Below are 72,089 nucleotides of genomic sequence, written 5' to 3' on the forward strand. Positions count from 1 at the left end.
GCCGGACATTGTAACCAATGGGTCAATGTATATAAGTCATTTATGGAAATATGAACAGGAGGTATTCCCATTCCACAATTGGTGTTGAGTGAGAGAGTGAGAGAGAGCTTGAGCTTGTGCTTGCATGCTTGCCTTCTTGCTTGTTGCCTCCTATGCTTGTGAGTGATGGCTTGCTTTTCCATCTCCCCCTTCTTCCTTCCACCCCTCTCCTTGCTTGAGCCAACTCTCATGAGCAAGGCTTTGTGTTGAGAGAAGCTTCCTAGCTTCATCTCCATCAAAGCTCCACACCTCCATAGCTTCCTAAATCCCTTCTTGAGTGACACAAGAGGTGGATAGGAGTGGTGTTATCGCTCGTGACGTCCTTAAGATGAGCTATCCTTCATGGATGCCAAGCTCCAACAACCGGTAACAATCCTTGCAAGCTTCTTCTCTCTATTTCTTCTCATTAATTAGTTCCATTGCAAGGAAGGAGTTCATTTTCTTGAACAATTCTAATTCAGCCTGTGTTGCCCTCACGAGGTCTTGTGCATCCAGCAGTCATTGTTTCTCTAACTGAGGTTTAGGGAATGCAACATGTGGCATTTGCTATACTTTTGGTGCACTTGAGACCTTATCCTCCCCTTCGGACGTTGTGGATTGATATGAGCATTGAGGAAGTATCCTTGTCAGTCCCGTCTTGGATAATCACGGTATGTGCCCCTTTTTCAATATGGCTGGAACGTTTCCTTCTCGGTTTCCTCTCATCCGTATCCCCTTGTGGAGGTTTTGGCTGAGATGATGTGGCCAGTTTTGGTTTAGTTCCATCAGATTGAGATTTTTTTGTTTTTCTAATAACTGCGCCAGCAGCTTGGTTTTTGCATTGCAAACGAGTTAGCATGTTGAGAGGGACTGTGTGAACTTTCCCATCTCTTACGCTTAACAAGTTTAGGCCTGTTTTGAATTCTTTTCCTCCATTCAGCGGTTCAGCTCTTAGCGGGCAGTCCTTGTACATGTGTTCTATTCCACATCCTGCACACAATGGTGTGAGGATGGCTGCTTGAGGCGCTATCCGCAATCCCTTCCTTACTGGGCACTCTGCTATATGCGATGGGGACCTTGGCAATGATAGCATTGCATTGGTGGCCTTTTGGCTAACGTGTTTAGATCCCTTCCTCTTGCTTGAGGCGCCATTTGGTAGACTGTGTACATGTTGTCCCCATCCATGACATAGTGACTAATGGTTTGTCCAACACTTGAGTCTTGTGATTCCCCAAAGGTGGTTTCGAAGATGTTAGCATCTTCGTCTATAGGGATCTCTTCTAGTGCAACTTGATGTAAAGGGGTAACCCTTGGTGCAGGGGGTTGTGGTGGTAAGACAGGAGGGGGAATCGGTCTTGCGGGCAACCTTGTGAGGTCCCCCCTGCCCCCTTCCGCGCTCGGGATTCCCGTTGGTCGGCAGCGGAAGCGGCCCCCTCAGCGCGCGGGGCGGGGTTGCTCACTCGGGGCCTCGCCCTCGAATGTCCGGACACGAGACTAGGCCGGCGGTCACTCCGAAAACCAAAACCGGGAAAATTTCAGAAGGAGGAAATGAAAAGAATGTATGGATGAATAGAGACAAGAAAGGATTAGCCATAATTGCATTAGGGCTAAGTGATGCATTCATTCATCACATTGTTGACAAATGTACCTCTAAGGAAGCATGGGATGAATTGGAAAAAAAAATTGGAGCCAAAGGGAAAAATTCAAAAATATCTCTTAAGATACAATTCTTTGGTCTTGAGCTTAAAAGGAATGGAACACTTTCAGCTCACATCAATACAATGAAGAGCATCATGACACAACTAGCATGTATTGGAGCACCAGTGGAGGAAGAGGATGCTATAGCCATTCTCTTGAAGAGTATGAAACTGGATGAGTATGGTCCACTATTGGCCACACTAAAGAACCTTCTGGATCCTAACTTTCAAGGGATAGAAGCGGCACTCATGGAGGAGGAGCAAAGACTCAAGAAGACAACCAATGGAGGATCATCACGTGAAGAGGCCTTTTTTCATAAAGGACCAAGAAGAAGCCAAGAGCTATCAGGAACCAAAGGCAAGATGACTTGTTTCTACTGTGGAAAGGCAGGAGACATGGCCAAAGATTGTTGGCATAAGAAGCGGGCCAAGGCGGCAAACCTAATGGTCAAAGAAGAAGACGGCAATGTGGGCAAAGAGTCTTCCCAAGAGGAAGGCAATCCAGAACACATGTTCTAAATGAAGGCAAAGACATGACCCCAACCCTAGAGAGCACCAATTTCCCTAACCAATGAAATATCTCAAGTTGTATCTACATGGTGTGTGCCTAATTTACAAAGGCAACTAGAATGTGTGTATGTGATTCACATAAGAGCATACACATATGTGTGTATGTGATCATCAATAGAGAAGCACATAGAGATAGAAAAGGCACATAGAGATAAACTCATTCACATAAGAGTGTACACTCATCATTGGTATAAAGGATCACTTAGAAATAAATATATGCTTGAGTGTGCGAATAAAATTAATGATTGAAATCTCATTGTGGAAGAATTGAGTATTGTTATAGAAGTGTTCAGACATTCATCATCAAAGAGATATAATCAAGTGTGTGAGTGTAGACTCGAGGTGCACATAGAGGGATACCCATGAGTATGTAAGTATCCAAGTAGGAGTGTGACTATCCATATGAGGTCCACATGAAAGCATACATATATGCGTAATAGCATAAGGTTCACATAAGAGAAAAATGGGTACATTAGCTTACAATTTGCCTAAGGATATACCTTGTGTTCATAGTTGTCACTAATCGTTCCCAACAATGAGGTCTAACTGTCAATCTAAAATAGGTTATAACCCTAATAATCTCAAAAAATGATTTTTTTGGGACATAAAAAACTTGAGATAACCCACATTGCTTGATGCCATGCCATGAAGCTCCACTATATGTAATAGCCACCATCAATTTGTTCCCTTCACTCTAAAGCTATTCACCAATGGAGTTGGACTCACTCACAACTAATCACACACCTCTCTCCTCTCACTCAACAATGCAAGAAGCACACAAGTAAGGGAAGCACTTGTAGCAAAGAATCAAAAGCTTCAATCTACTAACTCAACACACATAAATTTATGCAAGTAAGGTAGAGAGCAAGTGACTCAATTTGGCACAAAGGGGGATTGTGTTTTTTCATTTATGAAGTTGTTATTTATACATATAGCCCCCCTTATTCAAACTTGGGTGCCCGCATATACCAACGATCCAATCTGCCCCAATAATCCAATGCATTGTGTTTATATGTAAAGCCAGGAGCCTAAGGCATTAGATACCTCCATATGTCATTGGCATTCATGAAGGCCATTGCATTTTCCCAATCATGTCTTTCAATAGCAGTCATATGTGTATGATGAGATGTGCTATCGTCAAAAGCCGGAGAGTTATTGAAATCCCCACACAAAAAGACATTTGCAATCCACGGATAAGTGGCCAAAGTCCTTCACATCATAGCACGATTCATAGAGTTTTGTGAGGCATATAAGGATGCAAATTCATATGACTTGCCATTTAACATACATTGTATGACCAACCATCCACCAACGGGATCATTGAAAGCCATTATTGGCTGAAGCTCATGTCTCACTAGCATAAGAACACCTGAAAAAGAACCTCGACCAGCATAGAAGATATGGTAACCTGCAAAGAAACCTTGTCTACCAGCAAAAGCATGCTGATTATGCTCTTGAAGATAGACAATATGCAGTTTGGTTTTCTTCACATAATCCCAAAAAAGCCTCCATTTATTGGCATCACAGAGGCCACACACATTATAGGTGACACACTTGATTGGTATATACATATTTACAGGTGAGAATCGGGTGTCGATCTGGACATCCGCCAAACCCTCTTGAGGAAGGTGAGACGGTTCAGCAGTAGCATCATTTTCCACCTCATTGTAAGTTGCATTGGCATCAAAACCATCAAACATATCAAGTGATTCCCCATGTAGTACTGCGGTCCACATTTTGCCTACACCAACAACTCCTCTAACATAGAAAAATGATTTGGAGTACTTCCCTCAGGGTTGAGAGTGAGCCGCATGTGAAGCCTTCCAACTACCCCAGTGCCATAGGTTACTCCAAGATGATTGGGTCTTACCTTTCATGTAGTCTCATAGGCTTGGGAGACTACACATAGCTACCACCACCCTAGGGACTGGATATTCCCCGCCCCGGTGCATCCAATTCATCAGCTCCTACAATTCATGAGCCATGGTGGGAAAGGTACAAGGAGAAGGGGATGAAGAAGTGTTTAAGCCAGTAGAGATGAAGACAGAGCATATCTTTCTTGAATTCCCCCATTAAGCCTATCCCAGTCTCCTCTCTGACTTGTTGTCTCTTTGGAGAGGGTTCTCCCATATCTTCATTGTGTGTTCCTTCTTCCCTTTGCATCTTGGCTAGTTCAGTCACCAACTCCTAAGGAGGGGATGGGGGTGTATCTGAAACAATGGGCTCCTTCTCCCTTTTTATCTTGGCTGGTTTGATCGCCTATTATTGAGGAGGGGATGGGGGTGTATCTAAAACAATGGGCTCTAGTTGTAGGGTTTCCTGTGGGGTTGGTGGTACTTTTTGCTCCTCTGGTTGCAGGGCCCTTGTATCCTTTTTCAGGGCTCTTGTATCTGGTTGGGCCTCCTCTTGCACATGTGGCTCTAGAAGTGGTACGTATGGTATATCATATTCCAAAAGCTGTGTTTTTGTTGGGCTGGTGGATCCTCTATTTTTTGGCTGGCCTTGACTAGTAAGGCCCTCCTTGCCTTAATCTTTTCATTCCACTCCCGACCGTGGATCCTCTGCAGATATGGTGGAAGATTATTGAATATCATCTCATTGTTAATTGATTTGATTAACATGGAGTGCTGGACAACAACTGAAGCCCACAATTTCTGATCATCCAGTCACAAAATGTTGTGGCCTAAATTCATACAAGATGTCTTCATTATGTCATCATTATATTATGAAACATGTTGTGGCCTAAATTCATATAAGATGTCATCATTATATTATGAAACATGTTGTAAGGATCTTGAGGATGTTCATACATCTTGGCCATGGAAGATTACTTGTTGACATATTGTTGCACGGACTCATTCTCCTTTTGCTCTATCTTGTTCTACTTCTGCATGATCTTCTGCATGGTATTAGGTGGGAGGAACTGAGCATATAAACTTGTCCTTTGCAGGTTACTAAAAAGCAATTCAATCCACCTAAAAATTATTCAAATTTCTAGTTCCTATATGCTTGCATTAAAGGTGGATTATATAATTTCTTTTTTTTTTAAATGAACACAAGATTCCGAGGCTAGACTTAAGTTTTAAGTCCATTTTGGATGCACAAGTATTTTAGGCTTCATTGGATGCTTAACAATATAGGTAAGGTTCCAAAGGTGACACCTTTAAAAAACACTTTAAAAAAATGCTTAACAATATAAGTAAGGTTCTGTAAGTAAATACAACGTGCGGTGTAAACAAGGATCACTCACAAGAAGAAGGACCTTAGATAGCAAACAACTTAAAATTTCAAATTGCACAATAACAAAGATAGAGGGAGATATTGTATTCCAGAGATGAATACAATGAATGGCAAATTCCCCACACCCGTGTACTCCTGTGACGAGAGCTTCGATGGCTAACCTGGAACTGATAAGACGGAGTTTGTATGCTAGTAGAAGGTAGGTAATGAACTCATAGTGCAGCTGGTTGATGAACTGTGTAGAGAAGGGGTTGGCTGTGTATCTATATAGGCTTGTATATGTACGACAGCCATGACATTACCGTGTAGATCCATGCTCATAGTCGGTGCCACTGTCCACGGTGTAGACTCGTCCCCCCCCCCCATGGCCATCCGAGCTCATCTTGAGCCCCGTTCGAGCCCCACAATGTCAAGGCAGGGTGTCCAAGAGTAAAGTCCACCTACTCGTGTAGTGGCCCATTATGTAGCCTATTGGGCGCTGTGCTAAATCTAATCTAAGCTGTGTCTAGCCATCTGGTGTAGACTCGTCCCCTCCCCCCACGGCCATTCGAGCTCATCTTGAGCCCCGTTTGAGCCCCACAATGTCAGGGCAGGGTGTCCAAGAGTAAAGTCCACCTACTCTTGTAGTGGCCCATTATGTAGCCTATTGGGCAGTGTGCCAAATCTAATCCAAGCCGTGTCTAGCCATCTGGCCTCCAAGGCCACCATCCCGTGTGAATACAAGGAAGTCGACGGGCCTTCGGGCTGCTCAACCATGGCTACTCCTCATAATGGGAGCCATACAAACATGAGCTAGCCAAACCATACAATGTGAGGGTGGAGCATTGATATCCAACAGGTTCCAAAGGTGACACCTCTAAAAAATTCATAATAATATAGGTAAGGTTCCAAAGGTGACACCTTTAAAAAATGCTTAACAATATAGGTAAGGTTCCAAAGGTGACCCCATTTAAAAATGCTTAACAATATAGGTAAGTTTCCAAAGGTGATAGCTTTAAAAAAGCTAAAGTATCAAAATGAAGCCCAATATTATGATGTATGGTTTCACATGATATACAACCCTAGAGGTACATATGTGTGTGTATATTCATACATGTGTGCATGGTTTCACATGTTATATGGCCCTAGAGGTATATATGTGTGTGTATATTCATGCTTGCTCTAGATAGGTATCTTGTGTGTTAGTGTAGTAACTAACAATGTAATTTAGATGTTGACGAATGCAACCTACAAGTTAAAAGTCACAAAAGTTACTTGTTAAAATGATGTAAGGTACTAGGTAGTGTGTAGAATGTAGATGTAGACTTATTCTAGATAGAATAAAGTAAGGTCACATCCTTACCAATGTGAATGTCTATGAGAACAAACATTACTTGTTAAAACGATGTAAGGTGCTAGGTAGTGTGTAGAATGTAGATGTAGACTTATTTTAGATAGAATAAACTAAGGTCACATACTTTCCAATGTGCATAAGTTTGGCATGAATTTTTGATAGAGTAAAATAAGGTCACATCTTACCAATGCAAATGTCTATGAGGACATAAGTCCAGCCTGAATTTTGTATAGGATTGGGATGTTTTGAGATTAAAGTAGCAAGATTGGAAAAATTTTGCAAAAGATTGATACATTTTAGAATCTAGGCAATGTTGAATGAAGCTTTGGGGAAAAAAAAACAAACTTGCAAATTGACTTCTAAGGTGCATTTTGGATACGATTGAGATGTTTGGAAATCTAGGCAGTGAGCTTGAGTAAGTTTTGGATAGGATTGAATAATTTTGAAATGTGCAAAATAGGATTGAATAGGTTTGAGATATTTTGAAATTTGGGAAACAAAGATTGAAGAAAAATGGGATATGTTTGAGACGTTAATTTGAAATTTGGGCGAGGAATCTTGAAAAAAGTTGCATTCCAAAACTTAAGTAAAGTTCTCACAATCAAAAGCACACAAAATCTTTGGTTAGGCTGCAAACACAAGGCCTATCCAAGGGGATATGGAGTAACACTTTCTCATATACTATACTGGAACAATAATGTATAATTACATTTTGTGTACGTGAGTAATATAATAGTTAAAGGACATCATCCCAAACGTCTTTATGTTAAAATGAAGGTGGAAGGAAGAACAATCATCATGAGGAGTGGATTGATTTCAAGCAGAGGTCGTTTATAGCTTTAGTGTCTCTAAATTAAATTAAAAGGCTAGGAAGGAGATAACATATCACAAATTTACTTAACATATGAAATATATGGAGCAGCTTATAGGCCAGTGTTTCAAACACCAGAGTCACACTTCATGCCACTGCTCGTTTGTAAGCGTCCGTCAACTTCATGCCACTTCATGCCACTGCTCGTTTGTAAGCGTCCGTCAACTTTAGTAGAGTTGTGCATACGGTTTGCATGCTAGGCCGCCGAGCCTCTGCCTCCTGAGCGCATGACAGAGCAACCTTGATCACGCTCTCCATGATTTCATCCGCCATTACATTTGATTGTTGGTGGGGCGCCATCAACACCTCCACCAGCCTTCCCTTGTCCATTGCTCTCTGAACCCACCCCACCAATGCCCATCCTTCCTCCTCTTCTTTGAGCTCCATATCGGTCGGCCTTCTCCCTGTCAACACTTCAAGTACAACAATGCCAAAACTGTACACATCACCTGCAGGGCTCACCTCCCCCCTGTAAGCATACTCTGCATGTTATCCACCATGTTCTCTATAGTTAGAGAAAGTAGCTTGAATCTAGCCCTTTGTTGTCGAATATACAACTACATGACTCCATGGAACATTTCCGCGCCCCTTAAAACAAGCGGGGCTTGCATTACACAAATATGCACAAGGGGTTTACACGGCACATCTATACCCCATAAACTACTTACGAACAGAACACTTTTGTCACACCGGCTAACGGGCTTTCCTTTTCTTTATGGATATCGATTAATAACTTGAAATGGGAATCACTAGGTTTCGCCTCCTCACCTGGTGGTATGTAGCCCACAGATCCACAGAGCATGTCGACAGACATCGAAGCTGATGCACCATGGTCGACATTTGTTGTTGTTGGTGATTTAAGGATCCTGCAAATACCAAAATCACAAATGTGTGCTCGTTGCTCCTCATCCAGAAGAATATTGCTTGGCTTCAGATCACAGTGCACGATCACTCCTTCAGGGCATTCAAAATGCAGATACACCAGAGCTTGCGCAACATCATTGATGATGCAAAGCCTTCCATGCATATCTAGCTGTGGCCGCGTGGAGTTAGTTGCAGTATGCTTGTTGTTGTGAAGACATGCATCTAAGCTCCCACCTTTAATAAGCTCCAAAATAATTGCCTTTATGTCCAGATTAAAGCAGCAACCCAACACTCTCACGATGTTTCGGTGACGCACCTGCGCTAGAGTGTGCATTTCTCTCATGAAGCGCACCTCCTCTACCACTGTCGCAGAGCTACTTAATACCTTCACTGCCACAGCTCTTATACCGTCTCTCAAAACGGCCTTGTATACGTTGCCAGAGCTTCCCCTCCCTAGGAGGTGGTCTACATTAAAACCTTCAGTAGCATCCCAAAGATCTGCAGCTGTCAGCTTTAGTAGCTTGAAGCGTCTTGTAACTAATTCTGATGCGAAATCGGGCATGACTGAAGAAAGAGTTGTTTTTCTAGAATGTTTCAGGTAGATGACCACTATGGTGACAACAAGTATTGCCGATGCTACGATCACTGTAGGCAGAATCCAGCCAAGGAGCTGGCCATGGGATGCATGATGCCTAGCCGTTTTGCCTGTTGCCGACGTAGCACAAGCTGAGGATTGGTTTGCCGTGGATCCACAAAGCCTTGGATTCCCTTGCAAAAATGTTATGTTGGAGCTACTGTAAGGGAAGGTGTCCGGGACTAGGCCTTCCAATTGATTGTAAGAGAGATTGAGCAGCTGCAGAGAAGTGAGATCTTCGAAGCTGCGTGGTAGCCCACCTGTTAGTTTATTGCTGGAGAGATCCATGGCAGAAAGCGACTGGCATTCTCCCAAGGCTTCGGGAATACTGCCGTCTAAGTGATTGCTCGACAAATTCAAGTAGAGAAGGCGGCTTAGTGAGCCTAGCTCTGCGGGTATTGCTCCGGTAAGTAAATTGTTAGAAAGATCCAATCCCAATGCAAGCCCCGTCAATTTACCAAAAGTGATGGGAATTCCACCTGTAAAGTTCATAAATCAAGCTCTCAAAATTTCATTCTTAATCATGGTTTGGTCAACAAAAATGTTATAAGGTTGTAACCCTCTTTGCGTTTCTCACAACACTGGCAACAACTCCTGCGGGGCTGGCCCACAACACTATAGTGAAAGCATGTAGGGACACTGTGTAGGACCCCAAACCAAAGGAAACCTTCCTTGAGGAGGCACCTAAAGCAAATGGACTCGGAAGACCTTACAATGACTAACAAAGTCCATAATTATGTAGATAAAATTCTTGTGGAAGTGGTCAAAGAACTACTCATATTAAGGGTTTTTCCCATGCCCAAGCTGATGGATCATGGGGCTCTTGCAACTTGCGAGAAAGACTTGCATTCATATGCACTTACTTTTATTGATGTCGTCATGCTGATCAAAATGGCCAAACTTTTAAAGACCTTGACCTTGACTTTTAGAGACTAGAGAAGCTTGACGAAGTTTCATTTAGTGCAAAAGACCAGTTAATTATGCCCGTGGTGGGAAGACGCTCTTAGAAGAAATCTCCATACTACATAGAATACACACATGCAGAATAACGCTGCCCCTATAGTAGCTAGAATGGGGATATTTGAAGGCAACGACCTGCATGGTTTTAGATTAATCACTCTAACTTCAGGTTTTTGACAAGCCTGGCAAGCCCGAGTAATCTGATTTAGAGAGCAAATGCATGCATGCATACAAATATAGTCCTCTCTTTTTATATTCTTGTTATACCTGTGAGCTGATTGTAGGAGAGGTCCAATTCAAGTAGCTGCAGATAATTGCCAAGGCTGTCGGGGACGGACCCATTCAGCATGTTATCTGCTAATTCTAATTTTTGGAGGCCTGTGATGGAGCCCAGAGATGCAGGAATGTTGCCACTGAGTGAGCAGCCAGACAACTCAAGCCACACCAGGTCCTTGCAGGAGTCTAATGTTGCCGGTATGCTCCCCTTGATGCCTCTGTTGCCCCCAAGAACTAGAGCTGTAAGCTGGGTCAGATTGGTGATGTGAGACGGAAAATATCCCTGTAGTAAGTTGTTGCCCAAGAAGAGGCCCTGCAAGCGTGGAGGTCCGACGGTTCCGAATTCTACAGGCAATTCACCAGAGAACAAGTTATCGGCGAGGGACAGAAGCTGAAGGTTGCTGAGAGCACTAGCCAGCCAGCCAGGCAGAGGGCCCGAGAGATTGTTGGACGCTACTCTGATTTGTGTGATGTTAGTACAATTTGCAAGGCTCGAGGGTAGGGAACCTGAGAGACGATTGTCGTGGAATGTAAGGATTTGAAGCTGCTTAAGAAGCCCCCATTGGGGTGGGATGTGGCCAGTGAGGTTGTTAGTGGAGAGTTCCAACATTGTTAATTGAGAGCAGTTGGACAAACTAGCCGGCAGAGTGCCGTTCAATTGGTTTTGAAACAACATGAGCAAAAACAGGCCACTCATCCGCCCAAGTTCCTCGGGAACAGTGCCCGAGAAGAGATTGCGATCCAGCGCCAAATACTGCATGTTACTTGTGGTGAGATTCTGGACTAGGGGCGAAATAGAACCAGCTATGCTATTCATTGACACATAGAAGGAATGAAGCTGAGTAAGGCGGTAAAATCCCTCCGGCAACGAGTTGGTTAGATTATTATGGTAGACCTCTATAACCTGAATGCTAGTACAATTGGTCAAACTAGAAGGCAAACCTCCTGTCAGATGATTTTCCGACAAGATGAGCAGCTCCAAATGCTTGAGCTTGCCCAGCTGTGGTGGTATGCTCCCTGTCAATGCATTGCCTCCCAGATCAAGGTAGTAGAGAGAGGTGGAGTTCTCTAGTAGAAATTCCGGAATCCTTCCTGTCAGCATGTTTCCATGCAAGGACACATACCCCAATCGACTACTATTTAGTGCTAAATTTGGAATGGCTCCCCTGATTTGATTGTTGTCAAGAGCGAGGTAGGACAACGCTGTGCAATTGGCAATGGAGACGGGAACCTCTCCCTCCATGCTATTGTTCTGTAGATCTAGAGTTTGCAGCAGTGACATCCTCCCTAGCTGCGCAGGAAGAGAGCCAGACAAGAAGTTGGTGTGAGCATCTAGCGTGACTAGGAGGCTACAATTAATGAGCAAAGGAGGTAGGGGGCCCGTAAGGTTGTTCTCCGCTAGAGATAGCTGAGACAACAGTGAACACGATCCCAGCAGGTCTTGCGGGATGGAGCCAGACAGGTTGTTTCCGCTCAAGAGCAAGGAGGACATACGGTTGAGTTGGCCAAGTTGAGAGGGGATTGCTCCGGAGAGGTGGTTATGGCTAAGATCTAGAGCGCGCAGGCGGATGCAGCGTCCTAGTTGCGCTGGGATGGCGCCGGAGATGTTGTTGGAGGACAGGTTGAGAGTACGAAGGAAGGAGAGGTTTCCAAGAGCGGGGTCGATGGATCCTTCTAGACGCAAGCCCTGCAGAGCCACACCCACCACTCGCCCGCGCCTGCTGCAAGAAACACCGAACCATGAGCTGCAATGGCCATCGCCCGCACTGCTCCTATTGGACGTACTGTTGTTGAGGATCCATGATTTCGTCAGTGCCTGCGTTGGGTCCGCACGGATGGCTTTTTTAAACTCCAAAAGAGCCTTCTCTTCAGGCTGGACTTCTATGGACTCGGCCGCACAAACTACAAGAAGCAGCAGGGTATAAGTAGTGCACACCACTAACTTCATAGCTCTTAGGCCTGGTATCTCACTGTGAAATCTCCTCCCTCTCTCCCTCTCCGCCATGTATCTATTCTAGTTTTGTGTTCTTTTGACTGGTTGGGCCTCCTACATTTCTTTTGAGGCTCATTCAAACCCCGGGCCCTTAATGCGTTGTTGGGACAAAGTCGTCATACGGCGATAAAACAAATCTCTGTCTCTCTCTTTCTCTAGGTGCCATGTATCTATCTATTCTAACCACACCTCCTCTTATGCTCTATTCTAACCACACCTCCTCTTATGCTCTACGTGTTGCCCCCCTTGGACATAGCCTTCATGCCTAACCTTGGGGAGGGTTAAGGCTTACCAACTCCAAGCACCACCGTCTTGCTGCCCTAACTCAAAGCATATCACCACCCAACTCAAAGCACCATCATGTCCTTGCAGCTCAAAGAAGGTGGCTCAAAGTCTCCTCCTATCCATTCGAAGTCATCCCAACCAGCTCAAAGTCTCCTCCTATCCATTCGAAGCATGCCATAATGCCCAAGGAGTCATCCCAACCAACTCAAGAGTAAGCCAAGTCATAGTCTCTAAGTCACTAAAAAAACCTTTATCCTCCAAGGCTTTTCTAGGAGTCTTTTCATATGCCTCTTTCCGAGGAGTTTATTCATATGCAATAAGGAAACATGCCCAAAAAACTAGTTTTTGGCTACTTCGGCGGCACCAAGACCCCTCGCAACTCGATAAGATCAATTGAAAACCTATTTGCTATAGAAAATCATAGGATTGAAAGGATGGGTTTGCAAACTCTAAGATCAAGTTATGAACTTGGAGGACAAATTCAAAAACCTAGGAAATCATCACCAAGGTGAGACATGAGATGAAGGAAGATTTTAAAGTGGCGGTCATGACCATCAAAATACACTACCAGCTACCTACAAAAATTGTTTGGTACTCGGAGCTCGTGTGTTATGAGGTGTGAACACCCCTTATGGGTGTGTGTGTACGTGTGCGTGTGTATGTGTAAATGTGTACCCATCCTATGTGTGTGAACACCTATTTGTGTACCCATATGTGTAAGTGTGTGTAAGTGTGTGTGAACAGCCTCTTAGAGGCTAGATATTATGTGTGAGTTTGACGTAAGTTGTGATGTCATGTGATGTGACATGTGTCACGGGGATCACTTTTGGTAGTTGGGAACCTTAAATAGCTTGAAAAATATATATTTTTACACCTTGAAGGACCAATCTCTCCTAGTTAGGATAGGGATTGTGATTTGAAATCTTCCAATGGAACATCAGACATAAAGGGGGGCACCTAATGGTATAGAGTGGATCAATGGAACATCATACATAAAGTTGGCCACCTAATGGTATAGACTAACAATAATCTAATAATATTTTGTACATTTTTTGTTGCATGGATTGTCTAGTGTTCAACATGTTTCGGACTTAGAATATGCAATATATTAAGTACTTAAAATGCTTATAACTTTTGCATCTTAGCTCAAATAAAATTCTCACTTTGAACATCATAACATAGAGCTTAACTTGATTTATTGGGTTTTTTAAGGATTAAATTTAGTAATTATTTTATGGACTTATAAGCATTACAACAGACATATCTTTTTCCATACAAGATCCTAACAATTATAAAGCTCAATGTGAAAGATCCAATGGTGAGAAGATAGAGAAAGGTTAGTAGAATGTGGTGCTAAGTTCAAATTACAATTGTAATGGTTTAATATTCATAGATCTAATCTAAAAAATTCCTTCTTTGTATTAGAACGCCTACAAAAGTTTCATAATTTAAATATACATTTTTATTATTGGTTAAAATTACTCCATGCTCTTATGGATAAAAGGTTTTGTTATGATGTATCTTAAGAAACAAAATTGAATCATTTTGCGTAAGGAAAAGTACATTTTCACCCATCTCAATAAAAGAACCTCTTATTGTGTCCATTATGTCTATCCAAAGTCTAAAACATAGACTTTTAGATGGTAGGTGCCATGTGCGTGGTTGTCTATGGTTTGGTGACCTCGATCAAGATAGTTTAGGACCTTGATTAAGGTCCTTATGCCCAAGTATTAGATTGTCCCACTTTTTTCAAAATTGCACAAATCTGGCCCCCCTGATCTTGCACAACAGCCCTTTATGTGGTTTGAAAGAGTCAAAAGATAAGCCTACTAAGACTATAAATGCAATATACTTTGTGAAGCTTTAATATCACTAACAAAGCTATCATTTTGTGGTTTTTCCCTGGGGGCTCCACCTCAAAAAATGTAAAGTCTATCATGTGAGTTCATCAGGAGGAATATTTTATTTCACAAAATTTGGGTAAATTAACAAGTTCACATTTATAGGAGGGGTTTTATAATTACACTTTGAAAAAAAATCCCTAAGTTTCTTAAGAAAAAGGGATCATTTTATTAGCTCAAAATCTACAGGTAATGGGGTTTTTTTAATACCCCTTGAATGCACGTGATATGTAGGGTTTCTTACAAGTGGAGGCCCCGAGGGTTTTTCGAGGAGTCTATTCATATGCAATAACGAAACATGCCCAAAAAACTTAGTTTTTAGCTACTCTAGCGGTACAAAGACCCCTTGCAACTCGATAAGATCAATTGAAACCGTATTGGCTATAGAAAATCATAGGATTGAAAGGATGGGTTCACAAACTCTAAGATCGAGTTATGAACTTGGAGAATAAATTTAAATCATCATCTAAAACCTAGGAAATCATCACCAAGGTGAGACATGAGATGAAGGAATATTTTAAAGTGGCGGTCATGACCGTCAATACACTACCAATAGCTACCTACAAAAATTGTTGGGTGTTGTTAGGCATGAACACCCCTTATGGGATGTGTGTGTGTGTATGTAAATGTATACCCATCATGTGTGTGTGAACACCTGTTTGTGTACCCATGTGTGTAAGTGTGTGTGAACAGCCTCTTAGAGGCTAGATATTATGTGTGAGTTTGACATAAGCTGTGATGTCATGTGATGTGACATGTGTCACTTTTATGTGGTTTGAAAGAGTCAAAAGATAAGCCTACTAAGGCTATAAATACAATGTACTTTGTGAAGCTTTCATATCACTAACAAAGCTATCATTTTGTGGTTTTTCAAGGAGTCTATTCATATGCAATAAGGAAACATGCCCAAAAAACTTAGTTTTTAGCTACTCTGGCAGCACGAAGACAAAAACTTAGTTTTTAGCTACTCTGGCAGCATGAAGACCTCGCAACTCGATAAGATCAATTGAAAACCTATTTGGTATAGAAAATCATAGGATTGAAAGGAGGGGTTCACAAACTCTAAGATCGAGTTATGAACTTGGAGAACAAATTTAACTCAGCATTTAAAACCTAGGAAATCATCACCAAGGTTATACGTGGGATGAAGGAAGATTTTAAAGTGGCAGTCTGACCGTCAAAATACACTACCAGCTACCTGCAAAAATTAGCAACGAAAATATTGTAGTAAGCAAGGAGAAATGAACACAAAGCTTGTGAAATTTTAGAGGTCATGCGAAAATAGTAGCTAAATATAACACGAATCCAAAATTTTGGTAGAGCAAAAATCCAAGATTTCTAGAGAGTCAAAATCTATAATGATAGAGTGTTTGGTAGAATTCTTTTTAAAAGAAAAAAAAGAACTAAAGTATGTAGAATATGAATCACACAAAATATATTTGTAAATCAAATACAAGAGCATGGGATCAAAACAATTTGAAGTAATCTACATAGATTCCTTATTATTTACACCTTGTAACAAATCTAGATAGCTTCCTCATTAATTAGACCTTGGAACAAATCCATACATGCCAATTCCATCTATTTCAATACCCCGTTGATTGACATCTATATCAATAAAAACTATATTTCACTACTAGATGATGCATTGGATGCTTCATCAGATGGGTAAAAGCAGGTATTGGTGGTACAAAAAAAGGACCAATTTTTTTTCCACCTTATTGGTACCACTGAAAAAGTGGGGACTGGTAAATTTTTTGTAGTTTTTATCAAAACTTGTCGGACATTGTATTTTGATGTTCTTCTTTTAAAGATGTATCTAGTGATATACAATATGATAACTAATCTCTTTTGTGACTTGGATAAATTGCATTGCAAAGATTTGTCAAAGTACTGTCTTTGGTACTGTCAAGGACAACCAATTTTGTACCACCATCCCTTGCTTTCAGCCAGATCAGTATTGGTGTAGTTTGCACATGCTTCACTATGGTTTTTTCAATTTCTTACCTTGTCAAACTGCTAAAAGTCGCACTATAGCAGCACAGCTATTTTTGACCTTATCATTGCCCATCGTGCTTATGCATGCTTTTTTGAATCCATTCGACACCAAAATTGCCTCATGTCCTTGCCTGTTTCAGATGCCTTGGAATGTCTATCAGTACAAGAGCTTCCCCCCAAACCTAATGCTTTTTACCCGACACCACCTATAGGGAGATAGTTGTTTTTAGGAATGAGAGTTATGGGCGTCGATAAAAATGTTGATATTTTTGTTGTAAAAGAAAAAACAAAAGTGCCCTTGCAAAAAAGTATTTTATTGTATTGTACAATTTTGTAAAAAAAACATGAGGATATATTCTAGAATAAAAGTACTTAAAAAAATATAACGAAGGTCCATGGCTCCAAAGATATCAATTTCTAATGCTATCTCCATATGTCCTAGATCTTCCAACATGAGATAAACATTCATGGAAGGATTTGCTGAGTTGGATTCACCAGATGATAATGATCTGCTTCTTTGTATTCTATCCATTGACTTTCATTGGATCTGTGCAACATGTACAATTACATCATCAGCGTCTCTTTGACGTGCCTTCAAATCATTGTAGATATTGTCTTGTTCTTCCATTTGTGAGGTAGAAATGGAATCTTCCACAACATCTTTATCTTCAAATATTTGTTTACTTTAAGGTGCATCTTGTATTATGTACCACCATTTTAAGTTTGAAGAATTTGGTTGAAAAATTACATCTAGCCCACAATATAGATATTCTATTATTTCCATAATATAGCTATAAGGAAAAATAATTAATAATGAACACTATAGTAGGCGGGGCTATTTGCAGCAGACAACAAATAGCGGACAGCTCTTTGAAAATGTTAAAACAAGCTTGCTACTACTTTTGCTTAAATACGCTATTATTTTTGTTGCTCTATAATAGCAGAGAATATAGCAGCAAGTATAGCAATATCGAAACTGTTATTATTTTAAAAAAATGGAGTAGATTGGGGGAGTTCATAAACTTTCCCAATCTGCTCCAAAAAAATAATTTACAAGCACATATGCAAATAATAAGATAAATAAGATCATGTATTATATCAAAAATACAAATAAATTTTTAAACAATGAAAAAAAAGATCATATATTATATCAAAAAAACTTGTTTGTTACAAAATGTGATCTAAACAAAACTATTTGTTACAAAACATGGCGGTTATACAACTATGAAAAGTGATCCAAACAAAAATGTTTGCTACAAAACATGGCGGCTATACAACTATGTAAAGCTTCTAATAATCTTCCTCGTCCTCCTCATCAAATGTCACTTTCCTCTTCATCTTCATTATCATCTCCCTTGGTCTCTTCATTCTACAAACAAAAGAAAATAAAATAACAATTAATCAAAGAATAAAAACTCCAAAATCTTATAACTTCAAGCATGTAGACACATTTACATCTTCAGCAGCATTCAAGGAAGCCAAGTCGATCTCTATCCCACGAGACTGCAACCAAAGCCCATGTGGATGTCAGGCTATCAGTACTCATACTCCTCTTTTTTTGGGGGAGCGATGAACCACCTCGTTCTATTCTATGCAAAAGAATAGACTTAATTAATTAATTAATTAAACTAAAGTATAATATACTCTCTTAAAAAAACAAGAAAAAAGATTTAGAAACTTATGAAACGTGCTCTCATATGAGACCTCCCTCCTGATCCCAAGTGCCATGCTTTCGAAGACGTGCGGCACTAGCACCTTCTTGTTGTTTGAACTTTGTCAAATTGTTTTTAAGTTGCCTCTTCGCAACCTTCCACTATCTACTTGAGCAATGTGCTGGTTTTTCTTTTCCTGTCTTTAAGCACATTTTGATATTTTCTCTTCTATTAGAGAGATGTAATTTTATCCTCTCCATCATTGGTCCTTCTTTAAAGGCCAATGATAGATAAGGAACTGGGAAGTCCTCTTTAAACAATTGGTGATATATTGCTTGCTGATGGAGTCTTGATTTCTCCATAGAATGAATGCATTATCAAACTCAAGATTCACAAGGGAATGCAATCGAGAAATGACTTACTTTCCCTTTTGATCCTCTGTCTACTATGGAACAATCTGTATCAACTCTATAAGGAAGAGTTGATGGTGGATGGTAAGCACCTAATGAAACCCTCTCTACTATGTTGGAGAGGTCATCATCTCTATAAGATGCACCAGCACCACCATGTAAGCCTATGTGTGATCCGTGTGAAATAGTAGTTGGACAAGGTGATCTAGATGTGTGAAATAGTAGTCAGACAAGGTGATCTAGATGTGGGAATATCACCAAAACAAGCGCCAAAGCAACCCCCCACCCCTCAAATGATGCCTTGACCTCTCATAACTATGTTTGGAGCTGCCACCATGGTGCCTCAGTGATGGACGTCAACTCACCATATGAGAAGGTATAGGTGTGGGAAGACTTGACAGAGCTGGTGTAGGAAGAGCATATGGCAGTGGTGTAGGCAGTTTAGAGGGACGACCTGAGATGGAGGCATAGAAATAGGAGCTGAAGGAGGCAATGACTGTGAATACTAGCTCCATACACCCAGCCCATAACGTTGAGTGATGAGTGTGTAAAGAGCAGATACGGGTCTTGTGAAAAGTCTATCGGGATAGGTGGTAGTTGTGGTATCTCTGGCCACACGTTTCACCTTCACGCTCCTACGACCACATCTCTACAACAAAATATAAGACTACATGCATAAATATTAAAACTCTAATGTCTAAGAATATGATTCAATCATCCATATACTATGCATAGTCTATGTATGCATTTACTATGCATATTCTATGTATAGTCTATGCATATTCTATGTATAGTCTATGCATACATAGACTATGCATCCATAGTTGATATGGAAAGCATCTTAAAGCAGTGCTTGGACCAAGGCACTTTTCCTCCAAAGCTATAAAAAGAACTTAAAAGCAATTGCTTAAGGAGGGATTTTTGCCTCCCTTCTAGTAGAAGTAATAAAAAACACCCACAAGCACCTAAAAGCAATCAAAAGCACCTAAAAGTAGTGGCTGCAAGCATTTTATGTTTTCTCCCAAGCACATGCAAGCAATGGATTGATCCATGCAATGGATTGATCCATGCAGCACAAAGAACTGAAACATCAAAAGCATAGGAAAAGCAGTGTCCAAGAACTTTAAAGGAGCTAGAATCACTACAAGGGATTGGGCTCATACCCGCGCTCTTAGCCGCTAAAAATGACTTGTGAAAAAAAGTAGCGGGCTCGTGTATCAGCGCGTGTATAATCGCGGCCAGAGACATGCGTGTAAAAACGCGTGTACAATACCTCTCAGACGCGCGTATACACGGGTGTGTAGCCGCGTTTTTTTTTGCAGACGCGTTAATACACGCCAGTATACACGCCTCTTATTCTATTAGACGCGGTTATACACGGGTGTATAGCCGCATCCTGTTCAGTCCCAATGTCCCAGACGTGTTTTTACTTGCGTCTATACACGCGTTTCTTTTATTTAGATGCGCTTATACACGCGTTATTGCCAGTTTATACGCGTTTATACACGCGTAATTTCCAGTATATCCGCGCAGATACACGCAATTTTTAGCAGTTATGACGCGTTTATACACGCGAACAGAGAGCAAAAAAAAAATCCAGAGAGTGCTATTTGGTGCCTGAATACTGTTCCAGCATTCCAACACCCAATAGCACTCTCTGGTTTAGGGTTTTTGGTGCATTAGACCATCCCATTAGACCATCCACGAAGAACATATGCACGAGGGAGATTAAGACAAGAACGACATGAATGCATGCATACATTGTCATTACACGATTCAAGACAGCCATGAATGTAATACTATCGATCAATCAATTCAATATTACTATCAAAATTTCATACATGTATACAAGGGAGTCCATATCTCGAAGTAGCCCATGGCTTGAGTTTACAAAAAAATATATACAATCACATCCTAAATATGGAATGTGATACTACAAATCTGAGTACTACTCAGACCCAGATGATGACTCGGTGCTCCCCTCATGCTCAGATGAGCTCGCATCGGTCGGAATGTCCGAGGAGTAGTGCTCACGTCCACCCTCTGCAGCGGCGGCCGGTGGATCATCAGCAGCTTGTGCCTGTTCAAGTAATATATAGTATATAAGTATATATATATATATATATGCAATTCAATAAACCAAAACCATTCGTTACGAATTTTCAAGTACCTGTCGACCGTATGGTCTCATGGCCAACTCAAACTGCGCGTCCGTAATACGTCCCTCGGCTCTGAAGATGGCCCACGTGTCACGTCTGCTATGCCGGCGAGCATACGCAGTATCGTGGGTTGTGGGCTTCCTCCCCGTAACCCGTCGCTGTATCATAATCAACACAATTTGTAAGATTAAAACAATTCATAGAATCAATGAATTAAGTAAACAATCAAATAAAGTGACAGGATACTTACGAACTCTGCCTCCCATGACTCGACGCCGCCAGATCCGAAATGCGAAGATCCAACGGTCTCCATCTGGATCCGTCGTGCCTCCACATGCTGCCTGCTCTTCACGCCACCCTCTGCTCGTTTCTTTGCCTCCTTCCACTCGCGTTTGTGCGCAGTGGCAGGTTTCTCGGCAGGATAGCCACCCGCAGCTACATTTAGCCGGTCATCGTACGCGAGTTTTTTAAGGTGAGATCTTTTATTACTTAAGATCTCCCTTATTCGCGTCCTTCCCCATACATCCGAGAATGTAGCATGTGGGGGATTGGGGTACCGACTGTGTACAGCCTCTATCACCTCCCCAACTAATCGGCTATTTTGATCTTTAAATTTAATAAAACAATTTCTATATGAGTTTGATACTACCCCACGCATGTACTCCATTACCTCCCTCCCCCTCGCATCCATCACTATCCCGCCCCTATCCGTCACATCATAGCAAACCACTCTCTCCATCTCTCTCATCTCCTCCTCTTCCGAACTGTCTCCTCTAACTCTTCTCCCTCTATCTCCTCTCTCATCCCGTGCCCTACTACCTCCCCCACCTCCCCCACCTCCCCCACCAAAGCACCCGCCGCATCCTCCACTCCCACTCTTCCTACTGCTGCGGGTGGAGTCACGACTGGGGGATTGTCTACGTGACGGTGGCTGTGAGCCCTGACGTGACGGTGGCTCTGAGGGAGCACGTGATGGTGGCTGTGAGGGTGTACGTGAGTGTGTCTGGGACGAGGTATGTCTCCTCGGTGGACGTGGAAGAGGAGAAGCTGCATGCCGTCTCGTCGGACTCGGAGGAATAGACGGCACTGGAGTGCCCTGGATACTCGCGGTAGGGGTATAGACACCAGGCAGGGAAGGAGGGGGATGAGCATACATATACTCTGTAAGCTCAACCGGACCAGGTTGGCGCCCAAAGTGATTCATCATCTCCATCAACCAATTGCTATACGCAAATGGATCGGATGAAGAACCTGGAATATCCATAAAGAACCTGCAGCAAACATCATCATGTACATCATTGACTCACACATTGTCATTACACAAGTCAAATGCCTGCAAACCATGAAATCTGAAACGCCGCAGTTTTCTGTCTGCAGAAGCGCGTGTATACACCCGTTAAAAAACGCGTGTATATACCCGGCAAAAAACGCGTGTATATGCGCGTGGAAAAACTCTGCAGACAGGTTACACGCGCTCCTACACGCGTTCGTACACGCGACCTGCGAAAATTTTTTTTCGAAAAGACCGACCCCCGACAAAAACAGAATGTCCTTATAAAAGGACCAGCCATTGTCGCCCCTGTCAGGATTCAGCAACCCAATCGTATGCAAAAAGACAAACCCAAAGAGCAAAGAGCAAAGTAAACAAATCTGACAAAAGAGACAAGGCACAGGACAAAGTGACTCACCTCTGAAAAAGTGAGTCCTCTCTGCTCCTTCTCTGCTCCCTCCTTCTCCCGTGTGTGTGCTCCTTTCTCTGCTCCCTCCTTGCTGTTGGAAAAGGCGAAAACAGGCAAAAACGCATGCACTGTTGATTTCTAAGTTCAAAATCTATATTTGGGGAAGGCGGGCTGTTTTTAGTTTAAATATGCCGTCGCGTTTATGGGTGCGTTTATGTTCGCGTTTATCAACACAGGTATTTTCGCGTGTACATGATTTCAGCTGCGCTTATACACGCGTTTTGCAGAAAGTAGCCGCGTGAATACACGCGTTTTTTAGGAAGTAGCCGCGTTTATACACGCAAGTTTTAGGAGATAGCCGCGCGAATACACGCGTTTTTGTGCTTTCATTAAAAATATATAATGAGTTTGTGTTTTCTGATTTGTACACAGGATGTCATCAACCTCTTCAAGCAGTTCTGGGGAAGATGAGACAATGCGTCATCGTAATCGCGATGTGTGGTTGGGACAACGGATCAAATGTATGTGTAATCGATGTCAAGGATGCATTGTACGAGCACGTCGAATTACCTTGAATCACATCTCCATGTATGGAGAATGGAATCAAACAGGTTTAGAGGTGAGTAGATGTAAATTGATGGTATTCAAATGACTCATGGTATCCAAATTAAATTAATAGAGTTGTAACATATAATTTGATAAATTGAAGCAGGATGCAGTACCACACCCTAACATGGTACCCTACGCGCGACGAGAGCACGTAAAGCGTCGACGAGATGATGCTGGAGCTTCGGGATCTAATGTTAGAGATGAGTGGGAAAGGGACGACAATAGCCCTGCACCCCACGAAGTTGTGGAAGAGGAGGTGCTTGATGATATGGTGCGGAATCTTTTTAAGGATGATCCCAAAGGTATGGACGACGATGATATGGAACAAGAGCATCTTTATAAAGCTTCATCGACACCGGTGTTTGACGGGTGCACATTCTCAGTTTTACGTGCTTCCCTTGAACTACTTAATATACAAACAGTTTATGGATGGAGCAATGCAAGTCTTGACGCATTGTTGAAGTAAGCATTCTAACTTATAAATTTGAATTAGTGGTTTAAGGTTTAGGATTTAAGACTAATTATAATTGATGATATTGGATGCAGGCTATTGTCAAACATGCTTCCAAAGGAAAATAGACTGCCCACCTCAAGAGACATAGCGAGGCGCTATGTGACATCTCTTGGAGGACTGGATTATGATAAAATACATGCATGCGTCAATGATTGCATTCTCTTTCGTGGGACGCATAAGGAGGCTCTGACATGTCCCACTTGTGGTGAAGCAAGGTACAGAACAGATATGAAGAGTTTTGATGTACCTCGTAAAGTCTTGCGACACTTTCCTATAATTCCTCGCATCAAACACATGTTCAAGTGCAAATCCATAGCAGAGCTCATGTCATGGCATTCCTCACATCGATCGGATGATGGCATGTGGAGAATTCCCGCAGACACTCCTGCTTGGAAGCATATTGAAGATGAGTGGCCCAGCTTTAAAACAGAGCCCAGAAACTTGAGACTTGGCCTGGGTATGGATGGAGTGAATCCATTTGGTTTCAAAAGCACCGCGTACAGCGTGTGGCCAGTTGTGCTGGTGAATTATAACCTTCCACCATCAATGGCGATCAAGAAGGGACATCTTATGTTATTCCTTCTAATTCCAGGGAAACATAAAGTCAAGCATATGGATGTTTATCTTGAACCACTGATTGATGAGTTGGAGGAACTATGGAGAGGTGTTGCGGTGGTGGACATTAGTAGGCCTCCCTCCTCTCGACACTTCGACTTAAAAGCAGTGTTGATGTGGACAATGCATGACTTTCCAGGATACAGCGATTGTTTTGGTAAGATTTCTAATTACCTCCCTACTCTATTACTATTGGCTATATATATTAATTAGACGGTTTGACTTTATTATTCTAACTTTTATTTATATTTTAACAGGTTTGAAAACATCGGGTAAACATGCATGTCCTGTTTGTGGCCCTTCGTTAGTACATGAGTATGCTGATGGTTTGTGTAAGACTATATTCGATAATCATCATCGATTTCTCCCCTCAGATCATCCTAAATATGTTGCTAGTAAGAGTAACATTCCTCCACAAACACTTCGTGCAAAAGATTGGAAGCGTATTTGGGAGTCTACAACTATTCTTCCTCCAGATGGCATGAACAGGTATAGTGATGTTTTTTCAATCTTGTTTTGTGTAGTCTCTAATTGGATTAAAGGTCACATAGAGCAATCCCTTGTGTAGGTACTCCATTTTTTTCCGGCTGCCATATTGGACCCATCTTAAGATCAACCATCTTCTTGATCCCATGCACATCTTCAAGAATGTGGGATCTGGTATTTGGGAACATATTACTGGTAAACGAGACAATGTTAGCGTACGTGAGGACTTGCGGGTCGCAGGACGTATGCGTCAAGCTTGGCCACGAGAGGTGGGTGGGCACGTTCGTCTTCCGCCTGCACCATGGATTATATCAAAGAAAGAGGAGAAGCAGGTAAAGCAGGCCATCACCACTTTGCGTACTCCCACTGGATGCATGAGATCATTGAAGGGAGCCTTTACAACCACTAAGAAAAGAGGCGTTGAGCAACTATATGGGTTGAAGTCCCACGATTGGCACAAGATGCTTCAAGTAAGTGTTTTCCAAGTCTTCTACGTACGTTGAAATTAAATTTTGTAATGCCATAAACCATAAATGTGCTCTTATGTGCGCAGTTCATACTACCTACTAGCATCGACCATTGTGCGAATAAGAGTTTGAAAAAATGTATTTATAAGATGGGCGAGCTTGTGAGGTATGTAAAACCCATGCTCAGATCACCCTTCATTATACCTTGCAAAATGAACGTGCATGAGGTATAACGTACTATTTATTTATTTTTCAGATATGTTAGTTCCAAAGCAATTGATCCAGCCACGTTGGATGATGCGCGTGTTATGGCAGTGGAGGTGGTTTGTTTGGTAGAGGAGACTTTTCCGCGAACCATTCTCACAAGTCAACTACATCTCATTGTGCATTTAGTGGACGAAATTGCTTTATGTGGTACTGTGCATGCACGTTGGATGTTCTTCCTAGAGCGCTTCATGAAGACCTTAAAAGACTTTGTGAGGCAAAGTGCAAGGCCTGAAGGAAGCATGGCCGAGGGTTGGTTGATACAAGAGTCTCTTGTATATATTTCAGAATTTCTTGGTCAGGTGGACAGCTCTTTGCCACGACTATGGAGCAATGAAGAGGACTTGAGGATGACCTCTATTGTGCCTCAAGGAAAAGGACAGAGTAAAGTAATTGACAGAACATTGATTGATGATCTCAATTTCACTTGTATCCTTAATAGTGATGTGATGAGCAGATGGGTTACAAGATATGAGGATGCAAAGACAAAAAGGCAAGCAGAAAGAGCTCTCTTTCGGAGGCAACATGGCTCTCGGAAGGCGTACCCTAAGCATCTAGCAACACTTCCGAATGATATCCATGTTGATTGGTTGCATGAGGAAATGGAGAGAGCAGAGAGTGACGAGGGGCTGCATATCACGGCGGAAGAATGGGAGTATGCACGAGGATGCATGTCAAAGGTACATAGAACTAATGTTTTGCATTAGTTGTAAGTGATTTTCTTTTAATATTTATTCACATTGCTTACACAAATATTGCTTCTATTTTGGTCCAGTGCACTATGTTCAATGCTATATGGTGTGAAGGCAAGCATTTTCGAACACAAAGAATTGATGAAAAGAGAAATACACAAGATTGCGGTGTCATTAGTAGCTTTGAGGGAGCTAATGGAAAAATGGATGATTATTGTGGCATAATCCAAGACATATTTAGGCTTGACTTTCGTCGCTTCTTTGTATATGTTTTGGATGTCAAATGGCAAATGAACGTGGTGGAAAAAGGGCCTGATGCAACGATAAAACGCCATGCAAGTGGATATGTAACTATTGACTCTACAAAGTTCTGGCAAACAAAGAAAGATAGGCTCGTATTGCCACAACAATGTGAGCAGGTATGCATTTTTTTACTAATGTGTTTCATGTACATATATATCTAAGCTCGCGTACCCCTTGACTTTTGATATGCTAATTAATTACTATACTGTGGGTATTTGAGTAGGTTATCTATCTACCAATGGTGCATGACATCAAATGGTGGTACGTCATCCCTATTGCACCACGTTCCAAAGTGATGTATAATACATTCACTGATATGGAGCATATGGAGGATGTAACAAGCCGCAATGAAGATGACGTCGAACATGCCATTGAAGATGTTGTGATCGATGATCAAGAAATAAGAGATGATCGTGATAATGAGGATGAGCATGCCATTTCTCATGATCATGAGAATGACCCTACCATTGAGGATGATGGTGATGATGATGAGGATGATCAGGACATCGATACCATTATCAATGGAGTACAGAATATCGATAGTGGAATAAATTTAATCGTAGCCTTACCAATTGATCAAATGGATATTGATGTTGATCGTTTGACAAGGATGGATCTTATTGAAGATGAGATCGAACCCTAACCAATCCGTCACTGTATGTTCTAAATTGATGACATTTCTATCATCTCATATGCATGATTTATTTTTGAATATATTTCATTGTTGTAAATGCATGTAGTGGGATTGTGTAATGATGTATACTGTAATGTACTATGAGATGGTTTAAGGAAAATAGTTTTTAATTTTGTTAAGGAATTCAGTTTTTCTCTGCCATGCGTGTATTAATCCGTGTACAGTGGCGTGTATTTTTCCGTGTATGATAGCGAGTATTACCCCGTGAATATTATCGTGTATTTTTCCGTGTATAATAGCGAGTATTACCCCGTGAATATTATCGTGTATTTATGCGTGTATTACTGCGTGTATATAAACGCGTTTATACACGCGTTGATAAATGCAAATATACACGCGAATTTAAATGCTAAAATACACGCGCCCGATTTTATTCAAATACAAGCGCGACCATACACGCGTTCGTAATTTATCGCGTGTATGAAACGCGTGTATGGCAGCATTGTCTTGTAGTGAATCTCAAAGGGTAGTGACCTTATAAGAGAACTAGGAAAATCAGCTCTAGTTCTACCACCTCATCCCTCAAATTTAATATTTGTTCATCTACACAGATAGTAGTCAGCATGAGACAATTGCATGCTGAAATGTGTGCTTCTTGTTTCAATATTTTCTATGTATTTGTGCACTCCAAACTTGCTAATTTTTTTTGTGCAAATTCTACTTGCCCTTGTAAAGTGAATATTGAGACATTGAAGGCATCTTCCTCTCGTAACATTTTTTCCTTTTTTCCATAAAATAGAGCTTTATTTGTAGCCAGTTGATTCTTCTTTATTACAACAACTTTTGCCTGTGCCTCAGAGGCCATGGATTCTACAAGTAGCATATGCTTTGGGACTGACTTTGCAAACCTCTTTGAACAAAGATTGCTTTTGACCTAGCCTTGACAACTCTCTAGGATCTTCTATCTCTGGTTGACCCTCTTCTTATTTCTCAGACCCCATCTCAGCCTTGCCATTGGTGGATGACCCATTGACACTTCTCCAACGGACCAACTTTTGTTCCAATGCACCCGGTTGCCCTTAGATAAGCTGCACCACATGCTCTGCAAATTTTGCCCATGCAAGCACACGTGCTAACTTCTTTGATGGACTTTGGGCTCTAGAGCATCTTTCAAACATGAACCCTCGAGAAAAAGAAATTTTGCCCATGCGAGCACGTGCTAACTTCTTTGATGGACTTTGGGCTCTAGAGCATCTTTCAAACATGAACCCTCGAGAAAAAGAAATCCCCTACTCTTTATTTGAGGGGGGCTCTTGGTACACCTTAATGATATAGGTGGGCACACTGTTCTTGCAAATCATGGCATACCATGCTAAGGTATATCTTATCAATCTTCTTGTGGGGTTGTGTGAAAATAGATAGCCATTTCTTATCAGGAATATCCTCCTTTGACAAGGCTCTTGCATCTTGCCCATGCAAGCTAAGCCCATACTTAATGCAAAATTCCTCTTTCGTACGACAAAATTGGGTCAATCTTGGAAATTGAATATCAGGTATCTATGGGTGGCTGACGCCTCCTCTCTCAAGACAAACAATTATTAACTACAATCCATAATAGCCATATGTAAATGGCAATGTGACAAACCTAGAATACTCACTTGAAGACTCAGGAGAGTGTGTTGGAGTCTTCATCATTTGAGCAACAAACCAATTGCAATAATCATTATAATATAACATTAAATTTAACAAAGAACCTATAACACACACATAAGATGATGATGATGATGGAGAGAGAGAGAGAGAAAGAGAGGCATGCCCACTGCCCGCCCGTGTGCCCACCCGTGTGCTCAACATGCAAGTAAGACAATAGGGGAAGATCCGATCTCATCTGGCACCCACTAAAAGGGCTATCTATGCAAGCTCAGAGGAGGAGGAGGAAGAGTACCTTGGAAGCCAACGAAGACACAGTCTTGAAGTAGCACTTTGGTGAAGGAAGTAGGAAATGCAGAGCTTAATTTTGTTCAAGGAAGCAGGAAATGGAGGTCTTCCTTTTGTTCAAGGAATTAGGAGAGCTGCATAACAGAGGAGCCGCCCATGATGTTGTGCATGTACATTCTCATGAGATGAGCCGTAATCATGTTATCGAACGGGGCTCTTTTTGTTTGGATTGACTATTTTTTGGGAATATTCTGAGAGTTCTTCTGGAGCTATTAAACCACCTATATAAAGTACCCAAAAAAATTTGTCTAAGTGTACCACCTTACCTTGCTTTCAACCACTTTTGTATAGTGCATGGGAGCACTATCATGAGATCAAGCACTGGTAAAAAAAAGAAAAGAAGTTCTTTCACATTTAAAAACATAGATGTTCTAGTCTATAGCAATTGTAAGCAATTGAAAATCACTAATAGCTCTGTGAAAGCACTAGAAGAAGTGTAAAAACCCCTTCCAACACTATAAAAGAAGTAGAAAAACCACTTCCAACACTATAAAAGAAGTATAAAAACCACTTCCAACACTATAAAAGAAATAGAAAAACACTTCAACCACTATGACAAAAACATCAACCAATGTATGAGAGTACCTAAAGTACAATGAAAGCACACTAAGGGCATGTCAATAACTCTAAAAGTAGTTCACTTAACCACTATGAAAGGACTCTAAACTATGCTTATAAGAACTACTAAGAAATCAAGTAGTACTCAAAAGTAGGCTAGAGATTACTTCTCCCACTACTTTAAACTAAGTATGCAACATTCTAAAGTTGTATGAATCCATGTGAAAGAAGGGGGTATGCATAAATAATCCCAAAGCACTTTGAACACTACTAGAAAGTATAAAAAACACTTTAAACTCTACTACAATTGCCAAACACATAGAGCATGCTAGAAAGTACCTTTAACTGGCATGATACTACTTGCTTTAGCTTGGTGCTTGAAACCCTAGCACCATGGACTTGGTATCTCTTGGGAGTAGCTTGGTGGTGCACAACAAACATGATAGCATCTTAGAGAAAAATACATTAGGTGGTAAGGGTGCTTACATGGCAGCAGTAAACCAAACACCATTGTGTCATTTCTCTCAAGTGAAAACCCACATGCCGCACAATCTTTAGTAATGATTATCATCCCAATTTCCTCCTTGGTGGAAAATACACTAGGAGGGGTGTTGGAATTCATGTATTGTAACAATTATGAGCAAAAACATAATGTCTCTTCCTATGGCAAGCACTCATGATTTCATTCTTTTTTAGCTTACAAAGTTACAAGCATCAAAAAAACAAATAAATTTATTAAAACAAAACACTAAAAACAAAGCACATAAACATTGTAAAACTAGAAAAAAAAACAAATTAAAAACAACACATGCAGTAACACACACTCATCTCTAACTTTGAAATTTTATCCTCAAGATTAGGTGACTCCTCTTTGAACCCTAGAATATCTAAGGTTTCCATACTATTTGCTATATCTGACTCTATCTTAGTGTACTCGATGCCATAGTGAGGGCTCAATGGCTCCACAAATATTGTACCCTTGATATTGCTCAAGGGCTCACAAAGTTTTGGCACTGCTTCCATGACTAGTCAATTCCTTTGTAAATGGCTCCTTGCTTCTTCAAGTGATGTTGTGGACCTGTCTAGCTCCATCATACTCTCATGCATACTCTAATGCACTCTTTCTTGCTTTGCTACTATAGAGCATAACTTTAGCAACTTAGTAATTTTATCTAGCAAGGCCTCATGTACACATGAGAGCATATCATGCTGCCCCTCCAAAGCTTTATCTATTAAAGTACTCCTGGTAGGCTTGTCAAATGTACCTGACTCTGTGACATGCTAGTAACTCCCTTTTTCTTCTTTTTTTTGCACCCCTAGGTCTTTCCTCAACATTTACAACCATAGATGCTACAAATTTCCCAAGCATAGGTATACTCGAACTTTTCCTTTGCATTGCATGCCACCTTGCAATGCTCTAGTGCAAATCCTCATGAAAAAATCACTATGAACTCATTGTTTGTTGATGGTTTGTGTTGATAAACTATTTCGTGCAGCTTCCTCATCTCATCCAGCAAGTTTGGATGGACTATCTTGGCCCTCACCTTGTAAATATGGGGTTTTGTAACCTCTATAAATATGGTCAACCACTCTTTGTCTAGGAGTTCCACCTTAGTAATTTAGTGGGGGTTCTTACCCCACTAAGTTGAGCCGATGTACCCTATTAAAGTCCTCCTTGGTGTAGTACAATATGGTGGATATTGTGATAAGAATTATTTAAAACAAAGAAAATATTGGAATTTAAAAGGAGAGGAGAAAGTGGGGGATATATATATATATATATATATATATAGAGAGAGAGAGAGAGAGAGAGAGAGAGAACTACTACTCCTGGCTCTACTGAAGAAGAGAGAGAGATACCTCCTAGTCCTATTACTCTTGCTTGCACTTGTCTTATTGCTCATAAGTGAATAAGGGAGTGTTGTGTATCTTAGAGAGGCATTGCATGCACAAGACAAGAGATATAGAGGGATGAGACACGTTGCATGCATAGAAAACTGCCCGTAGTGAGACTGACTTCCCAAACATGCAGTGTTGGAGAGAGGAAGAATTTTTTTTCAAAAAATCATATTAAAAAGAAGGCACATTTTTTTCAATCATGACTTGGAATGGGGGCTAAGGTTGAGGGCATTCATTATTTACCAATGTGAAAATAAATTTTATAACTTTACGTTATTCGAAAAACTATTATTAATAATAGTGGTTCTTTTAAGACGTGCTTTTAGGAAAAATAGCAGAGCACTGATTCATGCATCCACCCTTATGTAATCTTATTTGGTTGCAATAGGAAGCACAAACTATAAAGTAATACAATCCACAAACCTTCATTGATGATTCAACATAGTAAAACTCAAAGGAGAAAAAAGAAATGAAAGTCATGTCATACATACTTTTAAGAACTTGTGCTAATCAGACTTTAAGCCACTCAGCTTATTATTTTTTGTGAAGGCACTTTTAAGACAATGCATGTGTGGAAAGCCCATGCGCCACAGGAGAGGCTTAGGAAAAACCAAGTCATGGAGAACTTGTCTTACCGTACTTGTTGAGAGCACAAACTAGCTCGCTCAAGAAACCAATATGCCATGACCTAACACACAACACACTGTATGATGTGTCACTCACCTCGTGAATACATGAGCTTGCGGATCCTCATATAGGTAGCATCATCGGAAAGAGCACGCAAGAGTTTGACCTCCTTATCTCACCACCACACACTATAGAAGCTCAATTCTCCTCGCCACTCAATCTCACACACTCTCACTCCCTCACTCACATGCAAGTAAGCACACAAGAGCTTGAACTAGCATTAGGCAAGCATAAGCAAGAAGATGAAAGAGTAGAGAAGAAGAGCACTCAAATTGATTAGCATAAGAGAATAAGATTTTAGGGTTACATCTTTAGCTTTTATAATGACTTTCTAGGGTTTTCACCTTTTGGATGGCCAAAGTTAAAAATAAGGTCCTTGGGAAATTTAGCCCACCTAAGCAAGTGTAAACACCTAGCCTAATGCTAGTAACCCCAGCATACATCTTGTGGTGCGCCTTTCATATACAATTGGTGATCACACATATGTAATATTCATTACAATGTGCAAAATAATGTTTTATGGTGCCCATAACCAAATGAAGTAAATTATGTCCAATGGGCAACATTGATTCTCAAGAAGTCTCTAGCGAGGGCTAACATGCCCCCCTTCCTAATGCAGATTCTATCCTCGGAATATAGTAATGAAGAGCAAGTGGAAGCCGCATGTGGAAGGTCTTGAACCTTGAGAGATCTTCTATAGGATAACATACCACAAGTATAATGTTCTTTGAAGAGCTTTGAAGAGCATGGAATGAAACAACAAAATGCATTTTTTAAATCACATGAAAGATGGGGGATTGGGAGCCTGGGATGCATCCCGCTAGATGAGTATAAAAAGTTGACAATTAAAGAAAGTCTAAACTTAGACATAAGTAGAAACACTTCATATACATAAAATCAAGTGAAAAACATACCTATGACCATAGTCTCTAAACTCACTATTCTAAAGTGTAACTAATCCTACTCTAACTCTATAAGTGGAAGTGATAAGTACGAAGAGTCTTATTTATCTATAATATTAAAGCACATTATTGACTAGCATACTTTTTTAGACTCTAGGTCCCACCCCATGAAGATCAAGGCTATGATCCCAAGGCATCGTTGTCATCTGGTTCCAAGAAAACCTACCAAAAGCACCTCACATGGCGATGGTGGTTATCTTCTAGTGCATGTCTCTTCTTTTGTTTGTAAAGCTTTTTAGCTTTTTCTTCTTTCTTTATTTCTCTTTTTTTGAAATGCTTGTGGTGCAAGGGCCACGTTTTCTTTTCTAAAACTAATTTATATAAAAACAAGAACTAACTTCTTATACATACTCCCTCTATTAGGCTAGAATAAAAATTAGAGACATATTAGAAATAGCACACAAGAGTACACGGCATACTCCCTTGGCACATCTTCAAATGAGTCTCGGTATAAAGAAAGGATATATATGAATACTAAGAAAGAACTAGCTTTACGGTCAACTAAGAACCAACTAGAGAGAAATATCCCAATCATAGATGAGAATATGCATGCATGTGAAATGAAAAACATAAAAATAACAACTCAATCAATATGAAAATATTGAAGTACACATGGGGGATCAAAGTTAATCATATGTGTTTTTTATTCACCATAGTCGTTGATGTCCGTTGTCCATGAAACTAACAACTTGAAAAAGAAACTAAATACTAAAAGAAGAGTTGTTAGATAAAATAAGATCAAAAGATTCAAAAGATTGTGGGCATGAGAAAATCAGCGAAGTAAATCATCCTCAGCACGGATGGCCATGGATAGTCAGAAATTTTAGAATCAGTGACTCATAAGCATCCTATTGATCCTACAAAATATTGAAATAAAAGTACATGCCCATTTTCTTGGTTTTCACACATTCTCTGTTCTTTAGATTTGTGCTCTTTGTTTTCTCTTTTTGATTTTTATAGATTTTTATAATTTTTATGAGTATATTTGCTATATATTTTGTATAATGTGGGGGCGAAAGAATTTTCCAAAAAGCTCCCTCCTCATATGAGCATGGTAAGTAAGTTGAGAAGCAAAGGTGGTTAGGGGGTACGGGTATGAAGTTAATGTAAACTCCCCTTCTTCCTAAACCAGGTCATCCCTTATCTTCATGCATTGTGATATCAGTCTTCCATAGCCATCCTTTCCATGTTGAATCTAGTCCAAGCGCTTAAGTGCTTAAGCTATAGTCTGCCTATCCACTGCTAAGTTCTAATTATCCAATTGTAAAGGGGGTCAGGTGCTTTCATAAGAATGTATTGGAAGGAATGGTTCTAGAAGAGGTTGTGCAGAAGTCCCAACTCCCTGAGGCTTGGATTGTTCCTTGGAAACTAATGGAGATGGTGGTCTTCCATATGTAGATGTAGATGGTGGTCTTCCAGATGTAGATGCTCCTTTGGAAGTTTCTTCTCTAGGATTTGGTGTTAAACTTGGTGATGTTGAAGCTTTTTCTGGCTCCCCCATTCCTATTGCACTTTCTTGCCTTTGAGTCAACTTACGGATCCAAATCTAAAATGAGTAAGACAATGGTGGTTCTTTTTGGACTTGTTTACCTTTGTCAATATTGAGGCTTTTAGGACTTGAGAGGGGTGCCAACATTGAGGCTTTTAGGACTTGAGAGGCAACATTGAGGCTTTTGATGTAGTTAAAGTTAGGGCAGTGGTGATCTTTTATTTTTTCTTGCGGATCCAAATCCAAGTATTACCCTCGTAATAGCCTTGTGCTAGTAGAAGAAGTGTTGGAACCCAACTCTAGGTAACTTGAGGTATGGATTTCTTGTGATGATTATTTGTTCTTCTTCTTTGGCGTTTGATTGGCCTTGATGGTTTAGGTGGAGAAACATCTTGTACCCCTCCTTGAAAGGTAGATTATTGTTGCTTCTTATGAGTTCTATGATGCTTCCTCTTTGGTTTTGTTGTAGTAGATGTTGAAGCTGAAGAATCACTAAATATTGTTGATGTTGATGGATTAGAGGAGGTGGCAAAGGGTTTTTTCGATGTTGAGGGAACCCCCCTACAGCTCTACGACTCTTGTCAAGAGTGAGCTGCCGTGCATAAGGTGCACAAGTGATGAGTTAGAGATATTTTCCTTGCCTACACTTATAGTAGCAGCAATGTCAATGGCATTATCAACATCCTTTGGGATGTTTTGCTGACCAAGATCAAACCAAGATCAAGTGGTTCCTTTAATGTGCTTGTAGGCATGACCAAATAGCTACCGACCAATTGCTCATTTATCACAGAAAACAATAGTTCTTAACAAACCAAGCACTTTGGTGGTCTTGTATTGATGCCCTTTACTCTCATGTCAACATATTCTAGAAGAGGTGTCCCTGGTTGTGCTGATGCCAAGTAGCAAATGAGAGAAAATCATGTGGGGATTTCTCGTCAATTAAAGCATGAAACCACACTTTCTCGTAGGGGCTAGGTAGCTCAAGACATTTCCTTGGAGAGGCTTGTGTTAAGGCTTTTGATTTCTTAGGTGCGGGAGCAAAAGGCATTGTAGTTACCCAGGTGATCAGGGGTTAAGAGTGGGTCCTGAGATTTTCAACCATGGTCACCAATGATGTGGCAATTTTTGGGTCAACACTAGGCAAAGCATTAGTTTGTGGATTGGCACAATTTGTAATTGTTGTAGCCTGGGAGCCTGGACTTAAGGGTCTTGAAGTGATATCATGTGGTGACAAGCAGAAATACCGATATGGATTTAGCCATTGTGGAGAGCTTGGCGTCCACGGTAATACAAGAGCAAGGTCTCGTGGACTCTGAGTGGAGTCTCAACAACTGGCACGTCCACTATACTTAAATTGGACTCCTCTACAATTTCAGTGGTAGTAGGTGGCATTGGTGCTATAGGGGTAGTCCGCAACACTAGCATCAAACATGATAATGCCTTGTAATTACCTCTGATATTGCATAGTTAGATTGATGCAGTCAGCTACCTCATAGAGATCTCATAGAGATGTGTTGCAGTTTTCATATGCCCTGCGATTGCTCCCACAATTGCACTCCAACTATTATGACTAGATCCATGAGCATTTGATTTGCGATATTATATTCCCAATCCTTTCCCTTGAGGGTTCCATCAGTCCATGTGCTAAGATACCCTCGAGTAGTTGGGACAGCAACTTGAGTGGTATTTGTAATTTGGGGTGCTCTTTGGCTAGTCTCTAAGAGAGATTGGAGCTTACCAGATCTTGTTGATAAGGCTTCTTGGGCTGCTTGGGCCACTTGAACCACTAGCCTTTGTGGAGCTCTAAGCTTGATTTCCTCTTGTTTGGCTCTAATAGCATGCCACAGGTCTTCCACCTATTGGACTTCTTCTAAGGTTTGTCCATGAGCATCATGCCCTTGGGTGGCATTAGCATATTTATACAATGGTCGTGAGTAGTAATAGATGCTATAGAAGCATTGGCTTCTCTCCTCAAATCTTGAGAATCATCTCTTGAGAGAAAAATAGAGGATCCCATGGGATTGCACTATGCTCGACACCATTCCTCCGATTTTGCTAGGATCCATTAGAGATTGGTCTATCACACGAGGATTGTGTATCATTGTTTTAGTAATCGTTTTCCCTACAATGTGTACTAATACCATTGGATTAGGGTTTTGGCATAGGACCAAGTTTCCTTTTGTTTGAAAAGTCTTGATGTTTTGGCTACGTAATTGACGAATCATTGATTTATCAATTAATAATGGGATTCTAGACCACCTCACCTTGTGGTGCATATTTTAGGGCATTATACTCATAATTTAAAATTTTTAAATATATAGGAGGGAAAGTTGTAGCTCTACTTCCAAGCTCGATTTTGATAAAGAAAAAAGTTTTAAAATCAAAGTTACGCAGTAAAAGTTATGCTTGTTTTGGTAAACTGTAGTTTTGCAAAAATGTATAGAAAATGTTGATTTTTGGACATTGCCCAAAATTGATTTAAATGCAAACCACAATAATCAAATAAGCTCTTTTTCTTAAAATCAACCAAGAAACGCAGATTTTTGACCAAAACTCAGATTGTTAAGATTTTGTAGATTCTACCGTTTTATAGATTTTATGGATTCTACAATTTTACAAATTTTGCAGGTTTACGAAGAAAAACACATATTTTTCCTATCATGCAAAATTGATGCTCTAATCGATTTCTATATAAATCGCAACAATAAAATAATTCCTTCTTCTTGAAATCAATCAAAAATGCAATTTTTAAACCAAAACTCAGATTTTAGTTATTTACAGATTTATCAATTTTGTAAGTTTTTGAAGAAAACGCAAATTTTTCAACATGAAAAATTAAAAAATGTAATAAAAATTGAAAAATGCAATAGAAATTTAAAAATGCAACAAAAATTGACAAAATAGAAAAGTAAAAATGCATCGATTTTTTTTGGGGATTAAAAACACAACTTTGATAAAAACACAAGTCTGAAAAAATACAAAAAAATGCAAACTCTAGCACTCAAGGTGCTTTGTGGTGGCTAAGCGGGGAGACTGTTTACCCCAGCATAGCGGCACCATTTATGGAAAGCCCTTGTGCCATGGAAGAGACGTAGGAACAACCAAGTCATGGGAAACTTGTCTTACTGCCCTTGAGAGAACAAACTAGCTCGATCAAGAAACCAATATGCCATGACCTAACACACAAAACATTGTCGCCGCCTGCGAACACTGGCGATGTGTCACTCACATCGTGAATACTTGAGCTTGTGGATCCTCATAGGTAGCATCATCGAAAAGAGCACGTCAGAGTTCAACCTCCTCATCACCACTGCACACAATAAAAGCTCGATCCTCCTCACCACTCAATCTCACACACTCTCACTCCCTCACTCACATGCAAGCAAGCGCATAATAGCTCTAACTAGCATTAGGCAAGCATAAACAAGAAGATGAAAGAGTAGAGAATAAGAGCACTCAAGTTGATTAGCATAAAAGAATAAGTTTTTAGGGTTACATATTTAACTTTTATAGTGACTTTCTAGGGTTCACACCTTTTGGACGGCCAAAGTTAAAAATAAGGTCCTTGGGTAATTCAGCCCATCTAAGCAAGTGTAAACACCTAGCCTAATGCTAATAGCCCCAACCTACATCTTGTGGTGTGCCTTTTATATACAATTGGCAAAATCACACATATGAAATATTCATTACAATGCGCAAAATAATGTTTTATGGTACCAATGACCAAATGAAGTAAATTATGTCCAATGGACAACATTAATGCCCAGCAAGGGTTAACAATGTGCAAGAGGGAGCTACACTCATACTAGAGCTTATTTCTTGATCATCGATCACAACATCTTCATTGGCATGTTCGACATCATCTTCATTGCGGCTTGCTACATCCTCCATATGCTCCATATCAGTGAATGTATTATACATCACTTTGGAACGTGGTGCAATAGGGATGACGTACCACCATTTAATGTCATGCACCATTGGCAGATAGATAACCTACTCAAATACACATACTGCAGTAATTAATTAGCATATCAAAAGTCAAGGGGTACGCGAGCTTAGATATATATGTACATGAAACACATTAGTAAAAAAATGCATACAGCTTACATTGTTGTGACAATACGAGCCTATCTTTCTTTGTTTGCCAAAATTTTATAGAGTCAATAGTTACATAGCCACTTGCATGGCGTTTTATCGTTGCATTAGGCCCTTTTTCCACCACGTTCATTTGCCATTTGACATCCAAAACATACACAAAGAAGTGACGAAAGTCAAGCCTAAATATGTCTTGGATTGTGCCACAATAATCATCAATTTTTCCATTGGCTCCCTCAAAGCTACTAATGACACTGCAATCTTGTGTATTCCTCTTTTCATCAATTCTTTGTGTTCGAAAATGCTTGCTTTCACACCATATATCATTGAACATAGTGCACTGGACCAAAATAGAAGCAATATTTGTGTAAGCAATGTGAATAAATATTAAAAGCAAATCACTTACAACTAATGCAAATCACTTACAACTAATGCAAAACATTAGTTCTATGTACCTTTAACATTAGTTCTATGTACCTTTAACATGCATCCTCGTGCATACTCCCATTCTTCCACCGTCATATGCAGCCCCTCACCTCTCTCTGCTCTCTCCATTCCCTCATGCAACCAATCAACATGGATATCATTCGGAAGTGTTGCTAGATGCTTAGGGTATGCCTTACGAGAGCCATGTTGCCTTCAAAAGAGAGCTCTTTCTGCTTGCCTTTTTGTCTTTGCATCCTCATATCTTGTAACTCATCTGCTCATCACATCACTATTAAGGATGCAAGTGAAATTGAGATCATCAATCAATGTTCTGTCAATTACTTTACTCTATCCTTTTCCTTGAGGCACAATAGAGGTCATCTTCAAGTCCTCTTCATTGCTCCATAGTCGTGGCAAAGACTTGTCCACCTGACCAAGAAATTCTGAAATATATACAAGAGACTCTTGTATCAACCAACCCTCGGCCATGCTTCCTTCGGGCCTTGCACTTTGCCTCACAAAGTCTTTACAGGTCTTCATGAAGCGCTCTAGGAAGAACATCCAACGTGCATGCACAGTGCCACATAAAGCAATTTCGTCCACTAAATGCACAATGAGATATAGTTGACTTGTGAGAATGGTTCGCGGAAAAGTCTCCTCTACCAAACAAACCACCTCCACTGCCATAACACGCGCATCATCCAACGTGGCTGGATCAATTGCTTTGGAACTAACATATCTGAAAAATAAATGAATAATACGTTAGACCTCATGCACGTTCATTTTACAAGGTATAATGAAGGGTGATCTGACATGGGTTTTACATACCTCACAAGCTCGCCCATCTTATAAATACATTTTTTCAAACTCTTGTTTGCACAATGGTCGATGCTAGTAGGTAGTATGAACTGCGCACATAAGAGCACATGTATATATGGTTTAGGGCATTACAAAATTTACTTTCAACATACAAGACTTGGAAAACACTTACTTGGAGCATCTTGTGCCAATCGTGGGACTTCAACCCATATAGTTGCTCAACGCCTCTTTTCTTAGTGGTTGTAAAGGCTCCCTTCAATGATCTCATGCATCCAGTGGGAGTACGCAAAATGGTGATGACTGCTTTACCTGCTTCTCCTCTTTCTTTGATATAATCCATGGTGCAAGCAGAAGACGAACGTGCCCACCCTCCTCTCGTGGGGCCAAGCTTGACGCATACGTCCTGCGACCCGCAAGTCCTCCCGTATGCTAACATTGTCTCGTTTACCAATAACATGTTCCATACCAGATCCCATATTCTTGAAGATGTGCATGGGATCAAGAAGATGGTTGATCTTAAGATGGGTCCAATATGGTAGTTGGAAAAAAATGGAGTACCTACGCAAGGGATTGCTCTATGTGATCTTTAATCCAATTAGAGACTACACAAAACAAGATTGAAAAACATTACTATACCTGTTCATGCCATCTAGAGGAAGAACATTTGTAGACTCCCAAATACGCTTTTAATCTTTTGCACGAAGTGTTTGTGGAGGAATGTTAGTCTTACTAGCAACATATTTAGGATGATCTAACAGAATAAAACGATGATGATTATCGAATATGGTCTTACACAAACCGTCAGCATACTCATGTACTAAAAACGAAGGGCCACAAACAGGACATGCATGTTTACCCGATGTTTTCAAACCTGTTAAAATATAAATAAAAGTTAGAATAATAAAGTCAATAGTTATAATTAATATAGCCAATAGTATTAGAGTAGGGAGGTAATTAGAATTCTTACCAGAACAATCGTTGTGTCCTACAAAGTCACGCATTGTCCACATCAACACTGCTTTTAAGTCGAAGTGTCGAGAGGAGGGAGGCCTACTAATGTCCACCACCACAACACCTCTCCATAGTTCCTCCAACTCATCAATCAACGGTTCGAGATAAACATCCATATGCTTGACTTTATGTTGCCCTGGAATTAGAAGGGATAACATAAGATGTCCCTTCTTGATCGCCATTGATGGTGGAAGGTTGTAATTCACCAACACAACTGGCCACATGTTGTATGCGGTGCTTTTGAAACCAAATGGATTCACTCCATCCATACCTAGGCCAAGTCTCAAGTTTCTGGGCTCTATTTTAAAGTTGGGCCACTCATCTTCAATATGCTTCCGAGTAGAAGTGTCTGCGGGAATTCTCCACATGCCATCATCCGATCGATGTGAGGAATACCATGACATGAGCTCTGCTATGGATTTGCACTTGAACATGTGTTTGATGCGAGGAATTATAGGAAAGTGTCGCAAGACGTTACGAGGTACATCAAAACTCTTCACATCTATTCTATACCTTGCTTCACCACAAGCGGGACAATGTCGAGTCTCCTTATGCGTCCCACGAAGGAGAATGCAATCATTGACGCATGCATGTATGCGATCATAATCCAATCCTCCAAGAGATGTCACATAGCGCGTGGCTATGTCTCTTGAGGTGGGTAGTCTATTCCCCTTTGGAAGTATGTTTGATAATAGCCTGCATCCAATATCATCAATTAGTCCTAAACCCTAAACCCTAAACCCTAAACCCTTAACCACTAATTCAAATTTGCAAGTTAGAATGCTTACTTCAATAATGCGTCAAGACTTGCATTGCTCCATCCATAAACTGTTTGTATATTGAGTAGTTCAAGTGAAGCACGTAAAATAGAGAATGTGCACCCTTCAAAAATCGGTGTCGATGAAGCCTTGTAAAGATGCTCTTGTTCCATATCATCATTATCCATACCTTTGGGATCATCCCTAAAAAGATACCACACCATATCATCAAACACTTCCTCTTCCACAACTTTGTGGGGTGCAGGGCTATTGTCATTCCTTTCCCACTCATCTTTGATAATAGATCCCGAAGCTCCAGCATCATCTCGTCGACGCTTTACGTGCTCTCGCCACGCGTAGGGCACCATGTTAGGGTGTGGTACTGCATCCTGCTTCAATTAGAGCATATATATTACAACTCCATTAATTTGGACACCATGAGTCATTTGAATACTATCAATTTACATCTACTCGCCTCTAAACCTGTTTGATTCCATTCTCCATACATGGAGATGTGATTCAAGGTAATTCGACGCGCTCGTACAATGCATCCTTGACATCGATTACACATACACTTGATACTTTGTCCCAACCACACAAAGCGATTACGATGATGCATTGTCTCATCCTCACCAGAATTGCTTGAGGAGGTTGATGACATCCATGTACAAAAGAGCAAACACATAATCATAATCAGTTTTTAATGAAAGTATGAAAAGTCTCTATATCCTGTGTTGATCACGTGTAATAGCGCGTCTCACTGTTTTAAATCGCGTATAACAGCGCGTCTAGCTGTGTAAAATTGCGTGTATGAACGCGACTGTTTATTATACATGCGCATATACACGCGCTCCTACACGCGACCACTTGTCTATACCTAACACATAACCCGCCGCCTTCTCCAAAAACAATTTTCAAACTCCATCTTTCCTCTTCTTCGTCGTCGCCAAATCTTCCCTCTGCAACAACAGAGAACTAAAGCCAAGTGCAAGGAGCAGACACAGGTGCAAGGAGCAGACACGGGTGAAGGAAACCAGCCAAAAAGAAGACTCACTTTTCCAGAGGTGAGTCAGTTTGTCCTTTGTCCTGTCTCTTTCCTTCCATTTGTTTATGGGATTGTCTCTTTTCCTTATGCGATTGTCTCCGTCCTTCTCTCATCGTGCCTGCTTCAGTATTTTTGTGAACGATAGTGACAGTCTGGGCTTTCTTTTTAAGAAAGACTTGTTGGTGGTCTGTCGTGTTTGAAAAAGTTTTTGCACAGGCCGTGTGTACGAGCTCGTGTATGTCTACGTGTACCCTATTTGCACAAATTGTTCACGCCCAGATACACGCATTTTTGGACGGGTTTTTACACGCGACTGTGTTTGTCCTTGTATAAGGGTGCAAAAAAGTGTCATTTACAGTGTCATAAAATTGTCATCAGAATTGTCATCTGAGTTGTCATCAAAAGTGTCATTCAAGTTGTCATCAGAAGTGTCATTTAGGTTGGGATTTGAAGAGTCGGTTAGGATTTGACTAGTTACTTAGGAATCGAAAGGTCAAGAGTCATTTTGAATATGAAGAGTCGCCTAGGAGTCTTTTTAAAAGACATAGCCTTCTTGTAATCGTGGAAGCAAGCACGTGGAAGCAAGCAAGTAAGTGTGGGTGTGAGAAATCAAGAATCAGTTTATCAGTTTCAGTTTCGTCTCTCTCTCTTTCTCGTCTCTCTGAGGAATGCTCCAATGAGAGTCTCTTGTGTGTGTTTGTGGAAATCTTGTTGAAGCCACAGCTTCAACACTTGGCGATCAACACGGTGGGTATCCTGTCTCTTGCTGGCGGAGGTTAGCAGGCAGAAGCAGTGAAGCATACACATGGCTGATTGTAGAAGGCGTCAGGAAGGTTGGTGTGGATGGCGCCAAGCCAAAGGCACAAATCATAGTAGTCAGGAGGTTCTTGAATGCTGCAATTCAATCAGGAATTCTTTATTCAGCGACACCAGGGCGAATCCATTAACCAGGGAAGCAGTTTGGCTAGTCGATTTCAGCACCTATGCAGATAGCGTTGCTGTGTGGAGATGGCAAGTGCAAGGCTCAATCATCGTACTATTTTCTGTGAGCAATTTGGCTAATTCCAAGGAGAAAGCGATTTCTTTTGCTGTTCAAAGTTCATTCAAGGTGGGCAGTTCGGCGCTCATGGCGGCGGTTCAGAATACACGGCTCAAAGGGGTTGCATCAGGCATCAAGAGAGGAGCACTGGTGCAGCCGAATGTGAATATTTTGCAAAAGGGCGGATGCCAGAAGTAATCAATATTTTTTATCTTAATAAAGGCCACCATTGATAATTTCATATGCACATTATTTTTTGTCAATGGTTCGACTGTATATGCAGCAGAAGCTTCATTTCTTTTCATGCCATATGCTATGGTTACACAGGAGCGGGTTCACGCTGCTAGATTTCAAAATGGAGGAGACACAGATGTTGCAGAAGGGTGAATCATCAGAGGGGCGTTTTCTTTTCTAATTTCGTATGGCTGTTTTTATGGTAGCAATTCAGGAGGCTGTTCATGTGCGGTAATGGTGAAGTTACGGATGAGGACCTATTGCAATCGGTTAAGGAGAGTTTTAATGCATTCAAGGGAATCGTGCAAAGAAAATCAGTGTGAGGAGTTGATGAAGAGGGAGTCTTTCAAAGTGTTGACATCAAGAGAAGCTTTTTGAAGCAGATTCAAGAAGATGACTTTTTGCAAGGATGGAGTGTTCCAAAGGAGGCATACCGATAAAGAGAAGATTGGATGTACTACCTGGCAACGCGAAGCCAGCAAGAAGCACGAATCTTCGAAAAGCTGATGGAGGAGTCTTTTGGTGAATCAATGCCAAGAGAGATTTTCAAGTATTGTCTCAAAATTCAATGTAAACCCTGGGAAAAGGCACTTGACCTCTCTCAAGGGAATTTGTGGGTTCTCAATTGCTACGCAAATGTTCCCTCATGCGTGCCACACAAATGTTCCCTCGTGCGTGCCAGTGTATAAGGGTGTAGAAAAGTGTCATTTACAGTGTCATAAAACTGTCATCAGAATTGTCATTTGAGTTGTCATCAAAAGTGTCATTCAAGTTATCATCAGAAGTGTCATTTACGTTGGGATTTGAAGAGTCGGTTAGGATTTGAATAGTTACTTAGGAATCGAAAGGTCAAGAGTCATTTTGAATATGAAGAGTCGCCTAGGAGTCTATTTAAAAGGCATAGCCTTCTTGTAATCCTGGAAGCAAGCAAGTAAGTGTGGGTGTGAGAAATCAAGAATCAGTTTTATCAGTTTCAGTTTTCAGCTTTGTCTCTCTCTCTTTCTCGTCTCTCTGAGGAATGCTCCAATGAGAGTCTCTTGTGTGTGTTTGTGGAAATCTTGTTGAAGCCACAGCTTCAACAGTCCTTAAAGTTCACCCATGCTTGCGTGTCTTGCTTGTCCTCTTGTCCAGCTTGCATGTTTGGTCATCCAAAGTAGATTCTTCATGTATATACTTTTATTTTTGTAAATTCTTCATGGATCCAGGTTCTTCATCCGATCCATTTGCGTACGGCACTTGGATGATGGAGATGCTAAATCATTTTGGGTGCCATCCTGGTCCAATTGAGCTTACAGAGTACATGTAAGCCCATCCCCCTCTTGGATTCCCTGGTATGGTCACCCCGCCCCTGAGTATCCATGTCACTCCACTGCCGTCTATGCCTACGAGTTCGGCGAGACGGCATGCAAATTCTCCTCTTCCACGCCCACCGAGGAGATATACCCTATCCTAGACACACTCACGCACACACTCACGCACACCCTCCCAAGCATCGTCACGTCAAGGCTCACAGCTACCATCACGTACTCCCTCACAGCCACAGTCACGTACACAATCCCCCAGTCGTGACTCCACCCACAGTATAGAGTAGAGCAAATGCCGTAGTAAAAAGAGTGGGAGTGGAGGATGCGATGGGTGCTTTGGTGGGGAAGGTAGTAGGGCATGCGGTGAGAGAGGAGATAGAGGGAGAAGAGTTAGAGGAGATAGTGAGGATGATGAGGAGGTCAGAGAGGTGGAGGGAGTGATTTTCTATGATGTGACGGATAGGGGCGGGGTAGTGATGGATGCGAGGGCGAAAGAGGTAATGGAGTACATGCGTGGGGCAGTTTCAAACTTGTACAGAAATTGTTTTATTAAATTTAAAGATCAAAATAGCCGATTAGTTAGGGAGGTGATAGATGCTGTACATAGTCGGTACCCCAATCCCCCACATGAGACATTCTCGGATGTATGGGGAAGGACGCGAATAAGGGAGATCTTAAGTAATAAAAGATCTCACCTTAAGAAACTCGCATACGATGATGGGCTAAATGTAGCTGTGGGTGGCTATCCTACCGAGAAACCTAGCACTGCGCACAAATGCGAGTGGAAGGAGGCAAAGAAATGAGCAGAGGGTGGTGTGAAGAGCAGGCAGCATGTGGAGGCACGATGGATCTAGATGGAGACCATTGGATCTTCGCATTTCAGATTTGGCGGCATCAAGTCATGGGAGGCAGAGTTCGTAAGTATCTTGCCACTTTATTTGATTGTTTACTTAATTCATTGATTCTATGATTGTTTTAATCTTACAAATTGTGTTGATTATGTTACAGCGATGGGTTATGGGGAGGAAGCCCATAGCCCACAATACTGGGTATGCTCGCTGGCATAGCAGACGTGACATGTGGGCCCTCTTTAGAACCGAGGGATGTATTATAAACGTGCAATTTGAGATGGCCATGAGACCATACGGTCGACAGGTACTTGAAAACTGTAAACGAATGATTTTGGTTTTTTGAATTACATATATATATACTTATATACGATATACTGCACCTGCCTACTGATGCTCCTGCACTGATGATCCACTCACCGCCCGCCACTGCTCCTGCTGGACATGAGCACTACTCATCGGACATGTATACCGATGTGAGCTCATATAATCATGGAGGGAGCAGCAGGTCATCATCTGGGTCTGAGTAGTACTCAGACTTATAGTATCACATTCCATATTGAGGATTTGGCTGTATATATATTTTTGTAACTGAAGCCATGGGCTTTTTTAGACAAACCAATTTGATTTTGTATATATTTGTTTATAATTGAAGCCATGGGCTACTTCGACATGAGGATCCCTTGTATATATGTGTACACATAAAATTTTGATAGTAATATTGAATCGTGAATTGATAGTATTGCATTCATGTCTGTCTTGAATCGTGTATTGACAATGTATGCATTCATGTCGTTCTTGAATCGTGTAATGACAATGCACTAAATCTTCCTCGTGGATGGTGCAATGTACCAAAAAAAAATCCAGAGAGTGCTATTGGGTGTTGGAATGCTGGAACAGCATTCAAGTACCAAATAGCACTCTCTGGATTTTTTTTTTGCTCTCTGTTCGCGTGTATAGACACGTCAACTTTGTAAAAGTCACGTGTATATACGCGGATACTCTGTGACATGCGCGTGTATAAGCGCAGCTAAACTAACAAAACGCGTGTATAAGCCCTCGTATCAGCGCGTCTGACTACGTCTATACATGCGCTTTTACACGCATGTCTCTAGTCGCAATGATACACGGGCCCGCTACTTTTTTTCCACAAGTCATTTTTCACGACTAGAAGCGCAGGTATGAGCCCGATCCCTTGTAGTGATATCTCTATGCATAAGTCTAAACCCTAAACCCGGCACCCAAGGGTGAAATAAACATGAGGTTGAATGAATAAGAGAGCTTACCTCAACAATGTCAAGCCAACCAAGAAAAACAAAAACACAAAGCTTAGACAATAAAGGCAACATGTGATATTAGAAAATTGTTAAGACCTCCTACAATACTACTCAGACAAGCAGGGTGGAAGTGCCACTTTTCGGATGATAGCTTCTGAGGGATTTCTACACGCTCCCCACTATTAAAGCCAAAGGAAACTCCTCTTTTACAAGAGAAGGATAGTGAGAGATTGAGGTCTCCCCCTCCACTATAACTACCTACTCGCGGATAACCACTCCTAACTTAACATAAGTCGCATTCTAGATGGCATATAACAATGCCCCATATCTCTATGCATACCCTATGCATAGCTTATGCATAGCCCATGCACACCCTTATACATAGCTTATGCATACCCTTATGCATAGCCTATGCATATTCCATGCATAGCCTATGCATAGGGGCCATAGGCTTTTGACCTAAACCTAATCCTCGGTAGCCAAGGGTACGAAAACACAAAGAGAAGAAGCATAAATAAAGAATGAAAAAAGAGGGCTTACCTCTTCTAGCCGAATCCGTATGAACCATTGCGTAGCTGAACCCTTGGCACGTTTTCTTGAATATACCTACAAAAAATGATCATAATAAATCAAAACATTAGTTCATTAGCACTATGCATAGACTATGCATAAGAACTATACATAGGGTATGCATACCCTATAGATGCATAACAACTATGCATAGGGTATGCATAGGCTATGCATAAGCATCCCTTTGTATGAGGGATGTTCATACTCCACATTGCGAGCAAACTTGGAGCTATTGAACTTGCAAACAACTTATGGATGGAGTGATGCAAGTGTCACAAATCTTCTTTGGCAAGACTACCTCATTCTATTCTCTCAAATAGAAAATGTTTCATGTTCTATATACTCTCCTTACTAATATTTTGACATATTATTTCTATGCGCTCTCTATGCTAGGTATGGATTACACAAAATGATTCTCTTCAATTCCCTAAGTTATATTGCTTATTTGGTATTCTCATTCACTCACAAGTTATGTATTGGTAAATAGCACACACGATTGCTATGTATGTAGGTACATATCCTTAAAGGAGATGGATCCTACATCCATTGAGATGGCTCATCTCAATGCTATTGAGGGAGTGTGTATGATTGAGGATAACTTTTCTCAGTAGAACAATTCTCACTAGCCAATTGCATCTTGTGGTCCATTTGGTTAATGAAGTGGCATTGTGTGGTGTTGTTCATGTTCGATGGATCTTTTTCCTTGAAAGGTTCATGAAAACCTTAAAGGACTTAAAGAGTCTCTTGTGTAAATCTCACATCTACCTCGTATAGATCCTTCCACGATTGTGAAGCAAGGAAAACTCGATGAAGCATTATGCCACAAGGTGAATACATTCTACATTCTAAACAGCCCCATCATGGAGAAGTGGATTGGGAGATATAACGATGCAATCAATAGATGAATGGATGAGAGAAGAGCTTTTAGAAGAGCAAATAGAGACTTTCCATTCCCGCCTAACTTGGAACCTCTACCAAATGTGATCAATATAGAATGGCTTTGTATGGCAATAACGATGGCATGGAAAAATGGAGAGATGATCAAAAGAGAAGAGCATGAGTATCCAAGAGGATGTGAACCTCAAGTAAGTACATTCTTCATCTCTATCAAATTCTCATGTATATGCCTTGTTTAATGCACTATACTAAATGTCATGTTTTGTTCAATATTAGTACAAACTATATAATGCAATATGGTCAGAGGGAAGGCACTTTCGCACGGAGTGTGTGGATTTTAAAAGAAACACATTTGATGTAGTGTGATGGCAACTTTTGATGAGCAAGACAGTCGAGCTAGTAGACATGATACCAATGTTATAGAGGACAATCTTAAGTATTGTGGAACTATTCACGATATTCTTAAGGTTGGATTTAGAGCATTTGTTCTATTCATCTTTGATGTCAAATGGTTCAAGGTGATATATAGAGGTGCTCAAGCAACCGTGAAGAAACATCCAAATCGGTTTTTTCAAACTGATTTCACCAAGTTTCGGAATGATGAGAAAGATACTTTCGTACTACCTTACTGACTGTCAACATGCTAGTAACCCAACCAATCCCAAATTAAATCTTGATGTAGTATAATAAAAGTGTAAGCCTTTTCCTTGTGATATTAGGTTGTGTTTCAGGATCGAATTGGTTCTTTCAAATTGATTCCACCAAGTTTTGGAATGATGAGAAAGATACTTTCGTACTACTTCATTGAATGTCAACAAGTTAGTAATCCAACCAATCCCAAATTAAATCTTGATGTAGTATAATAAAAGTGTAACCCCTTTGCTTTGTGATATTAGATTGTGTTTCACGTGGATCGAATCGATCCAAAGTGGTGATATGTTATACAAGTTTCCCCTTGATCAAAACATATCTTTCAAGATCAAGATATGGATGCCGAATCTCTGGATGAGGTGCAAGTACTACCTCAAATCGGCTCATTGGAAGAAGACAATGAAGAAAACATTTTGGAGGGAGCCGATCAAGAGCATGAGAAACATCAATCCGATGAAGATGATGAGTCACCTATAAATCGTTGATAGTGCTTCATTGGATCATGATAGTGATATTGATATTGATATGGAACCCCATCTTTTCATTGAGCTTCCATTAGATATAGACATTGATGAAGCAACACATATGGATTTATTACAAGATGGGATAGATTCATGATCTTGACATTGTTTCGCTTCTCAAAAGTTTTCAATTATCTTTTATTTTTGCTCGAAACGTGGCTCCAAGGGTTCTAATGGATATTTTTTAAATGTAACGTGTTTCTAAAATTCAGAATCCAACAACTCTTTAGAATTTCATGTAGTGAAAAAATAGCAGCGTAATTTCACTGTACAACAGTGAAATTTCACTGATATAGGCGCGGCCCATAGTAGCGAAATTTTGCTGCTATAAGCATTGTGGAGCAGCGAAATTTTGTTGCTAGAAGCGCTGCTGAGCAGTGAAATTTTGCTGCGGTGCGACGAATAGAATCCCCGACATCCTGACAAAATAAACGTTGTTATGCCCTCGATGTGTTATAGTTTAAAATATAATTTTCTGGTGGTGTAACCAAAAGTACATACGATGTGATAGACTCAATGTGATCTTAGGGATAGATCAAAGAAATATGCTTTATAGATCTAAATCATCCTAGGATGCAAGTGATGCATCATGTTCAAGATAGTGATGGTGTAAACATGGATGTAGAGTACTTAAATTCAATTATGATAGTACAATTTTTATCCATGACTTAGCTATAGACCTTTTTCTCTAGCATAGATTTTTTTATTTTATAAACATGATCATTGGACAATTTGAATCTCTGATCATATTTAGAATTCTGAAAGTATGCATTTTATTTTGTTTTATGAGAAGACTATGAGTATTCATATCCCACCTCTTAGGCTGTTAATGTTCTCTTTTTTTTAAAGCCACATTTTTGTGTCATTTTGGAAAAACCTTTCCTCTTGAGTAAAGAGTTTTCCAAGTTCTCTTTAAATATCCCTACTAGAAAAAAAAACCTTTTGGAAGTACCGAATATTTTAATTTGGCATTTCCTAAAAGATTTCCTTAGAAAAAAATGCTCTAAAATTTGCAATATATATTCTCAAAAAAATGCCATATGTTTTTCATTAATAGACGATATCATTCATTTGATGTATTCATTAAAAAAACACTTATGTGGTATTGCCATGCATGAAAAACTAAAAGTATGGACTCACACATTTAAAACTTTTGTATATTGTTTTCTTGGATATCTAGGACCACTGTACATATGTATGCCATCAAGAGTATAAATATCAAACTCTTCAATGGCATTTCAAGAAGTAACTTTAGTAGGTGTAAAACATACACATGTAAGGTTCAATGTTGTGAAGCACTATGTGCAAGTGCCAGATAAGTCTTTATTTGTGAAGGTACATGCATTACTCATTTTGTGTTCTCTCTCTCTCTCTCTCTCTCTCTCTCTCTCGTGTTATGATATTAGAAGAAGAATTAAGCTCCCATAAAAACTTTTCATATTTGTCATTTAATCGACTATAGACGTGGAAAAATGAGGTCATTCTCGTTTTCATTAAGCTTTCATCCTTTGTATACTTTTGATATGTTCATTGACTCGATATTACTCAAAAGCATCGTAATATTTATCTATAAAACTTCATGCATTTTGTGCCCCACGCACGATTTTGGAATGTTTAATGCTATGGAGCTTCTTAAACACATCATTGGAAATCCTTTCGGTTTAAATCAAGTATTATAAGGCAATTCAATGAAAAGAACAAAACATTATTCGCATCTAGAGATGACCTTGCCAAGTTTGCGAATTAAAGTAATTTGGTAGGCTATCATTTTGCATGCTGAGTTTCTGCTTTTCCGAGGGTGTTGCTCCTTTCTTGTGAGGACAACAAACAATTCTCTTAATGCACTGGTTTCAAGCTTTCGAATTACCAAAAGAACAAAGCCAAGTAGGAAATAACCATTTTCCCATGCCATCGCATTTTGTGTGTTCAATTCCAAGTGTTTATTCCATAAAGTATAGGACCTTGAGGTTCAAGACCCAAGGTGACATATCTATAGAACAACAATATCTCGTATGCATTAAGCTAGAACACCAACAGTGGTGGATTATGACGATAATAAATGTGTGTGCGAGAGAGAATATCATGGCGAACTTTCTAATACTATAGAGCAGCGACCTGATCTCGAAGGGTCCCTTAGAAGTTGTAGCATTCATAGTGGATCCAGCAATCAGGGTACTCAACGCGGGCTCCGAGAGCACTGTTGCAGATTCGCCATATGTCGCTAGAGAGCTGCCGAAGGCATTCGTCGCATTGCGAAGGCGAGCAGGAAGCTTTGCAGCAGGCCTCGCCGAAGGCGGGATCGTCGCCACCGCCCGTGCGGGTCTTGAAGGAGTAGCCCTCCGTGTAGGGGGTGTTCTCCACCAGCCGGGTAAATAGAAAGCCCAGGTGGCTCCAGAAGGCACTGCCCTGCGGGATGCCAAGCTTGTCGCAAGCTGCGGACACAACAGAAGTGTTGGTTGCACTTGTAGCAGCAGGGAGCAAGTTGCAGTACATAACTACTAGAAAAGCTGCGATTAGAACGGCGCGCTTCATTGTGGGCTGCGATTGACACTCTGTGTGTGTGTGTGTGAGAGAGAGAGAGAGAGAGAGAGACAGACAGACTATGAGCCCTAGTTTATCACTTCAATCTACACAAATTTGTGAGAGAGAATAGCAGGCCCAGTGAGCTCAGTTCACGGCCATGGCAATGGCTCAATATTTATGGTCATAGTAGGCAATGGCAATGGTGGCGGCTGTCACATGCGCACGTGTTTGTGATCGAAGGGTCGTCGGCGAGTGCGGTTTGTCTCGGCTTGAAACTCCTCAAACACGCGTAACTAGTTACTTTATTCAAATTAGGCTTTCTACCAGAGTCTGCGTGTAGTAATCATGAGCCGTTGACGCCCATGCCCCCAACAAGGAGAGCCAAGACTAGCCGCAACTTTTAGTGCATTGGAACGTCCCAGATCCCCTTTTACACAACAGTGACTCCAACAATGGATTTACACAAAAGTGACTCCAACAAAAAGCCAATGGATTTATAACTAATCATCCTCCGTTGAAACGGATCTACATCCTTAAGCATCCTCCGTTGAAACAGATCTACATCCTTTCATTCCTAGGGCGGTTGGTTAGTCAACAACTCTAAGGCTATTCCAACAACTTCCAAACAACTAACCCAATCTTTGTGACACAAAGGCGCTTTGAACTTTCCTCACTTGCAAATGATTCTTTCAAGAAGATTCTTGCATATGACAATGCCATAATATAATTCCATGAGTAGGAACTCACATACTATTTTAACAAGGCAATGTTATTTCCTTTGTGACCAATCAGTTTCTAGTGTTCAAACTCTAATTTGTATATAGTTCTATGTTGACCTCAACCTACTCTATCTTGCTGGGTGCCAAGGGTCTTTACATCTCAAGAATGTATCAAAGGTTCATACACAACCATAAAACAACATGTGCATCTCTTTAATATTCACATTATTAAGGGCTTATTAAGTAAACTATCTAAGAATCTCTCCGTTATGTCCCTTTCAACGATAAATGCATTTAGCTTGCATTCATAGCCAAGAAGTTCATATATATCAAAAACCTTCTATTGCACAATTGATCCAATAGTCACTGAGGCATGAAACATTCACGAGTGTGTAAAGATATTTAAACATTTATAAATGTGCAATGTGTAAAAAACTTATGCATGCATATGAACTAGAGTTGAAGGGTTACACAACCCTCACCCTTATAATACCATTATTTAGTATTTTAGAGAAACCCCACATGATAAAGAAGGAGGTCTTCTCTACCACCAACCAAAAAAGACCATACCATTGAGGTTCATACACAACCATAAAACAACACTATTAGAGAATGATCTTCTAGCATCAACCTACTTATTTTTAGGAGCATGGTTGAAATGGCAAGGTGCATTGCATTTTGAGTTATACTGCCCCTATATTGATTTTTAGGACCATGGGTGTAATGCCAAGTTGCATTTTAAGTTGTATTATTCCAAGGTTAGATTTCGTGTTAATTGTAAATGGAGTAGTTGAAAGTATAAATCCCAAATTATGTTGTGGATGAGGTGTTGTAGGGGAGCTCATGAACCAAATGGGTAGGCCACTTGTGTAGGTGGTGACTAGGATAGATAAGCTTTCAAATGTATGAGCTTGAGGTAACTAAAGTGGAGGGTTAATTGTAATAATTTTAGTTCTTGTTTAGTTCCTTGCATAATTATCATTCTCCTTAGATCCAAAATATGTCTCGATGTCACAAAAAGGCTCAGAATTAGAAGTTAAGAGTTTCAGACAAGGCTTTAAATAGAATTCCTTATATTTCCTCCATCTTTTTTTTGTCTTCCACATGTCTAATTAGGGAATAATGCTTTTCTTCTTATAGAAATGGAGAGAATATTTATTTTGTGAGAAGTGAGAGAGAGAGAGAGAGAGAGAGAAGCATCATCATCCCCTTAGTAATCTTGTAATAAAAGGAGGAGTTTTGAGCATCATTCAGTACACTTTATCTCAGCATATTTTTAAATACACAACACACACACACACATAGAGACAGAGGAAGGGGGGAGTTTCATCTCAATGAACTTTGTGAGCAAAACTAGCAAAGTAGTAAGCTATGTGTGTAGATGCTAAAGATTGAATAGAGCTCTCATTGGGTAGCAAGTGCAGAGACCTTAAAACAAGGACATGGCATTATCTCTTTTTGTTGTACCTATGTTCAACATTGAGTTGTTGCATCCACATCATTTCTCAATTTCGCACATATGTGCAAATACAATTGGATTTTTTCCAACAAAGGTTAGAGTAGTTTGCTGCCATCCACTCTCACAATCTCAAGGGTTTCACTAAAAAATATTTTGATGTATCACGTGAGTTTACTGCAAGTATTTTTTAAATTCACATTTTGGAGATAAATTTATAAAATTGTACTTATAGAAGGGATTTTTAAATGGATTTTTTTAGAAAATGGTGTATTTTACATAAGGGTGTATTTTTTGAGAAAATGGTGTATTTTAATGTACTCACATAAGGGTGTTTTAATGTATTTTTAAAAATTATGTTTGTATAGAAAAAATAGTATACTTATGTAAGGGCTTTTTTAATGTATTTTAAAAAATTATGTTCGTATAGAAAAAAAATGGTGTAATTTTGGATAGAAAAAGGAATCATTTTAAGGGATTTTCAATATAACCCTTAAACACACTTTATATTCAAGTCTTCTATAGAATGAATCCTCGAGTTAATAGTCTACATTAGCAAAATAACTAGCATAGTAGGGTAGGCTCCAAAAGGCAAAATTGTCAACACCTAAAGCAAAACAACAACAAGCCCAATCAATCTCAACATCACACACGCACATGCACATACACACATACACACATAGATACATATGAAGGGGGAAGTTTCATCTCAATGAACTTTCTCAGCAAAACTAGCAAAGCAGGAAGTTGTGTGTGTGCATGCTAAAGAGTGAATAGAGCTCTTATTGGGTAGCAAGTGCGGAGACCTTAAAACAAGGACATGGTAGTATCTCTCTTTGTTGTACCTATGTTCAACATTGAGTGGTTGCATCCCGAGTTGCATCCACATCATTTCTTAATTTCGCAACAAAGGTTAGAGTACTTTGGTGCCATCGACTCTCACAATCTGAAGGGGTTCACTAAAAAATATGTTAATGTATCACGTGAGTCTACTAGAAGTATTTTTAAATTCACATTTTGGAGATAAATTTACAAAATCAAGTACTTACATAAGGACTTATTTAATGGATTTTTTTTAATGGTGTATTTTAATGTACTTACATAAGGGCTTTTTTAATGTATTTTAAAAAATTACGTTTGTATAAAAAAAATGGTGTAATTTTGGATAGAAAAATGAATTGTTTTAAGGGATTTTCAACATAACCCTTAAACACACTTTATATTCACGTCTTGCATAGAATGAACTCCTCGAGTTAATAATATACTTTAGTAAAATAACTAGCACAGTAGGGCGGGCTACAAAAGGCAAAATTTTCAACACCAAAAGCAAAACAACAACAAATGCAATCAATCCCAATCAGCCCCAACATCACTAGTCTCTTCACAATTGAGAAAGTTCAGTGTTTTTATGTTGGAATGGAGCAAAATGAGATGCTTCATTTTGTGACCTCCATAAACCACTGCATCTTACCATTGCTCCATTTTGTGACCTCCATAAACAATCGGTCATGGACAAGCCACATCTATAAATTACATCTCCGTGGCATCCTTTTGGTGGCCCATTTTTATGGTGGAACCAAACAAGTTATCACTTCAATCCATGGTAAACTTGTGTAAATAAAAGGCCTAGTTCACTCAATTTATGGTCATAAAGTAAATTTGGTAAATGTGCATGTTTCGCTCAAGTGGTTCATCCACTTCTAACAGTATTTGAAAGATAGTTTAAGGTTTTTATAATAGTCTATTAGTCTCTCATCGTCGATATCTACATCAAAAATGAAAAAAAAACCTTGTACTTAGACATATTTTATGTATATATTGTAAATATAAAGATATATTTATAATTTTTCATCTTTAACAAGATCTATGGCTCCAAAGAGACCAATTTCTAATGCTATTTCCATTCTCCTATATCTTCCAAGATGTCATTAAAATCTAGCTCATTGGAATTTCTGGAAGTATTTAAGGAGATAATGTCAATGGATTCATTAGATGATGATAAGCTTTCAAATATATGAGTTTGAGGTGATTAAAGTGGAGGGTTAATATATGAGTTTGAGGTGATTAAAGTGGAGGGTTAATTGTAATAATTTGAGTTGTTGTGTTATCCAAATTAGATCCTCCTTAGACCCAAAATATGTCTTAATATCAAAGAAAGGTTAGGAATTAAAAGTTAAGAGTTTAGGACAAGGCTTTTGAATAGAATTCCTTGTCTATTCTCCATCTTTCTTTGTCTTCCAAATGCTTGATTAGGGAATAATGTTTTTCTTCTTATAGAAATGGAGAGAACATTTATTTTGTGAGTAGAGAGAGAGAGAGAGAGAGAGAATCTCAAGGTAAAAGTACCACATTTACTAAGGTCATGAAGTAGTAAAAGTACCACATTTACTAAGGTCATGAAGTAGTACACGATGGATGGATTGTTGAGGTTTTTTTTTTCAATAAAGGCATTTTTATTATTGAAGAAAATCGAGCCAAGTTACAAAAGTCGGGCTGACATCAAATAGCGGTCATGCCCTTTCATGGCATTGTAATTGTCAAATACAACCATTAGTTTTTTAGAGTCATCAAAAATCACATTTAAACGAGTAAAAACGTTTTATAAGTTTTGTGCAAACAAGCTGTTAGGTCATCTTGACTAAATGTGTTTTTTTATTTTTTATTTTATTTTATTTTTTCCCTCCCCAACAAAAGAAGAGTGCTAAAGATACCGTCCAAGAAGGAGCCGTTGCATGAGTGCCACGAGTGGTCCTGTTTGCGACCAGGTGTTGCTCATGCTCTCCCCCCTCTGCATGGAGTTCAATCCCCTTCCCTGCCTCGCCTACCCTCTCAGCCTCTCCTGCTGTGCCGCTCAGCGCGCTACCCCCTCCCCCCGATAGGGGGGAGCCCTATTCTGTGATGTCCCTCCAAGACGTCGTTCTCTCTGGAGCTACTACGACCCCTCACGCTATTCGTGATGGTGCTGGTCCTTCGTCCGCCAATGAGGCCTCTGGGTGGTTCTCATTCCTCATCCATGGTAACTGCTCCTCTCCTCCGCCAACAGAACGGCGCTGGAGGCCTTCGTGAATCTGAAGGAGCCCAAGGGATTCCTCTTGACGGCCCCCCTCAGGCGCATCTCGGACCATGGGTCACCCGATCTCGTTCGCTGAAGCTGTTCGTCATCTGAAAAGCGCCCGGGCGTTCTCAGGTCATGTTCATTTATCTCTCCCCCAGGTCTGTTGAGAACCCTCTGATTAATCTTTCACAGAACCCGGCTTTTGAAGAAAGAACTGGTGATTTTGATGTGGATGTTGATGGTGCTGTCATCTGCGATGACGAAGAGTTAGCTGCATGGCAGGACCACCTGTCATCCCACTCATTGATAGGGCTCTCTCATGGGGCGAGACCCCTGGTGGATACCCTGAAATTTTGGATTAAGTCTAACTGGGAGCAAAAGGGGATTAAAGTTGCTTCTGTCCAACATCTTCCAAACGCTTACTATATGTTCCATTTTGAAGACCCGGTAAGTGCTACCTCTGTTATAAACAGTGGCCAGTGGATAATTAGAAACACCCCCCTTTCTTTTTTCCGATGCTATGATTCTTTCGATCCCAAAGCCCCCAAACCCACCAAAATCCCTGTTTGGGTGGAGTTTACTGATATGCCTGCTAAATTTTCCATATGGGCCAAAAGGATTGGTGGCTCTGTAGGCAAGGTTCTAGGGAAAAAGCCCTTTCAGGTTGTCAATCCACAATGGGCTCACCAAATGCTCATTGAAGTGGACACAGCTAAACCCCTAAAAGAGAAAGTCCCCTTGAAAAACAGAGAGGGCCAGATTGTTTATGAACAAGTGCTAACCTACAAGAATCTTCCAAACGCCTGTTTTAACTGTAATAAGCAAGGGCATATGATCAGGGATTGCCCTGATCTCCATCAACCAGTTGTGAGTGATAAAACCCCAGCCAAAGAGGAGGCCTTTGTGTTGCCTCAGAAAAAACATGTGTTAAAGTTTAAAAACACTAAAGCTAATTGGCATATCCCTGCCAACAGATTTGCCCCTCTATTAGCAGAGGTTCAAGATGGTCTAGGCATGCAATTTCATGTCAAGGAGGCTCTTAATTCATCCCTTATAGGTGTTGAGCAACCCTCTCCGGGAAGGGTCCCTCACAAGGACCGAGTGCTGTTCAGTCAAGATATTGACTCCCCTATGGACTCAAATGAGGAATTCATTGACAAAACTCAACGAATGTATGAAGCATTCAAAGCTCAACTAGAAGAAGAGGATGCTGCTATGATGAAGAGGATGTCCCTCTCACCTATGAAACAGCACGAGGAGGGTGACTTCTCTCCCCTTCTTTTGGGTTCAAAAATGAAGAGGAAAAAGGAAAAAAGTCAGGAAGCCCTAAGAACCTCCATGTCTGCGGGGAAACTATCCAAATCCTGTAAAAAATGAATTCTATCAACCTGCTCTCCTTTAATTGTAAAGGGCTCACGAACCCAGAAAGGGCAGTGGCCATCAATAGGTGGATTAGGGACTTAGCCTTTGATTTTGACCTTCTCAGTCTGCAAGAGCTCAAAATTGGGGGTCCTCAGCTGCATATGAACCTTCAAAGAGTCTCTAGGAATGCTCTTTGGTTTTTTACCAATCACCTCTCAGGGAAAGGAGGGGCAGCTATTGGCATCCACATTAAGTGGGAGCACTCAATCTTAGATTCTTGGTCTGATGTTAACCACTGTTGGACAGCAGTTAGGCTGGGCAGCCCTTTCAACTTCACCTTGATTTCGGTTTATGCCCCATGTTTGGCCAGCATGAGAGCTGCAACCTGGCATTCTATCATGCAGGTTGTGGGACCCATCTTGCTTGTTGGTGACTTTAACATGGTTGAGGCTCAGGGAGACAGAAGTAGATTTCTGGGTAGAACCATTAGTGGTCATGAAAAGGTTAAATGGGACTTGCTTAAGGTGTGTAAGGATCTGTCAGACCTTTCAATGAAAACTGCTTTCTCCTGGTCTAATAATCAAAAAGGCTTCTATCTCACAGAGCAGCTAGACTGGACAGAATTTATGCCTCGCGCAACCTAATTGATATGTTCTTAAAAGTCAAGTGTAGTGCTGAGTCCTCCCTAACCATCTCTAATCACCTCCCTTTGATTTGTAAGCTATCTATAGGGCAGGCCAAAGGTAGGGCTGGTTGGCCCCATCTCGACCCCTCCCTCTTCCGTCTCCCGTGTATCCAACAGAAGATTAAAGGTTTTATCTCCAAAGCCTTTAGTCAGTTCTCCTCCCCCTCCAAGGGATGGGAACGCCTGGTCAATAAAGTTCATTCCATCTGCAGGGAGTATAAGCTTAAAGTTTCTGCAATTCGACTGAATCGGAGAATCCAGATACGGAACCAGATCCAGGACATTTATCTTTCCAAAAATGGGTTATCAGACCACTCATTGATCGATCTAAAGAATCAACTCAGGCTTGAAGAGTTGTTGGCAGCCAAGGCCACAAGGCTATGGTACAGAGAGGTTTGGGCGGGGAAAATTGATATGCCTCACCCTAAGATGTTTTCTCTCCTTAAAAGGAAAAAAGTTAGAGAGCTCATTCCTATGGTCAAGAAACTCAATGGGCATTCAGCTCTGCAGATGATGTTGAAAATCTGCAGGTAATCAAAGATCACTTTTTTGACTTGTTCTCCACAGCCTTACCTCCCTCTCCGGAAGTTACTGCAGCAAGGGCCAAGATAGCTCTCACAAGGAAAAAGGTTGTCCACCCCTCTTTAGCTTGCAAGCTAGATTCCCCTTTCTCTGAAAAGGAGGTCAAGGAGGCTATCTCTCACCTCAAAAAGGGAAAATCTCCAGGTGAAGATGGGATCCCAAATGAATTCTTTCTTGCATTTAAAGACGAGCTTACCCCTCACATCCTAAACATCTGGAAAGAAGCCATGAAGAAGGGGGGTCTGGTTGAGAGGACTAATACGAGGGTTATTAAACTGATTCACAAAAAAGATGAGAAAGAAGATCTTGGGAACTGGAGACCCATAACATGTCTCTCTTCTCTCTACAAAGTTTTTGCTCATATCTTGACTATTAGAATCAACCCCTATATGGATGAGTGGATCCTCAAGGAGCAAAAGGGTTTCATTAGGGGAAGGTATATTCTAGATGCTATTATTAGCCTATGGGAGGGCATTGAACATGCTGAAAACTCTGGCCAGAATTACATCTTCCTCAAAATAGATTTTGATAAAGCCTATGATAGAATTGATTGGTCTTTCCTTTTCCAATCCCTTCATGATATTGGTCTCAACAGGAAATTCATAAAGTATGTTCAAACCTTACTTGGGAATGCTTCATCTAAGGTGGCAGTGAATGGTTCTCTCACTGATGCCTTTCCTCTTAGGAAATCTATAAGGCAAGGTTGTCCTCTCTCCCCCCTTCTCTTTGCCATTGTTGCGGATGCCTTGGGGTGGCTTGTTAACAAGGAACTAGCTAACAATAGCATCAAGGGTATTTCGGTTCCAAATAGGGCAGAACCATTATGTCTCCAACTCTTTGCTGATGACACTAATGTTCTTCTTCGTAATGAAGTGCAGACTGCTGCCCACTTCATGGACTGCCTTGATACCTTCTATCTAGCCAGTGGTTCTCAAATAAACCACTCCAAGACCAGCTTCAGGGTGTTCAAAGGAGTTCCCCCTCCAACTATTATTTCCGCAGGTTGTAAGGCTATCCCTGAAGGTGTAGTGTTCTACTTGGCATCCCCATGGGTTTTAACATCTCAACTAAACAGAGATGGGACTATGTGCTGAATAAACTTAAGAATCAGGTCAAGAAATGGAGTCACATTAACACCGGGGTGGCTTCTTGAGCCTTTGTCCTTAACCACTTCATCATCCCCTCGGTTGTTTACTTTCTCGCCTGTTGGAGGCCCTCCGAGACCCAACTCCAATCCCTTAACTCCATCATGGGCAATTATCTTTGGGGGGGGTCACTTGACAGAAAGAGGATCAGCAAAGTTGCATTTCAGGTGTGTTGCTTGGATAAAGAGTAGGGGGGTCTTGGCATAATTAATATTGGTTTGCTGGCTGAGAAGCTTGCAGCTAAATGGGTCCAAAGAGCTATTGTGTCAAATGATGTATGGGCAGACCTGTTCAAAAGGGATGTTGGAAAATTTTGGATCAAAGGAAAAAGGGCTTGGAAGGGGTTCTCTCTCAATGAAGCTCTGTTCTCAAAGGCTTATCTCTCTCCAATAGGCAGCAAGCTCTGCTCTGCAGAATGTGGGAGTCCTGGATGAACTATAAGAAGCTCTTCTGCTTTCAAACTTATACCAAGAGAGGGATGTATGCCTATGCTGCGGATTCAGTCTGGTTTGGGCATCTTGTGATTCCGATTTCCAATGAACAGGTTCAAATCAGCCACTCTTGTTTCAAAGCTGGTATAAAGGTGTAGGGTGACCTATGTGACATATCTGGCATGTTAAACAGGGAGCAAATCAGTAACAAGTTTATCTTGCCATGGGGTGGAGTTGAGCTTGTAATTCAAAGATGTAATGCTCTGAAGGTTTCCATTCCTCTGGGGTTTATTTGTGACTGCAAGACCTTTTCTAAAGCCCTTCGGTGGGGATATTCTAGTAATCTTGTCAAGTTGCCTAATGTGTTTCATGCAGGGAATCTGGTTCTCAAGCTCAACAATAGATGGTCCTTGTCATGGAACAATCATCAATGGGCTTTCCGCTTCAAGTTAATCTGGGCCTTCGCTCAAGAAAGGAAGCACGCCATTTTGGCCTGGTTGGTCATCCACAAAGCAACCTAGACCCTTGAGAAAGCTATGAAGATTGGTCATGGGAATGGTCTTTGTCCCCATTGCAAAACCAAACTCGAAACTGTCCCACATCTTTTTTTCTCTTGCCCAGACACTAGGCAATTCTTGAGTGTCTTGAACAAGGCTTTCATGAAGATTAGGAACTCCCCTCTCAGCTAGAAAGAAGTCCTCTTAGGAGAATGTCACACCCTGGACCCCTTAACATGGCAATCCGTCAAAATGCTTCTTCTATGGCATGTATGGAATCAACGGAATGAAGCTCTTTATGAAGTCAAAACTAATCACCATTTTTATCTCTTTCTTGACAGTGTACGCAATCTAATCCATCATCTTCAACCAACTGGTGTACCTATGGAGGTGGATCGTTGGCAGGACCTGCCATGGAGGAAATGGAAGAAGTATCACAGCTCCTCGCTTTGCAAAAAGAAGGAATCCATGTTACAAGGATTGGATTTCGAATGTCAAAGAAGGCTCCAGCACTCGGCTTATCACATCCAGGCTTCGGAAGGTTTCCAAAGGGTCCTTTAAGGCCTTCCGGACTCAGGCTATTGTTCACAAGTCTTTTGCTGCATCTGTTTTTTGATCTACCATGGAGGAAATGAAAGAGGTTTCACAGCTCCTCGCTCTGCAAAAAGAAGGAAACCATGTTTCAAGGATTTGTTTTCGAATGTCTAAGAAGGCTCCAGCACTCGGTTTATCACATCCAGGCTTCGGAAGGTTTCCAAAGGGTCCTGTTATCCCTCTCGGACTCAGGCTACTGTTCACGAGGTCCAACAATGGCCTTTCAAGATGATTTCGAGGCTCCTCTCCCAGAAAATAAGGAAATTAAGCTTTAGTTGGGTCTCCTCAGCCGATTTCAAGTTTTGTTTCATGAATCTGCTCATCAAGTTTTGATTATGTCAACCGTCTCAGTTTTTTAAGTTTCAGAGTTATTCCCATTATCTTCAGGGTTTAACAGTTCTCAGGGTCTCCCCATGGATGGGACTTGTAACCTCACCTTTTTTCTAATATATTCCTCTGTTATAACTAAAAAAAAAGTTTTTTTTTTCCCTTGACTATAAATTCACCTGACCACCTTAAGTAATTTTAGCTTTTGCCCCTAGCCTGAGCGTTGAAGATTCCGAGTACCATCATTCAGCGCACGTAGGAGGAGTGGGTATAAAGGTTTGGGGTGACTTATGTGACGCAACTGGCATATTAAACAGGGAACAACTCTGCAATAAATTCATCTTATCCCGTGGTGGAGTTGAGTTGGTCATTCAGAGGTGTAATGCTCTTAAGGTCTCCATTCCCCCGGGGCTGATTTGTGATTGTATTTCCTTTTCCAAAGCCATCCGGTGGGGTGACTCCAGTAATCTGGTCAAGCTACCTAACACCTTTCATGCTAAGAATCTGATTCTTAAGCTAAATAAGAGATGGTCCTTGGCCTGGAACAAACATCAATGGGCCTTCCGATTCAAGCTTATTTGGGCCTTCGCTCATGAAAGGAAACACGCCATTTTGGCCTGGCTGGTCATGCACAAAGCAACCTGGACCCTTGAGAAGGCCCTGAAGCTTGGACATGGGAACGGCCTTTGTCCCCGCTGTAACACCAAGCTCGAAACAGTCCCCCATCTCTTCTTCTCGTGCCCTGACACTAAACAATTCTTGGATGTTCTGAACAAGGCCTTTAAGAAAATTAGGAAAATCCCTTTGAGTTGGAAAGAAATTCTCCTAGGTGAAGGACACTCTATGGACCCCTTAACGTGGCAGTCCGTCAGAATTTTGTTTCTTTGGCATGTATGGAAGCAACGTAATGAAGCGCTTTATGAAATTAAAACTAATCACCACTTTTATCTTTTTCTTGACAGTGTTCTCAAGCTTATCCATCAACTCCAGCCGAGTGGTGTTCCCATGGAGGTGGACCGGGGTGGCAAGACCTACCTTGGAGGAAATGGAAAAGATTCCATGTCTCCTCGCATTGCCAAGCAAAGGAAGTTATGCTACAAGGGCTCTATCTGGAATGTCACAGAAGACTGCAGAATTCCGAGTTCTACGTCCAGGCTTCAGAGAACTTCTGTGGGTTTCTTTAAGCCCTCATGGCCTCAATTTGCTGCTCATGATTTACTATCCTCTCAGGCTTGCTCCACTGGAGCTGGCTGGCCTCTGCCTAGTACCTCAGTCTGTGATTCAGAATTTGGCTGCCAAAACGGGCTCTGCAGATTTGTTATGCTCATCATGCTTCATCATCCTCTCTCCCGAAATAGAAGAGGGGCGGGCCGCTGTGAACTGATTCATCAGGACATTGGATCTTTGTTATTCCTCTTTCTTTCAACTTGCGCTGGCCGTTCATGAGTTGATTTAGTTCAGTTTGTTTCAGGGTGTTTTCCCTCTTTTGCTGAAGTTTTCATCAGGTCTTAGTGTCTGCCCATGGACCTTCCACATGGGACCTTGTAACCATATCTTTTTCTAATATATTCCACCGTTTTAACTAAAAAAAAATGTTTTTTTTCCCTTGACTATAAATTCACCTGACCACCTTAAGTAATTTTAGCTTTTGCCCCTAGCCTGAGCGTTGAAGATTCCGAGTACCATCATTCAGCGCACGTAGGAGGAGTGGGTAAACTCGTCGTTGAAAACGAGTTTGTTACGTGAGGCTACTTTATAAAGTTAGTAGGCGGTTTATATTCAAACTGTACCACCTACTCGGATCGCACTAATACTTCCGTGAGAGATTGGATGGTACTTTTTCCATTAATCAGTCACATTTCAAATTGCAGCTATAAATATATGGTGGTACTGCCGATATTCATCACCGACGAGCGAGAAACATACATATTTAATCTCGTCTTGTGAACTTCACCATCTTCTCCGAATCATCACTAATTAAGGTAACAATCATTAACATGCTCTGATGGACTAGCTGCTAGTGAGCTGTTTCAGCAGCACTTCACAATTCAACTGTGTTAATGTTGGCTTTGATCTTGTCTTGCAGTTTTCGAGCAAAATGGCAATGGCGATTCTGCTCCTGGTGGTATCATGCGGCTTGCTTTGGGCGACTGGGTGGCCTCCTGCTACGGCTGCAGCGGACACCTCTTACGTGTCGAGCATGTGCAACACGCAGGGCATCCCGCAGGGGAGCGACTTTTCGGGCCACCTGGGCGCCCTGCTAGCCGAGCTGGTGGAGAATACCCCCTACACGGAGGGCTACTCCTTCAAGACCCGTTGGGGCGGCGGCAATGCGCCCGCCTTTGGCCAGGCCGCATGCCCGGCCTCCGTGTCCAGCCCCTCCATCTGCCAGCAGTGCCTCGAGCAGCTCTCCGCGGACATCTGGAGCATCTGCAACAACGCCATCGGAGCGCAGGTCTGCTACCAAGACTGCTCGATCCGCTACGAGAACTACTATTTCTAATAAAGGAGGGGAGGGTGGAAAAATAACGTGTGGCCTAAAGGTCCGCAGCGTAATGACAATCTTGTTCTTAATTTCTTACAAGAAAACCACGAAACCGCTTGGGTTCAGTTTGTCTACAAAACCCAAAATATATTTGCATATTTTGGGTCCTAAGGTGTCTAGGTGACATGGCGTACTTTGCTTAAAACAACAAATACCAATATATATATTCTACATGCAACAACGGATGAGTTTGTTATTGGCCTACTTATTTAAGAAACCTTCAACTGCACACTTGAGAATTTCTGGGTGTGAATATTTTTGTACATGCTCCAGATGCTAATCGGATGTGCCAAAATCCAAAAGCGCATATTCTTGGGTTACAACAAAGAGTCATCAACTCTAGGACACCCTAGGTAGGCGAAAAAGAATACCATAGTGAGTCATGATATGGTATTAAGACCATATTAGGGAGTTTGGGCAAATCCTCATACTTTGGGAATTCGAAATGGTGGCTCTTTTAAATCTACTTATTATTAGATTATCTTGAGCACACCAACTCCAAATTTGTCAGAGATTATATATTTAACGCCTACCCATCAAGATCTTTCGAACGATATATCACATGAGTGGGTTTTGACAAAAGATTGATAGGGTTCGCCGTGCTCCCAGGAATAGCCACATTGGATGGAAGAGTATGTTTCCTCTTCTTCATCATGTAACAAGGAAATCACAAAAATAACAAAGTTTTCACTCGCAACACAAGATTCCTTGCATTCTAATGGAGGGAAACCTATACTAGAATTCCTTCTCATATGGAATTTCGTGTGAATCTTGTGAAGAATGCTCTTATTATGTAAGAGGTATTAGGATTCAAAGCGTCCCCGACTTGTGAGCAAATCTCACTTTGTGTGTCCATTTGTATGTGCATGTGAAGACCCCATTATGTGTAAGTGTGTGTGAAACCACTCTCATGAGTGGATAAGATAAGTGTTCCATGTGTTACTTGTCCAACGTATGTGTGTGATTTGTTTGGGTCAAAAGAAGATAAGCCTACAAAAGCATTGTCCTTGGTGATGATTTTTATCAAATATCATTGAGTCGTGCAATCTCCTGAGCATTATCTTCCCTCTCTAACTCACGCTCTCTCTCTCTCTCTCTCTCCTTATCTCTATACACAGACATCATGGATAACTTTGACCTTCCATAGCTCTATCATTTGAAGCCTCCTACTGGCCTGACTACTAATATGGTATCAGAGTGAGGACTCTACGGCTTCATTGCCATTTGCCTACCCGAACTGCTCTTTCCACCTTTGCCAGCTTAGCCTGGACGTTTTTGTTTGTTGCGCTTGTTTTCCAGCTGCACTCTAGTCTAGCTGGAGTCCTTTGTGTTCATTTTTGTCCACCTCGCTGTTGCTATCGGTGTTCCTTCACACACCCGTTCTCACGGTGACGTATCTGCTTGCCCAGCCCAACGACCTTGCTCGGTTTCTGCACCAATAAAGTCCCTCGCCTTTGTGCCTCTCCTGTTTGTCTACATGCCCGCTCGCCACAACCACTGGCCTACCCAGAGCCACAACTATAACCACTCAGCACGACGTGGTTACCTTCTCTTGCTGACATCCACGAATTGCCATGTTATCTGTTGAAGCCTTAATAAGAGAAGATAAGGTTTTGTCTTTGAAAACCTTGTGTCTAAGGTTATTAATCTTCTACGTGGAAATTATCTTCAAAGTTGTTCACATAGGGAACAAAGGGAAAGTGTTTTTGGGCTTTATGTATTTTGATTGTGCTTCTTCAAATGCTTCCACGACATTAACACAAGCCTCTACATAGATTATTTCATCATTGTCATTGTCTGTGCATCAGCCCTAAGACGTAGTATCATGGAAACGTCGTCGTAAAAGGTGTCTTATCATCAACGTTTTTTGGAGGGACGGTTGTCCTCATTGGAAAGTTTTAACTCCTAAAATTTATTTATTTCTTGTTTTTATTTGTTTGAGAGTAGGGTCATCTGCCCGAGTAGTGCCCAGAAAAAGATGTGTAATAAGCATGTGTTAGTCTTATGTTGTGTCTTTCTAGTGTCACAATAATGCTCCACTCCCATGTTGAACCGTGTTTAGAGTGAAGGGGAGGGGGGGGGAGGGGGTAATTTTTCTCTACCATTGTGTCCTTATGAGTATCTACACAAACACGAGCTTTACACAACATTGTAAACCATCATGGCTATCATACATGGTCATCATACCTCGAAAAGATCTAGCACTGTACACCATCATTGTCATGCCTACATGGTCAACATACCTATCACCGTAGGGCTTTTAATTTTCATGAGTTTTTGGTTTAGGAAAAAAGAGTTCATAGAGGCAAATAATCATAAAGCATCTCCACCTTCATTCCTAAGGAACATTTGTTGGGATGCGGAGCTTCATGTGTGTCCGCCTTGTGTGTAAATCCTAATTTATGTGTTCATATATATGTACAAGTGAACACTCTTATGAGTGTGTGTGTGTGTGTGAAACCACTCCTATGAGTGGATAGGATAAGTGCGCCATGTGTCACTTGTCCAATGTATGTGTGATTTTTTAAGGTCAGAAGATAAGGCTCTAAGCCTACAAAAGCATTATACTTGGTGAGGATTTGATATATTAATCAATTATCATCGACTCGTGTAATCTCCTCAGAATTGTCTTCCCTCTCTAGCTCACTCACGCTCTCTCCTTATCTCTACACACACACACATCAATGTGGATATCTTTAACCCTCCATATCTCTATCATTTGAAGCCCCCTACTGGCCCCGTCTGCCAACAATAAGAGGTGATAAAAAGATTTAGGAGTCCACTCGGGGGGGGGGGGGGGGGGGGGGGGAGGTCCCTCATAAATATGTAAGTGTAGAACGTGGGTTCAACAGAAAGGTTTTTAGCATACCATTTAAAGGGGGTATTTATAGATTAAATAGGAAAAGGGTGTGTTTTATTCATGAAAAATTTACAGATAAGGGGTTTTTAATTAGGCCTTGAATGCATGTGATATGGAGAGTTTACATATAGTGAACCCCTCGAGGGAGTCCATGACCCTAGTAAATATTTTGCTCTTATCATAGATTTGTTAAAGATTGAAAATTTGCTAATAAGCACAAGGAGACATGAATGAGATATCACCCATGCAAACAAAGTACTACTTTATCGTCAAAAATCACACTTGGAATCTTACGGACTATCAAGGACTTTTAACATAAGGATGTGTTCTCTAAATGAAGAGCACATACAGTGGCTCGCTTGTTGTATTAGGCTTCAATATATTTGGGGGCCTGGGAGAGGTAGGGGGGTAATTGGAAATACCAGCAATGGCTAGAGTCTGAGACATTTATATATGGAGCTTATAGTTAAGAAAGAGTCCGATAGATATGAGGGTGGGAACATTGGAGACTCTTATAAATACATTTTTGGATTCTTACATAATGTCCTTTTAGGGGTAGCTATCATTGAAGTATATAGTGGCAATATTAACTATGAATAGATTTTTAGATTCATGCGTAACGCCCTTTTAGGACTAGCCATCATTGAAGTCTATAATGGTAATATTAACTATAGACCATATATATCATAAAAATACTTTAATCAACCCATTGGCAAACAAAAAAACTATCCTAACTACTATTAGATCATTTTTGGTTGACTATGCATATTTATCATGATAAAAAAAACCAACTAGTTGGCTGCTTTTGAGGAAAAGTGAGATGTTAACCCATTCTAGGGTTAACAGAAGTTTCCACTATAATTCTATAATATCAAATAATAAAGACAAAGACACCAAAAGCATGTATGATCAATCTATGAAGCATCGGTGTGTCCAAATCTACAACTTGGTGATTCTCGCTCCAAGAGCATGTGGAAACAAGCTAGAATGGATTCCTATGAATGTACTTCACGTATCTAATATAAGATTAAGAATTGTAGAAGAAATAGACCACGTTTATAAGCCTTGGGCGCCTGGCCCGTGATCGCCATAGTTTAAGTGTGTGTAAACACTTATGGCTTTGTATATAAATAAAATATTCATGATTTCTTTTGAAAATCCTATCCAAATCTGGTTAGATTTTCCTATGGGAAAGAATGTTGAATGGAAATGAGAAGTGCTTAGTCCTAAATCTGGTTACAACATCATGTTAGGGGAGAAAAACTTGGGTATCCTTGGGACGACCTATAATCACCCCTAGAAACATTGAAGTGATATATGCTAATGGGGATTACATGGAAATACAAGGTTATTTTACTCTACTCCTTGAGGGTGTTAACATAGAATGGGAGTTCTAGGTTACACGTGAACGACCTTGAAGAAATAATCTTGGAGGGATTTGGAAGTAGTTCTCAATACTCAATAGACCAATCAATGCAAAATATCACCTTATTGCACCAAAGTGAGTAAACTCACAATGTTCTTACAAGAAGAGGAACCAATTATGCCAGAAATGGAACCTTCACTACCTAAACCCATGGAGATTGAAACCCCAACACCTAAACTTGACCGTATTCCAAATATGCCAAAATTTAAATTAGGATTTATAGCCTTTGGAAATAAAAAAACAATTGAATCCCAACTTTATACATGGGGTGAGTATAATCCATGACCTTTCAACTATGGGAAAATAACTACTAAGTCAACCAACACTACTATCCTGAGTGAGTTCCTTTCACGTGTGACATGAATATTCCATGTACGGGGTACTTTGAAGATACAATCTACATGCAAACTAAACCCCTTGAGTTGCAAGTTCTTTATTGTGGTTAAGTTGCTGTTGGAAGAAAAATTAGTTGTTGGAGGGGAATGGATTATTGCTACGAATGCAAAACCATGCTTCACACGAGCAAGACAATTACTTTAAAGATCCACAACATAATAATAGCATCGTGTGACAAAGATATTCTGACACTAAAGGGCTTGAATGATACTGCGGCATGTAAAAGGCTACAAGGCTTCTCCTAGAAAGCTCCTCAACCAAAAAACCTACCTTCTCCAATGGAGGCCCCTCTCGGCAAAATTTCTATTCCTTTAACTGCATCCTCACCGCCGTAAAAAGAACAAGCTTCCACCTCTAAAAATCACTCTACAATATGTCCCTTTTTAAACCCGATCTATGCACCAAAACAACACAGCTTGAGGGTTACCCTTTCTTTGAGGGTTACCCTAGAAAGGGTAACCCTCCACAACCTGACCCTTTGTCCAAGTAAATATCCTCTCCAATGATTGCCATTGATTATACATATCTACTCTCTATATAATAGTAATACCTTATGATGAAGAGTCTACTCTAAGAGACCCTCTTCAACTAACCTTGCCAAAGGTGTCAAAGGCTTTTATCACAAAAAAATCGTCATCAAGCTCCTCTTGAAAATAACCGTAAGCCATCGAGCTAATAATAAATCCATCAGTAAATCCATCTAAAAGACCTTTCCGCCGCATTGGTAGTCCCTCTCCTGAAGAGCCAAGCCTCATCATTGGTAGCCCCTCACATGAATACCGGATCCGCATTGGTAGCCCCTCATATGAATACCGGATCCTCATCATAGATGTTATGGTCAAACCAACAAAAAACATTGCTCCCCTATAAGATAATGCTAAGAAGGGTACCAAACCTTCAATTTAAAAAAAGAAGATATATCCACCAAATACGTCAATGCCAAAATATCTTCATGGTATCAAAAGTGGGTGGAAAAGTGGTTACTAGTGGCTCAATGCCATTATAAGGGTGGAAAAGTGGTTACTAGTGGCTCAATGCCATTATAAGGGTGGCAATATGATTTTGTTGCCTCACCAACCAAGGAAACACTACGTCTCAAGGAAATACACATAATGCAAATCTAAAAAGTCTAAAAAGATGAACCTATTCTATAGAAGAAACCCAAAAGATATTGTCATCAGTTATGGGTTCCCAGAAAATTATTGCAACCCTCTCATCGCTCATAAGATTCATAAAAAATGGGTGCCTACAAGCCTACTCCTTGCTCAAGGATA

The 72,089-nt window shown here is 40.7% G+C and overlaps 2 protein-coding genes, 2 long non-coding RNA genes and 1 pseudogene across 4 annotated transcripts; 2 read left to right on the top strand and 3 right to left on the bottom strand.

Moving 5' to 3' along the window:
- Positions 1–7,515: 7,515 nt before the first annotated feature.
- LOC147633013 (uncharacterized) lies at positions 7,516–12,465 on the bottom strand. Its single transcript, XM_086806021.1, has 3 exons — positions 10,455–12,465; positions 8,498–9,706; positions 7,516–8,211 (listed from the first exon to the last, which is right to left on the bottom strand). The coding sequence occupies exons 1-3, from the start codon at positions 12,409–12,411 to the stop codon at positions 7,862–7,864; spliced, it is 3,516 nt and encodes a 1,171-aa protein (XP_086662147.1). The 5' UTR covers positions 12,412–12,465; the 3' UTR covers positions 7,516–7,861.
- A 5,390-nt stretch (positions 12,466–17,855) lies between these two features.
- LOC147633014 (uncharacterized) lies at positions 17,856–19,233 on the bottom strand. The gene is made up of 3 exons (XR_015267036.1): positions 19,068–19,233; positions 18,096–18,224; positions 17,856–18,009 (listed from the first exon to the last, which is right to left on the bottom strand). It is a non-coding gene; the product is annotated as an uncharacterized LOC147633014 (long non-coding RNA).
- A 5,677-nt stretch (positions 19,234–24,910) lies between these two features.
- LOC147633015 (uncharacterized) lies at positions 24,911–44,325 on the top strand. The gene is made up of 5 exons (XM_086806827.1): positions 24,911–25,234; positions 25,318–25,397; positions 25,488–25,712; positions 43,781–44,104; positions 44,238–44,325. The coding sequence occupies exons 1-5, from the start codon at positions 24,911–24,913 to the stop codon at positions 44,323–44,325; spliced, it is 1,041 nt and encodes a 346-aa protein (XP_086662953.1).
- An 8,020-nt stretch (positions 44,326–52,345) lies between these two features.
- Positions 52,346–52,705, bottom strand: LOC147633016 (antifungal protein ginkbilobin-like protein pseudogene; annotated as a pseudogene).
- A 12,675-nt stretch (positions 52,706–65,380) lies between these two features.
- Positions 65,381–66,304, top strand: LOC147633017 (uncharacterized). The gene is made up of 2 exons (XR_015267037.1): positions 65,381–65,570; positions 65,675–66,304. It is a non-coding gene; the product is annotated as an uncharacterized LOC147633017 (long non-coding RNA).
- Positions 66,305–72,089: the final 5,785 nt, after the last annotated feature.

The sequence above is a fragment of the Cibotium barometz genome, chromosome 12 (assembly GCF_041138505.1).
Source record: "Cibotium barometz isolate CiBa-2024 chromosome 12, ASM4113850v1, whole genome shotgun sequence".
Lineage (NCBI taxonomy): Eukaryota > Viridiplantae > Streptophyta > Polypodiopsida > Cyatheales > Cibotiaceae > Cibotium > Cibotium barometz.

What these genes read in the sequence shown, in the direction of transcription:
- LOC147633013 (XM_086806021.1), bottom strand. Translation starts at nt 12,411, where the DNA reads ATGAAGTTAGTGGTGTGCACTACTTATACCCTGCTGCTTCTTGTAGTT. An exon ending in CTCCTACAATCAGCTCACAG is followed by an intron (nt 9,707 to 10,454) that starts GTATAACAAGAA and finishes TGAACTTTACAG; the next exon opens with GTGGAATTCCCATCACTTTT. An exon ending in TGTGGGCTACATACCACCAG is followed by an intron (nt 8,212 to 8,497) that starts GTGAGGAGGCGA and finishes GATAACATGCAG; the next exon opens with AGTATGCTTACAGGGGGGAG.
- LOC147633015 (XM_086806827.1), top strand. Translation starts at nt 24,911, where the DNA reads ATGCACATCTTCAAGAATGTGGGATCTGGTATTTGGGAACATATTACT. An exon ending in ACCTTAAAAGACTTTGTGAG is followed by an intron (nt 25,713 to 43,780) that starts GCAAAGTGCAAG and finishes CAATTCAATCAG; the next exon opens with GAATTCTTTATTCAGCGACA. An exon ending in CAAAAGGGCGGATGCCAGAA is followed by an intron (nt 44,105 to 44,237) that starts GTAATCAATATT and finishes ATGGTTACACAG; the next exon opens with GAGCGGGTTCACGCTGCTAG.